This window comes from Nicotiana sylvestris, chromosome 10, assembly GCF_000393655.2.
Source record: "Nicotiana sylvestris chromosome 10, ASM39365v2, whole genome shotgun sequence".
In the NCBI taxonomy this organism is placed as follows: Eukaryota; Viridiplantae; Streptophyta; class Magnoliopsida; order Solanales; family Solanaceae; genus Nicotiana; species Nicotiana sylvestris.
In genome coordinates this window covers 85082122-85150922 of record NC_091066.1, presented here as the reverse complement: position 1 = coordinate 85150922, position 68801 = coordinate 85082122, and the positions used below count along the sequence as shown (strand labels likewise).

Here is a 68801-nt window from a genome sequence, read left to right as displayed (position 1 = left end):
TCAGCAAGAAGTTCACCCCGTACGAGGCCCGGTACTCTTTATTGGAACGCACTTGTTGTGCCCTGACTTGGGTAGCTCAGAAGTTGAGACACTATTTATGTGTCTATACCACTTACCTCATATCAAGAATGGATCCTTTGAAGTACATCTTTCAGAAGCCCATGCCTATTGGCAAGCTAGCCAAGTGGCAAATCCTGTTGAGCGAATTCGACATTATTTACGTGACTCAGAAGGCAATCAAAGGACAAGCACTCGCAAATTATCTTGCTGAAAATCCCGTGGATGGAGAATACGAGCCTCTAAAGATGTATTTTCCCGATGAAGAGGTATCTTTCATAGGAGAAGACATTGTAGAATCCTATGACGGTTGGAGAATGTTTTTCGAGGGAGCAGCAAATTTCAAAGGAGTTGGCATAGGAGCAGTCCTAGTATTAGAAACCGGTTAGCATTATTCGGTATCTGCCAAGTTCAGGTTCCCGTGTACCAACAACATAGCCGAGTACGAAGCCTGCATCTTAGGGCTCAAGATGGCCATTGACATGAACATTCAGGAATTGCTAGTGATCGGAGATTCAGACCTACTTATACATCAGGTCCGAAAAGAATGGGCAACCAAGAACTCCAAGATACTCCCTTATCTGCATCATGTACAAGAATTGAGGAAAAGGTTCACAAAGACAGAGTTCCAACATGTTCCCAGAGTTCAGAATGAGTTTGCCGATGCATTGGCTACCCTATCGTCCATGATACAGCACCCCGACAAGAACTTCATTGATCCTATTCCGGTAAAGATCTATGATCAGCCAACTTACTGCACTCATGTAGAAGATGAAGCAGACGGAAAACCTTGGTTTCATGATATAAATGAATACTTGACGAAAGGAGAATATCTAGAACTCGCAAATCCTACTCAGAAACGCACACAAAGAGACTTTCTAACAACTTCTTTCATAGCGGAGGAATCCTGTATAGGAGGACTCATGATTTGGGGTTACTAAGGTGTGTCGACGCAAAGAAAGCATCCAGGCTATTGGAAGAAATTCATGCAGGGACCTGCGGTCCGCATATGAACGGCTTTGTCTTAGCCAAGAAGATACTCCGAGCTGGTTATTTTTGGATGACTATGGAAGCGGACTGCATCCAGTATGTCCGAAAATGCCATCACTGTCAAATACATGCGGACATGATAAAGATGCCTCCAAACGAGCTTACTGCAACAAGCTCACCATGGCCGTTTGCCGCTTGGGGGATGGATGTTATCGGACCTATCGAGCATGCTGCATCAAACAGGCACAGGTTCATTCTAGTTGCAATTGATTATTTCACCAAATGGGTGAAAGCAACATCGTACAAAGCAGTGAGTAAAAAAGTGGCAGCAGATTTTGTCCGCGGCCTCATTGTTTGTTGGTTCGGAATTCCGGAGTCAATCATCACTGATAATGGTTCCAATCTCAATAGTGACCTGATGAAAGTCATGTGTGAAACCTTCAAGATCAAACACAAGAATTCTACAACTTACAGACCTCAAATGAACGGAGCTATAGAAGTCGCCAATAAGAATATCAAGAAGATACTGAGGAAGATGATAGAAAAGCATAAGCAGTGGCCTGAGAAGTTAGCATTTGCTTTATTGGGATACTGCACCACAGTTCGCACATCAACCGGGGCAACTCCCTATATGTTGGTTTATGGTACAGAAGCAGTCATTCTTGCCGAGGTAGAAATTCCCTCGAGAATCATACAGGAAGCAGAACTTGATGATGCAGAATGGGTAAGGAGTCGCTACGAGCAGTTAGCTCTTATAGATGGGAAAAGAAAGAATGCAGTTTGCCACAGTCAGCTCTATCAGAACAAAATGTCCAGAGCCTTTAACAAAAGAGTCAAGCCGAGACAGTTTACATCGGGGAAGCTGGTGTTAAAGAAGATTTTCCCGCATCAAGATGAAGCCAAAGGGAAGTTCTCTCCCAACTAGCAGGGTCCATACATGGTTCACCAGGTTCTAACTGGAGGAGCCCTCATACTTGCAGAAATGGACAGTGAAGTTTGGCCGAAGCCGATCAATTCAGATGCAGTGAAGCAATACTATGTGTAACCCTTACGATTACTTGCATAATGTATTTGAACTACGCCTGACCTGATTCCTGTTTAAGAGGGGATACGTAGGCATCCCTATGGGTTCGGTCATAATTCAATAAAATTTTCATTTCCCCCCGCTATTGGAAACTGGGGCAGAATTTTGAGGAGGACCCTCAAAATTCTGAAGTGATTTCAGCCATTCGAAGCAAGCAGCCATCGGAAGCAGCATCCCGATAAACTGGGGCAGAATTTTGAGAAGGACCCTCAAAATTCTGTAGCGAGAGAAGTTGCAGTATCTTGGACCATGTCGCCGTTGTCAGTTCATCTAAAGAAAACTATTCTTAATTATGTATTTATTGTCACATTTCTTTACTAAATCATGCATGTCTGTTACCAAAGTTGCTTCGTTTAGCAACGCTACCCCAATGATATGCCCAATATCATCGGAACAGAGCCGAGCAGGTCAAGCAAAGCCAGCGGGAATACGAACTAACCTCCCCTTTTTACAAAACTCATGATTTTCCTTTGAGTGCAGGCACTTGAGTTGCAAAATCATCAAATATACCATACACTCACGAGACTCACATTGCTCAGGAATATAACTCTCAAAACCGTTGCACTTACTCACAGCTGCCATCCGCACACAGTGCCACCAGCAGACACAGTATTCCCAGCAGTCACAATGTCTCGATCCGCTATCAGCTAAGAAAATCCTATCATCATTTTGCCCTTTTTCTGCATTGCATAAGGCTACCTTTCTACCTTCCGAGGTTAAGCTCTACCTTCATCTGCATTCCTGCATTGCATAAGGCTACCTTTCTGCCTTTCGAGGTTAAGCTCTACCTCCATCTGCATTCCTGTATTGCATAAGGCTACCATTCTGCCTTCTGAGGTTAAGCTCTACCTCCATCTGCATTTCCCTACATTGCATAAGGCTACCTTTCTGCCTTCCGAGGTTAAGCTCTACCTCCATCTGCATTTCCCTGCATTGCATAAGGCTACCTTTCTGCCTTCCGAGACTAAGCATTGTCTCTATCTGCATTTCTCTGCATTGCATAAGGCTACCTTTCTACCTTTCGAGACTAAACACTGTCTCCATCCTGCATTGCTTTGTATTGCATAAGGCTACTATTCTGCCTTCCGAGACTAAGCACTGTCTCCATCCTACATGGGCTGAAATATCGCCACTTTATCGCTCTTGCATCGGTTGAAATATCGCCACTTTATCGCTCTTGCATCGGCTGAAATATCGCCACTTTTTATTTTCGTCTTGCATCGGCTGAAATATCACCACCTTCTGCATTTCATGGGCTAAAAGATCGCCAAATTGTCCAAAGGCGTCATTGTTCGGAGGCACCATTTGCATATCCCGAAAACGCCATGCCATGGCTTGAAGATCACATTTTATCTCTTGCATATCATTATTAAAAGGCTTCATAGTTCGGAGGCATCATTCTCATAGCTCGAGAATATCATTTCATGGCCTGCGAATCCTTTATCATACGCTTCATGGCCCAGGACGTCATGGTCCGAGGACATCATCCTAACCGTCCGAGGACAACATTCATGGTCCAATGGGAACTTGCATCACGTTTAAATTTATGCACAATATATGCTCATTTGCAGGTAAACCGGCTAGCAACGGCCGTCTCAGCAAGGGAGATCTCGTTCTAGTTCCCGCAGCTTATCAGACTCTGACCATCTTTCTCAACCCAAACATCGCATCCGCTTTTCGAAATCTCCATCGGTATATTCCGCCAATGGATCCTGAACTACATATGGACTGATTCCTATAAGACCAGGGATATGTTGGTAGCTCAGGAACCAGAGCTCGGTCAAAATTCTTCAAAGCATTTCATTCGGTCAAAATTGGCCATCATATCTTTACCCGGCAACTCTTTTATCCTTCCCGGGTAAAGAGGGACAACTGTTGATACCTAATTTTTCTTTATGTATTTTTTATACACAAAATACTTTCAAAATAGCATATACATGCATACATAAGCATACCCAAGTGTTTTAGTATTTTTCCAATCTTTTGAAGAGTTTTTAAAATCAATTTACTATCCATTTTAGCAGTACAAAATCCATAATTATTCCCAAAATCATCAATTTTGGTGAATAATTTATTTTATTCCCATATTTATACCAAAATGCAGTTAAGATAATTTTACAAATCTATTTGGTATTTAAAAGACTAAATTGCATAGAATTGCAATTATAGCCTACTTTAAGATTAATAGCATTTTATAATTGTAAAATTTGTTCCAGTATTTTTATATTAATATTTGTGTATTATTAACTGGTTTTGTACTTTTAATTTGTTTTTAAAATCATTTTTTACCATTTTTATAAAATAAAAGGGAAAACCTGGCCATTTAACATTTAGCCTCATTTCATTTCAATTACAACCTATTTACTTTTCAATTTTAGCCCTCAAATTAACCCAATCCTAACCCCCAACTGGACCGGCCCAATTTCATCTTTTACCCGACCCATGACCCAATTAAAAAACCCGTCCGGTTTCCCTTTTTGATCCAGGTCATTGATCATTTTGATCAACGGCCATAATTCCCCCTTTCCTTTTTAATTTCCCAAACACCCCTAACCCTAATCACTTTCACCTAACTAGCCGCCTTTGAATCCCTTCGTCTCTCAAACTCTCTCAAAGGTTCTTCGGAACCCTAGTCGACCTCAACCCTTTTCAACCGTTACTTCACCGGAATCCATGGCTTCTCAGGCCATGGATGGCCTATACCCACCCTCTCTCACCATTAAGCCTAAGCTGTTCGATGATTTGAAGACCGAATTTGATGGTTCTCTTTAGATCCTGCTCAGATCTGTAGATCTATGGCTTCTCCGGCCATGCTCCGGCATATTCAAGCACTAGAAGCCTTTTCTGACCTCTCCGACTAGAGATCGGACCTTCTTCCAAGCCTTTCTCATTTCTAGGGTTTCTCTGAAACCCTAGATATTCGAGGTTTTTCCCTGGTTGTTTTCTTAGATCTATGCTATATCTGTGTTCTACTGGAGTTTTAAAACGTTTTCCTCAATCTTCTCTTTTAAAATTTGTTTCTCTTCGATTTAGGGTTTCTGAAAAAGTTTTAAAATGTTTTCTGACTCCTCTTCTTCTTTTCTTTGTGTGACTCTGTCTATGCTATGTTTTTATGTTCTCTTTTCTACCTCGCATGACCTTCTCCCGTGTTCTTATGTTTGCTTTATTATACATATTCTTCTATTGTGCTCCGTTCTTTCTCCTATTGGTCCCTATATCATGCTTTCACACGTTTATCTTATGTGTTCACTTAACCCTATGTCCCTTTACTGTATTTTCTACTAAGCTCTTAGTTCTTATTTGCCTTCTTCTGGATTTTGTTCGAGCTCTTTGATTGTTCTCTTAAGTGCTATGCTGCCTCTTTTCTCTTCTGAACCTGTTTAAGTTCCAGATTTTTCTTAAAACATGTTCTTTATGCTTCAAATCAGTTTCTTCACTATGTTTGCCTCGAACTTGTTATTGTATCTGCTTGTTTTTCTCATAAGTCTCTGAAAGAGATTCCTGAGCATGTTTCAATTACTTGCCTCCTCCTCTTTGTATCTTACTCGAGTTGGAAACCCTAGGATTTGGGGTTTTGGGGCGAGTTTTGATCTGGTGTTCGGACAAGGGTTCTACTTTGGAACTCTGGGCTTTCTCAGACTCGTTTTGAGTCTATGTACTGAACTTGAATTTCTTTGTTTATGACTCTGAACTTTTCTATACTAGATCTTCCTAATTAGTATGACAGTTCTTTCTTGTTTGACATGTCTGTATGTTTTATATATGAAGAATTCTTCCTTCAAAAAAGGTTTTGCCAATTTGTGATTGATTCAGAATTCCCTTTTTAATAAGGTTCGATTGATTGTTACTGATTTTCTTTAATTAAACCTTTCTTTACCTTTTCCGGTTGGATTCATTCCTACCAAAACTCAATTTATGATTTTTACTAGCTGTTGATTGATCGCCTTTCCTTATTTGCACAAACCGTGTTGCTATCAAACCCTTTCCTTAAATGGTTTCTATGTATTTTCCCTTATTGTACTACTTTGAAAAAGATTTTAATCCAATTCTTTCCTTAATTGTCTTCTACCCGTTTGAAATCAGAATCCCTTAATTGAAGGGAGATTCTGTGTGATTGATTGCAAACTATTCCCTTACCTTTTCTTACTTGTTTTCTGCACTATAAAAGGGGCACGACCCTTCTGCACTTATACACCTTGAACCTTCAATTCAATACTTCAAATTCAATACTTTGCACACACACCTTTCAATTTCAATACTCTACTCTCTTCTGAGAACTTTTGTTCTGATTGCTTGCAATTTGGTTTACAAGACTTCAGCTTTCACTTATTTGTTTCCCTGAAACTGGTATGCCTTAATCCATATGTGTTTATTTTACAGTTGCTACATTTTTGTCTATTTGCTGTTCATGTTCTGTATTGAATATGCTACTCTCTCTTTGCATCTGTTGTTTGTTATGAACTCCCTATACCCCACTCCTTTCTATGTGTTTGAGTTAAGGTTCATGGCCTGACAGCTTCTAAATTGCTGCTTAGGTCTGAACCTGATCCTCAATGGATCCCAACTCTTAAAATGTGGATAATAGGCTAGACAGGGGTGTGCCAGCACTCCTAATTGCTGGGCATGACCACCAGCCTGCCATGGCTTTCCCTGATTTCCCCCCTTTATGCACTTATACTCTCTCTCTTAGATTCTAAGTTCTGCCCTCTTATGAGCATTGCTTTGGGACCTTGAGTTCCCTCTGAACTTGGACATCTGAGGGCTTGCATTTCCACACTGCACTGTCTTAATTCTGCAATATAGTTGGGTTATAAGTACTGCCCGGAGTCCACTCGAGGTTCTTAGGGAACTTTGACACACCCCAAAAAAGAGAAGGCTTTGGAAATCTGTTCCTGGAAGTTGGTTCACCTCATATTGTTGGACCTTGAGTCTGAATTAGGCTTCTTGGTTGTAGCTTAATTTCTGATGTAATTTTACCTTTTTCTTAATTCATTCTGGTCTGTAATATGTTATAATAACTTATGGGGTTCTAGTAAAAAGGGAAGGGTCACTTATGTATGCATACCGGTAGACATCATGATCTTAGGTATTTATTCCTGCAATCACATCCTATTTTACTTCTGCATTTCATATAGAGATCCTGTCTATAGGATTCTGCACTTCTATATTTCATATAGAAATCTTGAGTATAGGATTCTACACTTATGCATTTCATATATAAATTATGCCGATAGGTTTTCTGCACTTCTGCATATATATAGATCATGTCTATATGTTTTATTCACTTCCGCGTATCATATAGATAACCGGTTTATAGGGTTCTGCATTTTACATCTATCATTAGGCAACAGTCATAGGTTAAACAATAATCAATTGCATTCTAGATACCATGTCTATATGATGCCTGGACTTTCATAATCGTTTTAAAACCAACAACGCCTAGAAATCATGCCTATAAGAGTAACCTTTGAATCTGATTCATTTATTTCATCTACAAGTCTAAAATCAGTGGTAGTGTCGTCTAACATCTGCAGAACTTATGTGTTTTCCGCAATTAGTAAGCCTTCTTTAAAATCGGAGTAAGCGTTGTTAGATATCATGCCTATAGGTCTCATTTAGGCAAACCATTAGGTAATTAGGTGCATCAGTCTTTGATAAATTACAATCAGGGAAGGATAATTAGGACTCCTCATCTGAGAAATATGTGATGAACCAGCCTATCCCACGCTTTAATTTGATTTCAGACCATAGCCAGTACTTGTAAGGCATGCTAGCCAATTTGTCTCTTTAAATGAGGAGGCATGTTTGAGCCCTTTAAACTGTTATGTGTTCTTCCCATACTTGCCCTATATGTTTTGATTGTCGCCCTAGAATTTTATCCTTTTAAAACTCTGAAAAGCCAAATTTCCCTTCTCTTTAGGACTAGTAGTCCCAAATGCCTCCGGGACTGATAGGATTGGGGCGGGTACTAGCATGCAATAAGTAACGACACCATTCTGCGCTGTACTACCTTAACGACGTGGAAAGGGTAGATATGGATATGATGACTGGTGTGCTAATACCACGTGCAACCCCTCTTCTGAGGAGCGATTGCCGGTTATTGCATTGATGTGATCCATATTAATCATAAACCTAGGAACCCCCTCCCTTTACCTGTCCTTATCTGCTTTCTTTAGAATTGCTTAAATCTTTCATAAATTTCTGCCCTCTTTGCTGTTCCTCAAACGTTTTCAATTTATTTGCAATATTATATGCAAGCCCCTCTATTTGAGCCCTTAATTGCTTGTTTGATTATGTGAAGTCACAATTGTAACATGGCCGGGAACCACACTAGTGGATCTTGAGGGGTGCCTAACACCTTCCCCTCGAGATAATTTCTAGCCCTTACCCAAACTCTGGTTCTTCAAACTCAAACCCTTCTTAGTGTCCTAATGCACTTAATCATTAGGATGCGACTCTTCAAGTTCCAAAACCCAATTCCCAAAAGGGAACGAGTTGTCCTCCCAAATGTCACAAACCCGATTTCGCGAGAAAAAGGGGGCGTGATAGTCAAGAACATACCTGAAGCCTTAAAGAGGTGAGGATATCTACTCCACATCTTCTGCTCGATTGCCCAGGTAGCCTCCTCCACGGGTCGACCTCTCCACTGCACTTTCACTGAGGCTATATCCTTTGATCTCAACTTTCGAACCTGACGACCCAAAATAGCTAATGGCTCCACATCATAAGTCAAATCATCATCTAAATGAACCAAGCTGAAATCTAGAACATGAGACAGATCCCCAATATATTTCCGGAGCATAGAAACATGAAATACCGGATGCACACTCGACAAGTTGGGTGGCAAAGCAAGCTCATAAGCCACCTCCCCAATCCTCCGAAGCACCTCAAAAGGCCCAATGAACCGAGGACTCAATTTACCCTTCTTCCCAAATCTCATAACACCCTTCATGGGCGAAACCTTCAACAGAACCTTCTCACCAACCATGTAGGACACATCCCGAACCTTCCTGTCAGCATAACTCTTTTTTCTCGACTGCGTTGTACGAAGACTCTCCTAAATTACCTTCACCTTTTCTAAAGCATCATGCACCAAGTCTGTCCCCAATAGCCTAGCCTCACCCGGCTCAAACCAACCAACTGGACATCTACACCGCCTCCCATACAAAGCCTCATATGGAGCCATATGAATACTTGACTGGTAGTTGTTGTTATGAGAATACTCTACAAGCGGTAGAAACAGATCCCATGACCCTCCGAAATCGATGACACAAGCACGCAACATGTCCTCCAATATCTGAATAGTGCGCTCGGACTGCCCGTCCATCTGAGGCTGAAAAGTTGTGCTCAACTCAACCTAAGTACCCAACTCTGCTACACCAACCTCCAAAACTGTGAAGTAAACTGAGTGCCCTTATCTGAAATGATGGAAACCGAGACACCATGCAAACAAACAATCTCCTCGATATAGATCTCTGCCAATCGCTCTGAAGAATAGGTAGTACACACAAGAATGAAGTGCGCAGACTTGGTCAGTCGATCCACAATCACACAAATAGTATCGAACTTCTTCAAAGACAGTGGGAGCCCAACTACAAAGTCCATGGTGATCCTCTCCCACTTTCACTCTGGAATATCCATCTGCTGAAGCAAGCCACCCGGTCTCTGATGCTCATATTTCACCTGCTGACAATTGAGACACCGAGCTACAAACCCCACAATGTCTTTCTTCATTCTTCTCTACCAATAATGTTGTCTCAGATCCTGATACATCTTCACGGCACCCGGATGAATGGAATACCGCGAGCTATGGGCTTCCTCCAGAACCAACTCCCAAAGCCCATCCACATTGGGCATACAAATCCAGCCCTGCATCCTCAACACCCCATCATCACCAATAGTCACATCTCTGGTATCATCGTGCTGAACTCTATCCCTAAGGACGAGCAAATAAGGATCATCATACTGGCGCTCTCTGATGCGATCATATAAGAAAGACCAAGAAACCACACAAGCCAATACCCGACTGGGCTTCGAAATATCTGACCTCACAAACCGATTGGCCAAGGCCTGAACATCAACTACAAGAGGTCTCTCCCCAACTGGAATATATTCCAAACTCCCTATACTCACCGCCTTTCAGCTCAAAGCATCGGCCACCACATTGGCCTTCCCCCGATGGTACAATATAGTGATATCATAATCCTTTAGCATCTCCAGCCACCTCCGCTGCCTCAAATTGAGATCTTTTTGCTTGAACAAGTACTGGAGGCTACGATAATTAGTAAACACCTTACAAGACACACCATACAAGTAATGCCTCCAAATTTTCAACGCGTGAACTATGGCAGCCAACTCCAAATCATGAACGAGGTAGTTCTTCTCATGGGGCTTCAACTGATGAGAAGCATAAGCAATAACTCTACCCTCCTACATCAATACACACCCAATACTAAGCATCACAATACACGGTATATGAACCTGAAGCTGATGGCAAAACTAACACTGGAGTTGTAGTCAAGGCTGTCTTGAGCTTCTGGAAGCTCTCCTCACACTTATCCGACCATACAAATGAAGCACCCTTCTAAGTCAACTTGGTCAAGGGCGATGCGATGGATGAAAATCCCTGAACAAATCGGCAATAATAGCCTGCCAAACCAAGGAAGTTGTGAATCTCTGTGGCTGAAGATGGTCTGGGCCAACTTTGAACTGCCTCTATCTTCTTCGGATCAACCTGAATACCCTTATTGGATACCACGTGCCCGAAGAAAGCCACTGAACTTAGCCAAAACTCAAACTTGGAGAATTTTGCATAAAGCTTCTCTTCCCTCAATCTCTGCAACATAACTCTCAAATGCTCCGCATGCTCCTCCTAACTACGCGAATACACTAGAATATCATCAATCAATACTATGACAAACGAGTCGATATAAGGTCGGAACACTCTGTTCATCAAATGCATGAATGCTGCTGGGGCATTGGTCAGCCCAAAAGACATCACCAAGAACTCATAATGACCATATCGGGTCCTGAAAGCTGTCTTAAGAATATCCGAGTCCTTGATCTTCAACTGGTAATAACCTAAATGCAGATCAATCTTGGAGAACACTCTCGCTCCCTGAAGCTGGTCGAATAAATCATCAATGCGAGGCAAAGGATACTTGTTCTTAACTTTTACTTTGTTCAATTTCCTATAATCGATGCACATCCTTATAGTGCCATCCTTATTCTTCACAAATAAAACTGGCGCACCCCAAGGTGATACACTAGGCTGAATGAACCCTTATCAAGGAGTTCCTGAAGCTGATCCTTTTAACTCCTTCAACTCCGCTGATGCCATACAATACAGTGGAATAGAGATAGGATGAGTGCCCGGTACCATGTCAATACCAAAATCAATATCCCTGTCCGGTGGCATACCCGACAGGTCTGCAGGAAACACATCAGGAAAATCCCTCACAACTAGAACAGAATCAATACTGGGAGTCTCTGCACCGACATCCCTCACAAAGGCTAGATATGAAAGACAACCCCTCCCAACCATATGCTGGGCCTTAAAGAATGAGATCACTCTACTGGGAACATAATCAGTCAAACCTCGCTGCTCAATCCGTGGCACACCCGGTATAGCCAATGGGACTGTCTTGGCATGACAGTCCAGAATAGCATGACACGGAGTTAGCCAATCCATACCCAAAATAACATCGAAATCCACCATACATAATAGTAAAAGATCCACTCGGGTCTCCAAACTTCCAATAGTCACCACACACGATCGGTACACACGGTCTACAACAATAGTATCACCTACCGGGGTAGATACATGAATAGGTGAAATGAGAGACTTATGAGGCATATCCAGATAATGAGCAAAGTATGATGACACATAAGAAAAGGTGGAACCGAGATCAAATAATATAGAGGCATCTCTGTGGCATACTGAGACAATACCTGTAATAACAACATCGGAAGCAATAGCATCAGGTCTAGCTGAAAGTGCATAGAAACGAGCCTGACCGCCTTCTGATCGACCTCCCCCTCTAGGGCGACCCCTAGCTGACTGACCTTCACCCCTAGCTGGCTGGGTGGGTAGTGATGAAGTAGCTGGCGCTGAAGCCGATGGCTGACTCCTCTGCTGAGATGAACCCGCAAGATGACAAGGACACTGCCTCCACATATGACACATCTCTCCACACTTATAGCAGCTCCCGGGTGCTGGAGATGGGGACTGAAGGGACCCCCTAGCACCGAGATGACTAGAAGATACACCTGTCATAGAAGAGCCCTGAACTGATGGAGTATGAGATGAACTCTGAGCTGGAAGGGCACTAAGTGATGACTGGCCCTGATGAGAACTGTCAGAACCATGACCCGATGACGCCCCACGATAACCTAGACGAGCTGGCTGAGCATGCTTGAATGGACGGCCTCTGCCATGCTGAAACCGACCTCTCGAAGGAGCACCACTATAACTACCAAATCCTCGAGGCCTTTTGGCCTCCCTCTCCTCTCGCTCCTGGCGACGAACTGACTCGATCTCTCGAGTAATGTCTACAACCTCCTCAAAAGTAGCACCAGTCACCCTCTCTCTAGTCATGAGAATACGAAGGTGATAAGTGTGGCCATCAACAAACCTCCTAATCCTCTCTCTATCTATCGGAACCAACCAAATAGCATGACGAGCTAACTCAGAGAAGCTCATCTCATACTACATCATAGTCATCTCTCCGTGATGCAACCACTCAAACTGCCTGCATAGCTCCTCTCTGCGAGACTGTGGCACATACTTCTCCAGAAAGAGAACGGAGAACTGCTGCCATGTAAAGGGTGCTGCACCAACAAGCCTACGCCTGAAAGCCTCCCACCAAGTGAAGGCAACCCCACTGGTCTCCAGAATACCCATTGTATGAAGCACCCTCTAACACTTATCTAAGAAACCCTGGGCATCCTTGCCCTCTGCACCACTGAAGGTCGGAGGCTGAAGTCTACCAAACCTCTCCAACCTACGCTGCTCGTCCTCTAGCATGGCAGGAATTACATAGTCTTGAGCAGCTACAACCGGTTGGGCTAGATGCTCCCCCGGTGTCTGAAGTCCTTGCATGACCTGCTCAGGTGTGCGAGCGGTGGGAGTTTTAGTGCCTCCCCAGCCTGAGAAGTAGCTGCGGCTGTAGTAATTGAGACCGCCTAAGCTAGGCCAGTGCAAACTGATAGAATCTGAGCCAAGGCCTCCTAAAGACCCCGAATCACAATGGGAACACCTGGTTCCTGAGCTGGTGCTGGTGGAGCCTCCACAACTGGGACCTGATCCTGAACTGGGGCGGCTGGTGGATTTGCAGGTGCTGTGCAGGTCACACCTCTTCCCCTACCACGACCACGACCGCGTCCTCGGCCTCTAGTGGGCATAACTGGTGGTACTGGTGGTCGTCCATCCTGACCGGTAGCACGTGTCCTCACCATCTGTGAGAGAATAGAATAACAGAAGTTTAGTACTCGGATCAACGAATTCGCATGACAAGAATTTCAAGAATATGAAATTTTTCCTAGAGGTTCTGCAACCTCTCGAGGATAAATACAGACTTCTCCGTACCTATCCACGAGACTCTACTAAACCTGCTCATGACTCGTGAGACCTATGTAACCTAGGCTCACCAACTTGTCATGACCCTAAACCCGGACCCGGTCGTGATGGCACCTCTCGTGAAGACAAGGCCAGCCAACACATTCCCACTTCATTTCAAGCAATTAAAATAATAAGTATTAAGTCTATAACATGATAAAATCCCCCAAATAAGTAGCGAATAGTATAATTTGCGGAATTTAAAACCAACACAACCTAACATCGGGGTGTCACCAGTCATCAGCATCTATAATAATACTACAAGTCTTCAAGAGTCTACTCAAATTATTACAAAACACTAATAAGAGAAAAGAAATAAGATAAAGGGAGGAACACGGGGTGCGAACGTCGAGCAGCTACCTCGTGAACTCCAAAATCTGCCGGGAGCTCTCAACCCTCACAAGCAGGATCTACAATGCCTAAATCTGCACACAGGGGGTAGGGAGTAAAGTAAGTACTCCAACTTAGTGAGTAATAATAATAAATGAAGACTGAGAAATAAGAAATCACGTAAGGCACATTTCAGGCTATAAGGAAGTAGTAAACACAAGTAAAAGTAATGGAACAGTGAAAATATGCAAAGTTACTTAAGTTTAGTTTAAGCTTCTTAAAATGCCTTTTTAAACAGTTAAGCAAGCAAAAGACAGACAACTAGAAAAGGTAAACACATAAAGAACCGCCTCTGGGGCACAATACTACCAGAATTAGCCCCTCGGGAAAAACATGGAACAATACCAGCCCCTCGGGCTCTATCTAATATCACAATGGGTACCCGCGCTTTTAGGGGTGTGCAGACTCCTGGAAGGGCCCCTTACGGCCCAAGCGCAATATCAAGCCATCTTGTGGCATAATCACATAGGCTCTCGACCTCAAACCAACAAGCCACCTCGTGGCATACAAATCTCAGGCCCTTGGCCTCATAATCATAACCAGTGTTTCCTCACAACAAAGGCCCTCGGCCTTACTCAGTCAGAATCTCACAAGCCACTTGGGCAACAGTAAAAACATGATGCTCAGTCCAAAATATCATTCAAAATATCATTTTATGTGTTAAAGCAGCGTAAACATGATTGAGTTATGAAAACAGTAGAATATAGTATGACTGAGTTCAAGTATAAAGTTAAAACAGTGAGGAAATATTAGTAAAAATCCCCTAAGGGTTCAAATAGTTTGCACAAGGCCCAAATATGGCATTCAACCTAAAACATGATGATAGCAAATAGTTTTCAGTCAAATACATGGTAAAACAATCATTTGGGATGGACTAAGTCACAGTCAAATACTCTAAACACCTCATCATTCTTATTTTTCAAATCTAGAGCACCAAAAGGGGTTACATTCACCACTTCAAAGGGGCCACTCCATTTTGACTTAAACTTGCCCAGAATCCGTAATCATGAATTGAACAAAAGCACAAGATCACCTTACTTAAACTCCTTGTTGTGGATATAATTGTCATGGAGGTACTTCATTTTCTCCTTGTAAAGGGACAAACTTGTGTAGGCATGATACCGGAATTCATCCAAGCTCATTCAAATGTGCCACTGTTAGGTTTGCGGCGACATCCCACTTAAGGTTTAACTTTTTGAAAGCCAACATGGACTTATGCTCAAGTTCTACCGGAAGATGCCATGCATTCCCAAATACCAATCGATATGGAGACATCCCAATAGGCGTCTTGTAGGCCATCCTATAAGCCCAAACAGCATCATCAAGTTTTCTTGACCAATCCATCCAGTTGGCATTCACAGTCTTTGAAAAAATACTCTTAATCTCCCGGTTGGAGACTTCAACTTGTCTATTTGCTTGAGGATGGTAGGGGGTCGAGACTTTATGAGTGACACCATACTTGGTGAGTAAGGTATCAAAAGCCCGATTGCAAAAATGCGAACCCACATCACTAATAATGGCCTTTGGAGTACCAAACCTTGTGAAAATGTTCTTTTTCAAGAATGCCACCACACTTCGAGCATCGTTGTTGGGTAAAGCCACGGATTCGACCCATTTTGACACATAGTCCACAGCTACCAAAATGTAATTGTTCCCACAAGAGCTCACAAACGGTCCCATGAAATCAATACCCCAAACATCAAAAATACCAATTTCCAAGATGGTGGTGAGGGACATCTCATTCTTCTTAGAAATCCCACCGGCCCTTTGACATTCATCACAATGCTTGACTAGATCACTAGCGTCCTTGTAGAGCGTAGGCCAATAGAATCCACAACTCAATACTTTTGTTGCCTTTCTCGCTCCACAATAGTGACCACCATATGGTGAGGAGTGTCAAGGCTCAAGAATTCCTATTTGTTCTTCCTCCGGCACACATCACCGAATCACACCCCAGTATATATCCGAAAAAGATACGACTCATCCCAATAGTAGTCAAGGCAATCTCGTTTGAGCTTCTTCCTTCGGTTTAAAGAGAACTCACTCGGTACAAGGCCGCTCACTAGATATTTGGCTAAATCCGCAAACCACGACATCCCGATCATTGAAATGGCTAGCGATTGCTCGTCGGGGAAGGAATCATTAATCTCAAGGCCGTCATGTGGCCTCCCTTCCTCCTTTAATCGGGACAAGTGGTCCGCCACTTGATTTTCACTACCCTTACAGTCTTGAATCTCTAGATCAAACTCTTGTAATAAAAGCACCCACCACATTAACCTTGCCTTAGAATTTTTCTTGCTCATCAAATACTGAAGCACCGCATGGTCTGTGTGAACAATCACCTTTGTACCCATCAAATACGGGCGGAACTTCTCCATAGCAAAGACAATAACAAGTAGCTCTTTTTTGGTCACTGTGTAGTTGACTTGGGCATCATTCATGGTCTTGCTAGCATAATAGACCTAATGGAAGATTTTCTTGATTCTTTTCCCCAACACCACTCCAACCGCAACATCAACATCTCTAGCGTCACACATGAGCTTAAAAGTCAAGCTCCAATCCGGTGCGGTGATAATAAGAGTAGTAGTCAACTTGAACTTAAGAAATTCGAATGCCTTCATACAATATTCATTGAAATGGAACTAGGCATCCTTCTCTAAAAGTTTACATAAAGGGTTTACCACTTTGGAAAAGTCCTTGATGAATTGGCGATAGAAACTCGCATGACCCAAGAAGCTTCCCACTTCCTTCATGGATGTAGGGGGAGTTTGGAGATCACCTCAATTTTGGCCTTATCGACCTCGATAGCACTTCCGGCAGCAGCTCTGGCCACAGTCCCTTGGTGTTTTTGAGTTTCTTTTTCATGATATTCAATATCATTTTGTTAAAAGATTCACCTTGTCCGTTGCCTGCTAGGTGATATAGAGTGGAGAGTATTCTTTTGATGTGCCATTTTACGAAGAACTCGACGACCTTCTTCCCTGTGAATTGTGGTCCATGGTCATAACTGATTTCTTTGGGAATTCCGAAGCGGCATACAATATTCCTCCATACAAAGGCGATCACATCTTGTTTGCGTATTTGGGCGCACGCACCTGCTTCCACCCATTTAGAAAAATAGTCAGCTAAAACCAAAAGAAATCGTACATTACATCGTCCTGCTAGAAGGGGGCCGACGATATCCATTCCCCATTTGATGAAGGGCCATGCGAGGTGACTGAGTGGAGGTGCTCGCCCGCTTGGTAGATCATGGGGGCGTACTTTTGGCATGGCCCACATTTTTTAACAAAATCAGCTGCTTCCTTTTTCATTATGGGCCAGTAGTAGCTTGCTCATATGAGACATCTGACTAGGTCTCGATTGTCGGTGTGAGCTCCGCAGTGACCTTCATGGACCTCTTCTAGGATGCGCCGTGTCTGGTTTGGTCCCAAACATTTTGCTAGAGGGCCACCATACGTCCTTTTATATAGGTCATTGTTGATGATGCTATACTTGGCCGCTTACATTTGAAGTTCTTTGGCTTCTTTTTTGTCGTTTAGGAGCATGTCGTCCTGCAGGTAGGCGACAATACGGTTGCACCAGTCCCAAATTAGGTTAATAGTGTGTACCTCAATATAGTGCGGTCCACACTCCTTGACATTGGAATTGAACCCAGCTCTCCGATTCTTCTTTCCTGCGGATTGCATAATTGTGAGTGCGACCGCACTTGTCATCCTGCGACCTCACAATTATGGTGCGGTCCGCATACTTTCAGCTTGCCCAAAACCAACTCTCTGAATCTCCTCTTCTGCGGCCGTACAATATTTGTGCGGTCCGCACACTCTGAAGAAAAACTGACATGGCTCTTTCCTTGTTTTGCGGCCGCACACAGTATTGTGTGGTCCACACTGTGGGCCTTTTTGCCTTGTTTTGGTCCTTGTCCACTTTTGACTCCTTTATGAGTTGATTTTGATTTCTTTGGCTCATATTACAACACTCCTGCAAGCAAGCACATTTCATTAGTTTTCGAGAATACCTTTAAGTATTTTTGAATTAAAACGCAAGTAAAAAAGAGCAAATAAGTGGTAGAAAATCCTACTTATCACACGGGAAGCTGGGATCCAATTGGGATGGCCCATACAAAATCACATCGGCAGTAAGCAAAGGATCTTTCCAACTAGAAACAATTGAGGGAAAATTATTACCAAATAATTGGAACGTTGCCCATCTCAAATACTTTAACTTCTAAGGACAGACGTCCTCCAAGTCGTACTCTTTTTCCCTCACCTCGTTCGAATTAACTTCATTTGAGTCAATCACAATGGCATGAGACCTACCCAGATCCAATCAAAGATATATTTGGCCATGTTCGAGAAAACACATAGCAACTCAACTCTTCTAAAGCGACTACTTGAATAAAATCATTCGAAGAAGAATAAAAGACCCAGTAACGTACAACAAAGGGCTGCAATCATTTCATTCCAAAAGTATCTTACAAAGGCCAGAAAGATGCCCATAAAAAAAGAACAAAAACTAACAAAGTACTAAACATCATCCCCGCCTTCCATCTGCACCACTCGGCCTAACAACGCCGTCTCCGCTATCACCTGGGGGTATTCATCCTCTTACCAGGAATCCTGCTCAAGATCATCCAATTCCTCCTCTTCCTCGCCATTGCCTACTCCAGGGGTAGCTGGATCATAACCACACGCAATCCTAGCCACACGTGCCTCGGCGTGAGCATCTTCAAAATTAGCCTCAGGAACCTTCCCTGCCATCATCAAATTCCTATAAATGTCCAATTGAGCCTCGACATGGATCCACATCTCGTATAAGTACCATGGAACGTCAAGGAAAGTAGATGCATGATAGGACGACAGTTGGGCCAACAGCTTCGCCTTCTCAGCCTTAAGGACGATGACCTACTCCTTTAGGTCCAAAATATCTTTCTCGAGACCAATAATTCATTCATTAGATCTCGCCTCCCTGAGTGCGGCTATCTCAGCATCACTTTCCCGTTCAGATCTAAGGACATGAACAACATCCTCCAATTCCGCCACCTACGCCAATACTGCCACCCGGGCTGCCTCATCCCTCTCTAACTTCGCCACTCTCTCGACCAACTCATCACTCAAGCCATTGGCTCTGATCGAGATCTGACCAAGCTCAGCCCGTAGAGACATCACTTAAGCCTGGAGGTCGACACATTCAGCCGCAACCCCCTTGTTCACTTCGATCTCATCCTCCTTAATCCTGAGCGCCCCCTCAAGCTTGCTACATTTGCCGATGACTCTCATGAGCTTATCGTTCATCTATTTTAACTCCTCCCTAAGGAACTGGAGGTTACCTCCCACATGGAGCCGAGCACGCATCTCATGATATTTATCACGAAATTGGCGATACTTCATAACCATTTTCATAAAAACCATCTTCCGCTTCTCCGCTCTGCGGGCACTATCACATCTCAAAGCTAAGAGTCTGAAGAGAGAAAGAGCCAAAAAAAGGGAGAAGGGAAGAGTCAGTAAGAATGAAAAGGAGAAAAACACAAGGTACAAGAACAAAAATGAAGATACCAACTCACCCGCAAAGCCAGTCCAGATACGCTTAACGATAGGTCGGCATCCTTGAATGACTGTAGAGTTTTGTTCTCGGCGCCAGAGCAAAGAGGGACCAAAGAGGGGACCATGCTCTCTGTATTGGTCAACAAGCTGCAATCCAAAGGGATGACTATTGAATGAGAAGATCCATCAGTTCTGACCTCAACCCGAGTAAGCCCCCCATCAAACATCTTTTCTTCCTCGGGGTCAACGTCAGAACCAGATTCAAAATCATCTATGATCACACCTCTTTCACTCTCTTCGGTAGAGGAAGGAATATTGACTGGCTCAGATGTTGATAGATCATTCCTCGGCATGACCGTGGCAACCTCTAGTCAAGGAGCAATCTCATCATCAAGAACCGAAATCCCGACGTCCAAAGTCACGCTGATTTCAGGCACGGGAATGGTCGGCTTGGGTTCACCACCTATTGATTCCTCGCCCCTTTCTACGTTGCCGCCAACCTCTACTCACTGCCTTTTCAACGAAACTGCTTCCTCATTCCTCGGCGATGACCCATCCACCAAATGCAGTAACGAAGAAGCCGTAGTCCTCGTTGATGGGGCAGCCGCCCGACGGCCAGGCCTACACAGAACTGGGACTTTAGAAATAACATCTGCCCGTACAGATTTGCCTATAGTCACAGCGGTCAGAGACCTGGTCGTAGTACCCGATTGACAGAAAGCGGGGGTGGGAGCTTTCGCCTTCTTCGGAGCCCTTCGACTTAAAAGCAAGGAAAATTGCGTGAGTAAAAAAAGAAAAATGATATTGAGGTCGAGGTGACCATAGATCAGAACTGGACTCACTGGTCGAAGAAGAAGGTTGGGGCCCAAACTTCTTGTTGAATGACGACCACTTATGGATCCCCACCGTGTGGGGCAAAACCTGAGCCACCCAGTCGCGAATATCGACGACCAACGTAGGAGGCTCCTTCTTGGCTGCACCATAAAAGAATGATTAGGTAACCAAAGGAAGAGAGCAAACGACCAGTCAACAAAATACTTATGTGCAGTCAACAAAAATACTTACGTGCGAAGTTTCACTCATCGGGAAACCCAGTAGGGTTCGCCATCACGTGCTCAATTTTGACAAAGAAAAAGTCAACCCAAAACCTACGATTGGTCTTATCGTCCATTTTCAGCACCAGACCTTTGTCCCCTCATTGGCGAAGGTGTATCATCGTGCCCCGATGAAAGCTTAGAGCGAAAAGATGTAGAAAATGGCGGATAGAGATTCCGCGATCGGCCAGCTCTGCGTACTTTATCAACATAATGAAGAGTTTGTAAATATAGGTAGAGAGCTAGGCCAAACAGATTTGTAGTAGCGGCAGAATTCCTCCGATAATAGTGGAAGAGGAAGAGAATAACCCACTCGAAACGGGTACGCGTAAAATGCGCAGTACCCAGGACGATGAATATGGACCACATCGTGAGCAGGGATGTTGTGCTTGGCCCTAAGCTCAGAAAGATGGGCCATTCCCATCTCAAATTTCACAGGCATAGGCTCGTTACCAGGAGGCTTTGAGAAGTCCAACCTGGCCTTGTCACCACGAGGGATAATCTCTTCTACTATGGGAAAGCTATCATCTTCTGCAACAATGGCCTCCCCTGAATCACGAACGGGCATGGCCACCGATATCGGAGGCGGGCTGAGAATCTCCTCAGAATTCGAAGATGCACTAGCCATTTGTATAAACTATATAGGAGCAAAGGAACCAGAAGCAAAGAAGAAACGATGATGGTGAAAGTTGCAGGAAATATGGACACAGGAAGAAGAAGAAACGAAGTACATGACAGAGAAATCAAAGAGTGTAAAGTTCTCTCCAAAGAGTCTCCCCCTTTTTATTTATAGAAAACCACGACGCTCGAATCAATGCAAACAACTGTCAATAGCACTAGAATCGAAATAACAGAAGCACAAGGAACGATGCGACACATCGGGAAGATGCATAATGATGACACATACAGTTGTGACGTCACCCTGAACCAGCCTCACTGAACGCAACCCTTGGAGCGACACGTCATCATCTCAGCAGCGATCACTACTGGTCGACCTCCTCGTCCGAATTTCTCAAGAATTTCGATTGATAAAGTCCTCTCATTGAGGTCGACCAAAAGATGACCTCGATAAGTGGAGGGACTAATTATATGGGTCAAATTCCAACTAAGGGAGATTCGGCACGAAGAGGTAACCAAGTGTGAGAACTGTGGTTCATCATGGGCGACTAGGTTGAGGTCAATGATACGCTCAAATTACACTTTAATAAATAGTGTAAGGCGGTCGGTGTCAAATATAATAACCCAACAAGGTTGGGATCGAATCCCACAGGGAATAGGTGTGAAAAGGTTACTCTTATAGTGAGTTGCTCGACTAAAGTCGTATCTCTATTCGGTTAACAATAACAAGAGAATGGTTTTATAGTAACAAGAGTATGAATTGAGTTTGCTTGGAAGTATCAACTAATTGGAATATTTATAGAGTAATTAATTGGATTAAAGAAACCAAGGTTGTGTCCTCTTTAATGGAGTGTAATGTTTATCGGTGTTAATATGATATATTTTTAAAGAAGGTTCTTTTGATATGCAAATGATGTCTAAGTGACTACCCAATATTTCCCAATAGTTGAGTAGTATTTCCTCTTTATAATTTTCCCAAATATAAAAGAGTTGCAATTTAGAACCATCAATATATTCCAAATAAAACCCATTTATTCCTAAGCGGTTCTATTAAACATGGTTTAAAGCCTTGAGTCATTGATATTTACTTCTACCAAATTCTAACCCACTTTCCCAAGCAAAACAAGAATTTAATGGCACTTGTTAATGTTTGCAACCACCAACAATAAATGAAGAATGAGAAGTAAACAAATATCAACCAACCATTATATATATATTCAATGTTAAACACTCATTTAGGGCACAACCTTAGTATTTAAAGTTAGCTACTCATACTACAATACAAAAACCAAAGAGTATTTAATGTCATAAAAGCTTACAAAGTAGAGAATCTTCACCGAAAAACTTTCAAAAGTGAGGAATATTAATGTCTTGGAATGTGATTCAAAGACTAGACAAGATGAGCCCACAAAGACATCATAAAACTATTTATAGTGGACTCAAAATCGGGATAGAAAACGGACAAAAATTCCCTTTCAGGTCTGATATGCGATCGTATTCTTGTCGCAGAGCACGTATGCGGTCCGCATCTTGAACATCCTCATCGTAGACTGGAACCCTAGTTTACATTCTTCGCATTGCAGAAATGCGATCGCATTTTGCATTGCATCTTCGTCCTTCAGTGACCTTCATGGTTGGTTTGCGGTTCACTCTGCGGCTCGCATGTTGGTTCTGCGGTCGCATAATGGACCACATTCTTGACTTGAGATTTAACCCAGTTCTCTGCTTTTGTCTACGATTTGACGTGCATTCTGCGGCTCGCATGTCTGATCTGTGATCGCATAGTGTATCGCAGACCAACATTTTTGCTACATTTTGCTCTTTTCTTGTCTTTTTGCTTCCATTTCCATGTTCTTGGGTTCTCAGTCCTTATGTACTGTATAAACAACAAAACTACATAAGTAACGGAGATAATTACATTAAAACAAGCTAAAATCTAAGCAATTAATATTCAAATGTGCCGAAATTCTCCAGCACATCAACACTCCCAACTTAAACTGTTGCTTGTCCTCAAACAACTAAACCAAACTTAGCCTATTCTAGACTTTATTTACAAAACATGAAATGATAATGACTACGGGTGGTGTTCGTTGCTAGTACTTCAAGCATACATCTATAATTGTTTTACCCTTCCTGAACTGATAGTATATACAAGGAAAACTAATCAACTTGTGAACCTTGAGCCTCAGACATTGCGACAAAATGTTACCCTCAGCTGAGTGCAGTTGCATTTGACTCAGAAGCTCAACTTTTGTTTAACTCCACAGTTCATGTACCCTCACTAGAAAGAAGGTCCCAAAATCACAATATTTACAAGGACAACAAAAAGGGACAGTTTACAAATACACTCACTCTTAGAAAGAACTTCAAGTGTTACAACATTTCATACCATAAGCTTGCCCTTATTTTAGTTCACCGCTTATTCAAGAATGTTTGGTTGGAGGTCTCATAAGGACTTTTTAAGCTTGTAATGTAGGTTTCGGGAAGGGTTGGATAGACATTTGGGTACAAGTGACTTCACCCTCCTTGAACACTACTCACAATTTTCCATTTGTTTTACTTTGCTTCTTTTCAAACCCTCATAGCCTCATTTGCGTCTAATTTCCAATATAGAACCACCTTACATACCTCTTCTAATTTTATTCAAGGCTCCATACTTTATATACATACACATATTTTCTCTTTTGTTTTTCTAAAACAAACACTTTTGAGGCATGTGGTCCTAACTCAACGTACAACCTTACCAATCTCCACTGCGACACCACCCCCAACTTAGGCTTTTAGCCTCGTTCTCAATGTTCAAGGAGGGACGGGTTCAATAGAGGGGATTATTTTACAAAAAAAGGAGAGGTTTATAATGCGTTGGCCAAAGAAAAGGCTTAAAGGCTCAAATTGGGTACTAGTGATATTATTTATGTACATGTCGGCTTGAAAGGCTACAGAGGTCTAGCAAATAAGACAAAGAATGCCTACGATCATCCCTCCAACCAAACATACTATCATTAGCATTGAAAAACCAACTGGGCAAGTTCTAGATGATAGAAGTAAACACGAGAGTTATATACACACAGAGAACTCACACACACATGGTATACGAACTGTTTCATTCACATAATTTGACGCTTTCGAGTCAACACTTGGCAACTCAAGGCTTTCATCATAGACACATGTATAACTCTAGGTTGCCATAGAGTCACAAAGCGAGCCTCAAGTTCACAAAGTTGATCACAAAGACTAATTCCCTTAAGAAAGTTGTTAATCTATCCATCATCGGGAAAAGTTGACAAAAACAATATTTTTTTATGTGGAAGGGTATATGCTATGTACAGACACACATGCTTGATACTAGGCAATTACACCAAACCGGTCAAAATGATTCATTCTACGATCCTGGTTCTACTATTACACCCTTGGAAAAGAACCGGGAGAAAAAAAAACCAAGAGGAATTGATTCCTAATCACTATCTACTTGTTTTTGTTGTTTTTCCTTTATATGGACAACGGTATCATATTTACACAACGCTATTATGAACACAAAACAAACACTAATATTAACATCATCACAAATTTCATAACACAACTCATGTACCGAAGTCATACTAATATATACAGAACACAAAATACACATAAGTACAAGAGTCTGATTGTAACATAAAGATATGCATATGTACAACAGTTTCCAATATCACAAAAATATCTATAATGTTACCCTCCACCCCCAACTAAAAGCATGCATTGTCCCCAATGCATAAAAACAGAGAGATGAGTTTGAGGGGGGCTCCCTGAGGCACACTAAGTGCTATGGGAGTCAGTAGTTGGCTGAGTACTGGAGGGGTCACCCTCGGATGTGGAAGCTGGGATCGATGAGAGCTCAGTTTGAAGAGTGACCTCTCCTGATGGAGTAATGCTCTCAGGCTGGTCCAAAGCAGGAGTTGGAGCTGGAGCTGGTGTTGGAGCCTGTGAGCTGCTACTCTCGCCCACTGATGGCGGGGTGACTGATGGAGCTATAGGGCTGGCCATGTCTACTAGAGACTGCTGGATCGCTGTCTGCATATCTACTTGTTCCACTTCTGCAATAGCAGCCTCCTCAATAATAGCATCCTTGACAGAGACATCCGCAATCTGCTTTCCTTTATCCTGAGGGCTATCATCGCTGGAATATCTAGAACTTTCCTCATCCTTGCTCCCATCTTCCTCCTCATCTTCTGATTTACTAGAACCTCCGGACTCCTCCCCAGAATGGATCACAATATGGGCTGGAGGGGCTTTAGGCTGGGAACCTCCGGCAGTAAGAGGGGCAGTATCAGTCATCAATGCAGTAAAGTCAAGACCTAAGTCCGAAGGTGCTGTGTCTGTCACCTGATCACCATCTATGGGAAGGAGGGATGATAGATCGAACTCCAAGTTCTGCATCTTTTGGAGCTCGGTCTTCATAGAAGCAACCTCCTTCTTGAGTCCAGGAAACCCACTAACTTCACCCCGATCTATCTTCTCCACCCTCAACTCAAGTTGTTGTAGATGATCCTCATATTTTAATTGTTGATGTTGGAGGGCAGTCACTGAAGATTGCATGGGCGTCAGGGATTGTTTGATTAGATTTGGCAATGTCTTCAAAAGCTGATCTACTTTGGCATTGGCATGCTGAGCTAGTAGACCAAGCTTCGAGACAGCAGGAATGGTGATGGCAGGCTGGACAGTGGTGGACTGAGAAGCAGGCTCGGAAGTGGAAGTGGGGGCCACTGTAACCTGAGGAGTCACTGGAGTCTGGGAGTCACTGTGCTCTAGATCAATTGAATCTTGGACCTGAACCTGTGATGGGGCAACAGCAACAGTGATACTAGAGATATCCATGATACGTGTGATATCAATATCCCTCGTTTCCTTTCCAGTTTTATCAGTTGGCAGGATGGGAACTTTCACAGCTTTACACAGAGCAGTGATCAGGCAAGGGAAATGAAGTGAAGTTGCATGCTGCATTGCTCGGATCCCTATTTATTGGAAGATCAATGCTCCCATATCTATCTTGATACCAGTCATGATGCAAGCAATCAAAAGGGCCTTCTCGATGGCTATTTCAGTTTCATTTTGAGTTGGTACCAACCGAGAAGTGACAAAACTGAGCCAGTAGCGACCCTCTCTCGTGAGATCTTCCTTATATATCTTGTGCTGAGGATCGACCCAAGCGGGAGACCCTTTTGCTATCACTGAGGCAATCCATCCACATTCATTCTCCTTATTTTTGAATTTTTCAGTGTACTCAGTTGTGCCTGCTCTCCATCCTTTGACGTAGAACTCATTAAGGGCCTCAATGTTGTAGAAAACAGTCTTTCCCCGGACAAGCACTTGGTCTGTGAAAACTTTGTTGCGTTTGTGGTATTTAGTCCTGGAGGCCCCATAGGATGCATAGAATTCCCTCACAAGGGTCTCATTGTACTCCGTGGGTGGCTCAGTGAAGTTCTCCCATCTCCGTGTTTTTATATTTTCCAGGATATTGGGTATTTGTCTTTGAGCCCGTTCAAGCTCAATTGTTTCTCGCCTAGGATTTTGCGCTTTGTGAGCCCTTTTCTAAATACCTCCCTGGACCCATCAACCCCAAATCGGAGTTGGAAATCTTCACCTTGTTTCCTTCTCTCTTCAGCCTCTATATTGATTGAGGGCCTGAGCTCCTCTGCCTCAGACTGGGAGGGGCTCGGCACGTTGTCCTCTATCCGTGATCGCTTACTGGTGGAAGCCCGCTTTGATGAGTGTCTCTTTTGACCCATATCTGCACAATGGTGAAGAGTGAGTGACATCATTAACAATACGGAGAAGATACAGACGAATCAAAAGCAAGAAAGAAAATGCGATATGGTCTACGATCGCAAAACCATAATGCGGACCGCAGACTTGTTGCAGATCTTGTAGTCTCAACTGGTGGTCTCATTCTGCGGTGAGTTATGCGGTCACATAACCACTATGCAGACCGCATAACCATCGCAGAATTGACATGGCTATATGTTTCAAAACTGAAATCTCTGTATCACTCTGCGGTGAATTTGCGGTCCGCATGTCAAATCTGCGATCGCAAAGACACCGCATTTCATCATCTTCTTCAGAAGATTTAGGGTTTAGTTGTGCGGCCAAAATGCGGACCGCATTTTCACAATGCGGGCCGCAGATGCCTTCTTCTACACAGGTCACCCAAGCTTTCAACAATGGCGGTCCTATTTCATTCTACCCCGTACCCCAAATTATTTTCAACCCAAAAGCATCTACACTACAGAGAAGCAACTACACAAGCATCTAAACACATTTTTGCACAGGATTTAAACGAAAAATCTCAGAATCTACAGTGGAAATCAAAGATAAAACGAGGGAAAAACGGGTACATACCAGCAGAGTTTGATGATTGGGACAATGAGTGTGACAAATGGAGTCCTTTGGTTGCACACAATTTGAGCTTGATTTGGTTCGAAGTCCGTTCGTGTTCTTCCCCCCTTTGTTTTTCGTTTTTTTTTGTTTTGTTTTAAGTGAGTGAGAGACGAGAGGGTTATGCGGACTTACCTTGTCGATTCTGCGATGGATAGGACATCGCATAACACACAGTGCGACCGCATGTGTGTTATGCGATGAGGTTAAGGACCAAGCTGAAGGGAGGCAAATGTGGTGCAAAATGCGGTCGCATAAATTAAATGCGGACCGCATAATGCACCACCTCACCGCATTTTCAACCACAATTTTAACCCAAATCTCTGCTTAGGTTTGCGATCAGAGTGCGTTCCACATAGCTAAAATGCGATCGCATTTGTGCAGCAGAATTCACCTAGTGTTTTTTCTTCCACCTTTTATGCATTCGTACCAATTGTTGTGATCTTTTGAACCCCCTGCACTCTGACACGCACTTTAAATTGCTCAAATAAATCTATCTATCAAAAACTAAAAATTCATAGAACAAAAGAGTGTTACCACACATGGGTTGCCTCCCATGAAGCGCTTGATTTAACGTCGCGGCACGACGAAGTTGATGTTCCTTTGGTTTCACTCAATGGTCGGGCATGGACCATCTTTGAGAGCCAGCTGCTCCACTAAATGTTTTTCTCCATCAGTGCCCAAGTAGTGCTTGATGCGTTGGCCATTAACCTTGAATGTCCGGGACCCATCTGTTGATTCTAATTCCACAGCTCCATAAGGAGAGGCATTGACCACTTTGAATGGACCGGACCATTTTGATTTAAGCTTGCCCCGAAACAATTTGAGCCTTGAGTTAAAGAGCAAGACCAAATCACCCGTCTTGAACTCTCTTTTCAAGATCTTCTTGTCATGGACAAACTTCATCCGTTCTTTGTACATAGCTGCACTTTCATAAGCATGGAACCGGAATTCCTCCATTTCATTGAGTTGTGTTAACCTCAAATTTACAGCTTCAGCCCAATCTAAGTTCAGCCTTTTCAACGCCCACATAGCTTTGTGTTCCAATTCCACGGGTAGATGACATGCTTTACCAAAAACTAGCCGATAAGGAAAAGTACCAATAGGGGTTCTGTAGGCCGTGCGGTATGCCCACAATGCATTATCTAGCTTCCTTGACCAGTCGGTCCTATTTGCGTTCACAGTTTTTGCTAGAATGCTCTTGATCTCCCGGTTGGAAACCTCAACTTGACCACTTGACTGTGGATGATAAGGTATGGCCACCTTGTGCTTTACGCCATATTTCTCAAGCAGACCCGAGAATGCCTTGTTACAAAAATGAGATCCACCATCACTAAGGATGGTTCTAGGAGTGCCAAACCGAGTGAATATGTTTTTCTTCAAGAAGGCGGTCACACTCCTTGCCTCATTGTTTGGTAAGGCAACTGCTTCAACCCATTTGGAGACGTAGTCCACAACTACCAAGATGTATTTCATCCCGCAAGAACTTACAAAGGGGCCCATGAAGTCGATTCCCCACACGTCAAAGATCTCTATCTCCATCACAAAGTGCATTGGCATTTCATGCCTCTTGGAGATTGAACCTTGTCGTTGACATTAGTCGCAAGCCTTGACCATTTGATTGGCATCATGGTAGATGGAAGGCCAATAATACCCACATTCAAGAACTTTAGCCGCCGTCCGATTTCCTCCATGATGACCCCCAACCGGTGAGTCATGGCATGCCTTGAGAATTGGCATAACCTCTTCTTCGGGAACACACCTTCTGATAATATTGTCAGCACAAACACGGAACAAGTGTGGTTCCTCCTAATAGTATTGCCGGCAGTCTCTCAAAAACTTCTTTCTTTGATAAGATTCCAATCCGTCCGGGATAAGGTCACTAACCAAGTAGTTAGCAATATCGGCATACCAAGGAGCAAAAGTGCTAGATAATGCCAATATGCATCGTTGATTTCAAGATCTCCCTGTGGTCTCCCTGCTTTCTCAAGCCTTGACAAATGATCTGCCACTTAATTTTGAGTTCCCTTGCGATCTTTGACTTCGAAGTCAAATTCTTGCAACAACAAGACCCATCGAATTAATCAAGGCTTTGTATCCTTCTTTGCTATGAGATATCGAAGAGCTGCATGATCAGTGTATACCACCACCTTGGACCCCAACAAATAAGCCCGAAATTTTTCAAAAGCATACACAATAGCAAGAAGCTCTTGCTCAATTACTGTGTAGTTCATTTGTGCCCCATTGAAAGTTTTACTTGCATAGTACACCGGGTGGAGAACTTTGTTGTGACGTTGGCCAAGCATTGCTCCAATGGCTACACCACTGGCGTCACACATGAGCTCGAAAGGAAGTGACCAATCGGGCGTGACAATAATGGGTGTCGTGGTGAGCCTTTGCTTTAACTCCTCAAAAGCTTTAAGACAGTTCTCATCAAACACAAACTTGGCATCCTTTTCGAGGAGTTTGCACATGGGGTTAGCAATCTTGGAGAAGTCCTTGATGAAGCACCTGTAAAACCCAGCATGCCCTAGAAAACTTCTAACACCTTTCACGGAGGTCGGTGGAGGAAGCTTAGAAATAATCTCAATCTTTGCCCGGTCGACTTCAATACCATGCTTTGAAATTTTGTGCCAAGCACAATGCCTTCGTCAACCATGAAGTGACACTTCACCCAATTTAGCACAAAGTTGGTCCCTTCGCATCGCTTAGGCACTTATCTAAGATTGTTAAGACAGTGCTCAAATGAATCACCAACCACCGAGAAATCATCCATGAAAACTTCAAGAAAGTCCTCAACCATGTCGGAGAAGATGGAATTCATACACCTTTGGAAAGTGGCCGGAGCATTGCACAAGCCAAATGGCATCCGGCTAAAAGCAAAAGTGCCATACGGGCAAGTGAACGTAGTTTTCTCTTGATCTTCCAAAGCGATGTTGATTTGATTGTAGCCGGAGTAACCATCAAGGAAACAATAAAATGACCTCCCCGCTAGACAATCAAGCATTTGATCAATAAAAGGCATAGGGAAGTGGTCCTTGCAAGTAGCACTGTTAAGTTTCCGATAGTCCATACAAACTCGCCATCCGGTCACAATTCGCGTTGGAATGAGCTCATTCTTCTCATTTTTGATTACGGTCATGCCACCCTTTTTTGGCACACATTGTACTGGGCTCACCCACGAACTGTCGACAATGGGGTAAACTACCCCGGTATCCAACCACTTGATAATCTCCTTCTTTACTACCTCTTGCATTGATGGGTTCAACCGTCTTTGATGTTCCACACTTGGCTTTGTTTCGCTCTCCAATTGGATTTTATGTTCACAAATTCCCGCGGGGATTCCACGAATGTCCGCAATGGTCCATCCAATGGATTGCCTATGTTCTTTCAAGACTTCCAACAATTGGTTTACCTGCACATCATTTAGCAAAGACGAAATGATTACAGGTAAAGTATCATTAGAGCCAAGAAAATTATACCTTAAGTGCGACGGGAGAGGCTTGAGCTCTAGTTGTGGTGGCTCAATGATTGATGGCTTGGCAGGAGGTGTGGCCCTATTCTCCAAGTCAAAAGAAAGCTTTGCAGAAGTGTAAGTATAGGATCCAAGACCCTCCAATGCATTTACCGACTCCATGTACCCATCCATGTCCTCACCATCAAAGTTTACCAAGATAGCCGCCAATGCCTCACCAAGGCATTGTTCTTCCATTTTCAGTTCAACGGCATCTACAACCTCATCAACCACATCTATCACTGAAATGCTCTCATACTCATGGGGTAATTTCATACCCTTGCTCGCTTGAAATGTGACTTCTTCATCATTCACCCGGAACTTAATTTCATTTTGCTCCGAATCCATGAGTGCTCTTCCCGTGTCTAGGAATGGTCTCCCCAAGATGATAGGGATCTCTTTATCAACAGAACAGTCAAGAATTACAAAGTCGGCGGGCAAATGGAATTTTCTAACTTTCACAATCACATCATCAACAATTCCTACTGGTCGCTTAATAGATCGATCGGCCATTTGTAACCTCATGCTTGTTGGCCTCGGCATCCCTAATCCCGCTTGCTTGTAGATGGCAAGTGGCATCAAGTTGATGCTAGCCCCATTGTCACAAAGGGCTTTTGCAAAGTCACGCTCCCCAATAGTGCATGAAATAGTAAATGCTCCCGGGTCCTCTTTCTTTTGGACAGGGCTTGTGGCAATAATAGAGCTAACCCAGTGAGTCATGTTTACCACCTCATTCTTTGTGGTCCTATTTTTGGTGATCAAATCCTTCAAATATTTGACAAACCCCGGTATTTCTTGAAAAGCCTCCAAAAATGGAATGTTCACCGACAATTGCTTTAGAATATCATAGAATTTCTCAAGCTTACTATCATCAACCCTTCTAATAAGTCTTTGAGGAAAAGGCGGATGAGGTCTAGGAATAGGAGGTGGAGCTTTTAATGTCTCCTTCTCCTTTTGCTTCACCCCTTCTTGGTTCTCTTCTTGCACCTTCTCTTTTTCCGGTACCCTTTCAACTTCAACAACCCTTGCTCTTCTGCTTCAACTTCTTGTTCGGCTTCTTCCCCAACAACCTATTGCTCAATGTCACCTTATAAAACCTTCCCACTTCTAGTAGTTATTGCCATGACGTGAGAAGTTGAGCCACTTCCACCACTCTTCAGGTTCGTAATGGCATCACTAGGAAGTTTCCCCTTTTGCTTTGGGTTTTGCTCTCTTGAAAGGTCTCTCATCTGCATCTCTAACTTTTGGATAGATGCGGTGTGAGAGCCAACATCTTCGGTCATGTTTCTCATGGATGCGTCAGACTTTTCTTGGTTTTGCAATACTCTTTCAAGCATGCTTTCTAACTTGACTCACTTGACGACCCTTGATTTGCATAATGACCTTTTGGGGGAACATACGGGTTGAAGCTCCGATTTGCAAAGTTGTTGTTGTTGTTCCAATTTCCTTGATGCGAGTTACCTTGATCATTTCTCCATTGTTGGTTGCCTTGCCCTTGCGGGTTTGGACTCCACTGGCTTTGTTGCCCTTGACCATGGTAGGGTTGCCTTTGATACCCTCCTTGAGGGTTGTTGATATAATTTGCTTCCTCAAAATTTTCATCTAAGATGGGTTGGACATCTTCCACTGCATTCACTTCTTTGTCTGATTCTGGGTAAACATCTTTGTCAGCACATTTACATTTGTTGCAAGCCCGGCAATCACTTGATCCCTCTCTTGATTTTCCTTGATTAAGTTGCTCAAGGAAGGAGAGCCATATGAGATTCCTCCGGTAGTATCCTCTAAATGCCATGCTTGGTTGTGCTTTGCCATTTTGTCCAGGATTTGTGTCACTCTTGCAAATGATTTATCCATGAATGATCCATCAGCTGCATTCTTGGCGATTGCTTGGTTCATGGGATCCAAACCCATATAAAAATTTTCCAACAACATGGAATCCGGAAAACCATGGTTTGGAGACCTCACCAAGTATAATTTGAAGCAATCGCATGCCTCATGCAACTGCTCTCCCTGTGTCTGCTTGAAGAAGAAAATCTTATCCCGCAACTCAGACTTTTTGCTCTGCGGGAACCACTTGGATAAAAACGCCCAGAAAAGTTTGGGCCAAGAATGGATAGAGTTGAGTGGTAGATTCTGGAGCCATTTCCTCGCATCCCCAGCTAGAGAATACTTGAAGCATCTCAACCTCAGGGCATCGTTGGAGACATTGTTTTTTTTTGCATTGCACACACACCCAAGAAATTCCTAAGGTGTTGTGTTGGATCATCATCTGTGGAGTTTCTGAAAAATCCTTCTGCCTTGAGCATCAGAATTAGACCGTGTTCCACTTTAAATGTTGCAGCTCCAACAGCTGGCGGTACAATGGCGTTAGTATCCTCAATGTACTCCTCAATGTCTGCGAAAGGATTCTCTCCCATTTATGTCTCCGCATCATCACCATATTCAGACATGTTTTCCTATCAACACCAAGCAAAGCAAGCAAAGTGTGATGGAATAGAAATAGACGTTAAGTAAAGTACACATTAAATAGTAATTTCAAAACCGTATTCCCCGGCAACGGTGCCAAAATTTGATACGCTCAAATTACACTTTAATAAATAGTGTAAGGCGGTCGGTATCAAATATAATAACCCAACAAGGTTGGGGTCGAATCCCACAGGGAATAGGTGTGAAAAGGTTACTCTTATAGTGTGTTGCTCGACTAAAGTCGTATCTCTATTCGGTTAACAGTAACAAGAGAATGGTTTTATAGTAACAAGAGTATGAATTGAGTTTGTTTGGAAGTATCAACTAATTGGAATATTTATAGAGTAATTAATTGGATTAAAGAAACCAAGGTTGTGTCCCCTTTAATGGAGTGTAATGCTTATCGGTGTTAATATGATATATTTCTAATGGAAGGTTCTTTTGATATGCAAATGATGTCTAAGTGACTACCCAATATTTCCCAATAGTTGAGTAGTATTTCCTCTTTATAATTTTCCCAAATATAAAAGAGTTGCAATTTAGAACCATCAATATATGCCAAATAAAACCCACTTATTCCTAAGCGATTCTATTAAACAAGGTTTAAAGCCTTGAGTCATTGATATTTACTTCTACCAAATTCTAATCCACTTTCCCAAGCAAAGCAATAATTTAATGGCACTTGTTAATATTTGCAACCACCAACAATAAATGAAGAATGAGAAGTAAACAAATATCAACCAACCATTATATATATATTTAATGTTAAACACCCATTAGCATAATACCCATTTAGGGTCCACAACCTTAGTATTTAAAGTTAGCTACTCATACTACAATACAAAAACCAAAGAGTATTTAATGTCATAAAAGCTTACAAAGTAGAGAATCTTCACCGAAAAACTTCCAAAAGTGAGTAATATTAATGTCTTGGAATATGGTTCAAAGACTAGACAAGATGAGCCCACAAAGACATCATAAAACTATTTATAGTGGACTCAAAATCGGGACAGAAAACGGACAAAAATGCCCTTTCAGGTCTAATATGCGATCGCATTCTTGTCACAGAGCACATATGCGGTCCGCATCTTGAACATCCTCATCGCAGACTGGAACCCTAGTTTACATTCTTCGCATTCCAATTATGCGGATCGCATTGCAGAAATGCGATCGCATTTTGCATCGCATCTTCGTCCTTCAGTGACCTTTATGGTTGGTTTGCGGTTCACTCTGCGGCTCGCATGTTGGTTCTGCGGTCGCATAATGGACCGCATTCTTGACTTGAGATTTAACCCAGTTCTCTACTTTTGTCTGCGATTTGACGTGCATTCTGCGGCTCGCATGTCTGATCTGCGATCGCATAGTGTATCGCAGACCAGCATTTTTGCTACATTTTGCTCTTTTCTTGTCTTTTTGCTTCCATTTTCATGTTCTTGGGTTCTCAGTCCTTATGTACTGTAGAAACAACAAAACTATATAAGTAACGGAAATAATTACATTAAAACAAGCTAAAATCTAAGCAATTAGTATTGAAATGTGCCGAAATTCTCCGGTACATCAGTCAACCAGGGGTTAACAATACTGATCCGTCGAGTAAGCCATTAGGGCCAAGGTCGAGTAGTAGGAAAAGAAGTAATGACTAGGTCGAGGTCAACCAGGGGTTGACAATACTGAGCCGTCGAGTAAGCCATTAGGGCTGAGGTCGAGCAGTAGGAAAAGAAGTAACGGCTAGTATAGCTTTGGAACTTTCAATAAGAATATTCTATTGAATATTCCTTCTGTTGTACTTTTTTAGGGTTTTTGGGAATATCCCACATAAATAGTAGAAGAAAGAAGGAAAAGGCATGTAATGTTCATTTTGATAAGCACCCTAATAAAAAGTTGACTTTTGAGAGAGATAATACAAAATATTACCTTTCACAAGGATTCAATTTGTTGTTTATTCCACTTTTTTCTCGCATCAGATCCGAGAAAACCTCATATATTTCAATATCCATTTGTCTCACATCGTTGTTAGAGAAGAGAATCATCCACCTCATTCAACATTTGGGTGAATCATTCTCTCTATTTACACTTATTGCCATTTAATATATTTATTGATCATCATTGTTCCTCCATTCATTCTTGACAACATCATTTAATACCATTTATATTAAATTGGCTCAAACGTTATTCTGTACTATTTATACAACCATGCGTTAGATCTAAAACTTATTATATTTAACTAGGATTTGCCCATCACCTTTGTATTTAATTAGTTTTAACAAACGGTTTCATACTTTTTGATCAAACAGTGACCTTTGGATTTTCTTAAGGACATACAATGACGAAATATTGAGTAAAAAGGCAAAAAAATAAATAAATTATGATTCTTGATCTATGAGGATGCCACATCAGCCTTGTCAAGTCCCAACCTTTTATAAGCATAGGGTAAATCGGTGGATGGTATATGAACAATTAATCGGAATAGAAAATTTTGCATAAGACAATAAAATTCTTTATTGACCTCATGAGAAGAGAAATAATGAACTTATAATAATATAATATTTAATTAATTTTGTATAAAATAATATCAATAATATATCATGTAAGAGTTAATATACTTCATTATTTTAGGTGAAATATCACATAGAGATGTCCAAATGAAATATTATGCCACATTTAGGGCCAGCCTATATATTTTGACAATAGTATATATTAGTATTGGAGGAGTAAAATAATTTAAAGAAGAATAATATTGTTTTCAAGTAAATTATTATTTTTGGAGTAACTTGTTCATGTATAACAATATCTTACTATTAATCACTAACAATACCTTCATTATTAGTCTCGCATAACTAACATATGAAATAACAACCTTATAATATTTGACTTTATCTTACATGAAACTCACTTATATTTGCCATAATTATTAAATAGCATAAACAATAATATAAATTTCTTTATATTTTTTAAGTATAGTTTGAATCCTTATAAACTTGAGGAGGTTAATCACGCATAAAATCATATAATTTATAGTTTAATTGCAGAAAAATTATCAAATTATTATCTTTGATAAAATAATTATTCAACTTTCACTAAATATTCTAAAATGAATTTGAACGAAAACCAATTAACTTGTTGATGAAAAGACCAAGTTGCTTTAATTTCTTATTCCCTTGTTTATTAGGTTCCTTGAAATATACTCCACTTGGTTAATTCTTACTTACTTATAACGTAAAACTTAAGTATAAAAAAAGAAAAAACATGGAAGAAATAGACAGAGTGAGATAGTGCGATGAAACAATGGTTGGGAAATATATATTTATTTTCTTAAATAAAAGAGAAAGACAGAACAAAGCACCTCAGCATTAAAAAATATGATTATGGAAGAATATTTTTTACCCAGTTAAAAAAACAAAACACAAAAGAAAGAATATGCAAAATTGACAGGAATTCATCCAAAAGCATTCTGAAACAGTTTTTTTTTTCATTAAAATATCATTTTAAACTAAGAAAATGCTACCCTAAAATAAACCCATCATCAGTGTGATAGGATAATTCAGACTTTTCACCTGAAAATGGCAGTGTCGCCTCTAGCCGGTTTCAACAGCCTTTCAATTCCTTCGGGTTCGTAAATTTTTCCACAGAAATCTCAATTTTTTTGTGTGTGTATTTTTGGATTTTAATATTTTAGAATTATTTCTCCAGGAAAGCTGCAGTCCAAATTCGCTGGCCAATCAGTGGTATGAAATTCCTTAAATTTCTCTCCTTTTCTTAATTAAGCTAAAAAAAGAAAAAGAGGACTCCTACTATGTGCTTGCATTTTTTGCTGGATTTATACAGAGAGCAATACCTATACGCGTATTGACGGTTGGAAAGAAGCGGTCACAAGGAGTGCAGCTAATAGTTGATGAGTATATGAAGAAGCTCAAGCATTATTGTAGTGTTGATGATGTACGGATTAAGTCTAATCCCAGAAATGCACGGTGTGCTTGAATTCTGCCCTTTCTTTTGCCAAGTTGATTTATTTCAAATTTTAATTGCAATGTTGGTGAAAATTTGTGAACTCTCGTCTTTGTGTGACAGATTTTTACGGAAAATATCTTTTCCTGAAGAATAAGTGATTTTTTGTTACTCTTTTTTTTGGTGTTTGGTAAGTAAGCAGAAATATTGTCTCTGGAGCATTTATATTTTTATCTAGGCAAACACTATGAGTGTTGATGGTAGGAATGCTGGTTTGGGGTTGGGGTGCATGGGAGGAGGGTCAGTGGGTTGGCAGGGGCTGGAGGTGAGGGGTTGGAGGGCGGGGTAGTGGGATGGGAGGAGACAATCAGCGTGGAATGCCACTTATGGAACTTGTTTTCCCTACTCCCACGACATTTAAGGAACTTGTTTTCCTTGAAAAAAAGGTTTTCGAGAACATTTTGACCAAATGTGGAAAAATTTAAAAAATTCCTCCATACCAAACACAACCTAGCTAGATGTGGTCCATCTCGCTTTAGCTTTGAACTTGTATACCAGTAAGCTATGATCTAAATCAGCAAATCACTATCTTGCTCTATGGTTAAGTTTCATTTTATTTTGTCGGGCCACTAATGGAATTAGTCGGATTTCTTTGTCGTATTACTGTAATGAGCACATTGACATATTTGTGTAACTTTAGTTCATAGTCTTTGTACTTTTTGGTAGATATAGAGGCTTGATTGATTATCATCTATCTACATTGTAAATTTCACTTCTGTTGGATGCTTAACCTTCAGCATTTTGTTAAGCAGAATATACTTTTGAAGCTTGTTATTTACATTTGTAACAGTGATGTAGTGGCTCAAATTGAACATGAGGACATGGCTGTTATGGGCCACATCAGGCCTGATGAATGGGTAAGAGTTCAGAAGCATTTAGCTCGCTGGAAGTTTTTCTTTTCTGTGTGGATCTACTTCTTTTACCTGTCAAAAAACTTTCTCTTCATTTTGCAAAAGGTGAAAGTTGAACAAACTGCTTGGAATACTACTCTTTCTAATTCATAACTTATAGAACCTTCTATGTATTAACTGATATATACCTTACTGACAAAATTAAATGTTGCCGAACTATTCTTTTTGAAGAATGACCACGCACTGACAACAGTTGTGAAAGAATTCTTCTAAATAAAGCTGACTTACAAAATGATCCCTGTTATTATACATTGTATTCAAAAAGAAAAATTTCATCCGAGCATTTTATGCTTGGAAGGCTACTTCCAGTAATAGTTAGCATGTTTTTAAGGAACTAGTGACCAATGCGGTCTATTTAGAAACTAGAATTTTGGTATTCAACCAACACTTTTCACCTTCAGAGCGGAAATGGGGGAAGAACTTTGGAATAAAATTTGCAAAATAAAAAATGGAACAATCTACAAAATTTGGGTAGATTCACCAACATGAGGAGGTATAAATTTAAATAGAAAGTGACAACCTGGACGGAGTCGACGGTTGCTGAAACAAAGTAATCCTTAAAGAAGTATTATTAAGGAATGTTTATATTGGTGAAAAGATGGAAAAAGGAATTAAGTCGATTTGATTATAATAAAATTGCATAATAGACTAGCTGGTGGATGACCTATGGCTATGTAAGACCAACTGTCAGGATTCCTGTAGCGATGTTGCGTTAGGAGCGAATTCCAAGGGAGTAACAAAATTCATTTATATCTCGAGTTGTAAAAACAATTCCTAGGCTGCATGCAATTTTTGACTGGTTTTACTGAAATTTTACCTAGTTTTATTATTGTACATCTGAGTGGTTTGATATCAGGCAGGTTTAAATGATTTTGTTCAACGGGAATATTTGCTGTCTTTGGGGTGTTCAGAAGCTTTCTCATTCTTGTTGAAGCTGTTGATATCTTCGTATTTTTTCCATGCCTCAACATTAATCAATTTTCTGGGAGATGGAACACAATAATCGCACTCTCTTGACCCTCACAAAATTAATGGTTACATTCTCCCCCTTTTCTCTTTCTGAGTTCTCACTATCCCTAATCTGTTTAAAACCAGGTTGTAATGTTGGATGAACGTGGTCATGATGTGGGATCTGAGCAGATGGCTTCTTTAATTGGAGATGCTGGAAACAAGGTGAGTGATGCGTCATCATGGTAGTCTTTTGTTCATGGTATTACTATCATGATTTAGCAGCAAATCACCCTTTGGAATTTAAAGTTCTTTACTGGTCTGGTGCCTACTGTCAAAAAAGTTGTTTAGTAAGACATCTGTCATCAGTAGGATGAGGATCTATTCGAAAAAGATAGACACTAGAATTATTGTGTGATTCTACTCCTGTTTGTGTTGCAGGGTGCATCAAGCTTACTCTTTTGCATAGGTGGACCTTATGGGCATGGAAGACAATTGCGGGAGAGAGCTAACATATCAGTCAAATTGTCATCTTTAGTCTTAAATCATGAGATTGCCGTAGTTGTACTGATAGAGCAACTTTACAGGTGAGACTGGAACAGGCTATTCTTCTTTTAAAGTATTGGTGCCGCTATTTTCTCTCTCTCTTGCATATCTCTCACTCTCTGTTGTGCTCTCCTTCCCCCCCCAATTTCTGTCAGTAAACATTTCAATGTTGAGAAGATTGTTTGAGAAAATAGTTTCACAACTTGAAGTATTCATGCGTCCTAGTCATACTGTTCTCATTACCTATCCACTTCCTAAGAGGAAGAGAACATAAAATTATTCCTTTTAAAGAGCTCTTATATATCTTTTGAACTAAAATGCAAATATCTATTTTCATCCCTCTCTGTATTAAACACTGTCTCCAATAGGATTGTTTTAATCAAGTAAAAGCTTCCCATAAACGAGATTCGATGAAGCATGTAGTCTACAACTACGGCGGACATAGTATTAAAATGACTAGTTATATAATTCCTCCCTTCCCTTCTTTATAGGTTCCTTTCAGCCACTTACGTGGGAAGTGTCTTGGCTTTAAATCTTTTGTCAAATCTGATTGTTTATCCTATCATGACCTTACATGAATTTCCAGAAACCTAATAGATACATTGCTCTAAATATTTTGACAGAGCGTGGACCATTCTTAAAGGACAGAATTACCATCACTAGGCATTGGTGTCTTAACTATGATAAAGCGACAGAGCTACAGGTAGTACTTTCATATCCTAAATATTTGAACTGCTATTCTATTTCCTCAGTGAACTTGGTGCATTATAATTTAAGTTTAATAGATCGAACTTTGCCATATATGCTGCATTGGCCTTAAATAATGAATTTGGAGAGTGATGCTTTATTTGCTTATTAAAATAAGGTGAGCTTTATTACCCACTGTGCTTCACTATTTCAAGTGTACTAATTAGCAAAATGATTAAATTCATTGGCTTGTCATACCCTTGCTAATCACCATGTTCTTTACTGGCTTGAATATAAGATGTCCTTTTGCCGCCAAAAGCCTAGAGAGAAAAATCATGCAGAATCATACCGTGGGAAACCGGGAATAACTTCAGGCCAACTCAATGTAAACAGTGACAATGATAAACTAGGTTTTCACCAATTTCATTTCTTAAACTAACCATAGGTTACATGATCTAGGAGTTGGATGTCTTTGGCAGCAACCCTATCACAGTTCTCCTATTACTTGGGATTATTGCCTTTATTAGTATATTCATTTTGCTAGTTTTCCTGGTCAAACTAGAGATTACCATCCATACAGTCAATAATTTATTGACTGTTTCAGGATTTTTATTTCTTGGAATTGGATTAGAAGAACTGAATGACTTCCAAATTTCATTCAACCACCATCAGAGGAACCAAATTCAACTCAGGTTTGAAATATCTTTTGAGGATAACCTTGGCCCTCATTTATAGATATTGGACGTGCCTAACCACCCGCCTAAATATGGTTGAGAAGTGAGCGGAACCTCATCCTTAGATCTTAGAAGTCTGTTGAGGTTGTGACTGTCCAAATCGTTGATGCTTAACTTGGTTTACGACATGGTCTGCGAAGTCGGATATCGTGATGGTGTGTCATGTCACGCCTTACTAGTTGGGCTTAACCGGTCCGGATCTGACGTCTCTACACTTGATGCCTTCCACTGCCTCTAATCTGACTTCTTAAGAGTGACAAATATGGTCTATGCAAACTTTAGATGATTTTGAATGGTATGTGTTGATCATTGTAGTCCCTTTTCAACTTGAAGACTCAGATATTGATCTCCTACTCCATGTAACAATATCTAGCCGTGACATGAAACCTAAGGATTGAATCAACGAGATGACTGCGCAGAAAATCTGAAATGCACAATCTAACAGTTGACAAATTTTGCATTTTCCTGTTTACATTCACTTACATAGAGTAACTAAAAACTGCTACCGGTTGAAATCTCTTGTTCTCACTTCCATTCAGGTTTTAAAGAAACAAGAGAGGATAAAAAGAAGTAAAACGTCAATAGATGTTAAATCTATCATCACAATGAAATCAGAATCTTCGGAACAAACAACTGACAAACACAACCTATTTTTGCCAATGAAAACAACCAAACAGCAAGGTGCAGCTTCTTACTTGCAACATACAGGTTTCCGGAGTTCAATAGACAGAAAAGAATACTAACCCACAAGAAAATAAAAAAAGACGTCATCAAATGGTATCTTTAGATTGAAAATAGGGGGTTACACACACAAAAGAAAATCCAAAAGATGTCATAGAAAATGGGTTTCTTAAAGAGACCAGTTATCAACCGTTTTCTTTTCTTTACGAGAAGATTTTTTTAATAAAGAAACAAGGCTAAATAGTGACTAGATTGGCATGAATTGTCAGCTAGTCATTCCAACTTAAATAGTGACCAGATAGATGCCTCTACTTGACAAAGGTGTGTTTTGTGAGCCTCTGGTTGACAAAGGTGTGTCTTGTGAACCCCTCACCCTGATATGGAAAATCAAGTCTTCTACACTTACATTTGAGTGCATGAGAGTTTTAAATTATGTTTTTTCCCTTTTTCTTTTCTTTTCTAAAAAAATTCCACCTTCCTCCCTCTCACTGCCCCTCCATTATTCCACCCTATAGCCACCATTATACAACCCGAAGAACACAACGAAAGCACGACATGAATATCTCTCGGGTTTCTAACTTTCAAACATTCTCAAGAACTCACTGTAGTTGGCAGTAGAGGTGACAAATTGGTTAAAAGAAAACAATTATCCACCCACATTATCCATAAAAAATGTGCTGGATAATGAACCACTTAAAAATGGGTCGAATATGGATAAAAAACCATACTATCCACTTAGAAAATGGTTAACCAATGGATAACTAATGTGTATTAACTTTTATATTTGTAAAGCCTCAAATTGGAGTTCCTCAAGTTTGGAAGCAAGGAATTCTCTCATAAGTGATCATATTTAAGAAGCCATGGATAATATGGATATCCATATTATCCGCCGGATAAACCCGTTTTTATCCGTCTCAAATATGGGTCGGGTCGGATAATTTATCCGTATTTTAAATTATCCGCTTTGACCCGCTCATATCCGGCCCGACCCTCCCGTTTGCCACCCCTAGTTGGCAGTAAACATTGTTACTAATTACAAATTTAATATTATAAAGAAAGAAAGGGATCATAGTCAACAACCTGCACAAGGGAAAGAAATGGCCATCTTAGTTCTTGTAAACAATCTTTTCATACTCATATGAGAATAAATTGATCATGTACTCGCAACATGTAAGCTACTAATCAAATTTCATAATATCGGGCTAAAAATAACTCAAGATCCATGTTCACGCTGGCCACAAATTCGTCTGGCTGGTTAGAATGTCAACTCAACTCGCTATCCTACCCCACATTGATCTAGCTTCCTAATCTAAATTTAAAGGAAAAGAGAAAACACAAGGGACAATTTAAAAACAGATCACTAGATATGTAACATTTTGTGGAAGACATAACTATAGCAGTTAACTAGATTAGTCAGGTCAGAAGAGGAAAATTTCATCGTCCTGAACCTTCGTCAGGAGTCTGCAGCAACAGCAGCTATAGCTTCTGGCAAGGGGCGGATTTTCACAGGTGAAATGTGAGAATTGAGTGGAATCTGGGAAGGACCTAGTAACTTCTTCTCCTTTGGGAAAGATCCCACAATTCCAAGAACTTTTCGCAATTCATTAGCCAGCTCAATGATGTAATCATCTTCATGGCCAATATCATACAAAGCCTTCTCCATTTTGAATATATACTCCCTGTTATCTCCACATGGTCCAGAGGCAGTTGCAATTTGCCTGCAATATGTAAAATTAGGATGTATTAAAAGTGATTTATCTCAGAAAATAATTGAAGGAAGGAGCAGATAACAGAAGCATAAATCTCACCTAGCCATCTCTTCCAGTGGAGCAGGACCAAGATAGTATTTATTATTTACTTTGTCAGGAGTGGATGTAAACCTGAAATAAGTATTTGAATCATGTCAGTGACCATTTATAGTAATTCTCTACCATCTATTGTGTTCTTTGATTTGCATTTCATAGTGCTTTATTAGATTGTGCTTAGATAGGAAAGAAAGATATAAAAAAAGGACAACAGCCAAAGAACCTACACTATCACTCCAGTTAAGGCTGGATGTAAGGAGTCTTCTTCCTGAAATAGAAAGAACAAATATGTTTCAGCTAAGCCAAACATGCGATTCAATGTTAACTTAAGTCATATGTGTTCTGTGCCCTTTTATAACAGGATAACAAGTTCAGAATTTCAAGTTATAACAAACAGTGAGCTTTAGTAACACGAGACCAGATATCAAACAAAACATCAAAGGATTATCGACTTACAGTGAAGAAGTTCACCAAAGTCTTGCTATCATACTCGCACTCTCTTCTTTCTAAATACTGTAAACCAAACAAGAAATTATCAGGATCACTTCCAAACAATATAAGTTCTGAAAAATAAATTCGCTTTTGCGAGTCAATGTACCTCCATTGCCTTCTTTTCTTTTTCAGGTCCTCCTCGCACACAATAAGCAGCACCCCACTGAAGGAAAATCCACAGATAAGTTAAATTGAATGGCTATGAATTAATATAAAACTTCAGTTTACTTGTGAGATCAGTTTCAACATGTTAGGCTACATATGGAAAAGGATTTAAGTTAATATAAAGTGTAACGATACTTTTATATCATCACCAATAAATAAAAAATGATTTTTTACAACAAATATAGTATAGGTTTATCAGGTTTCACATATTAATATATTAATGATTGTCATAAAGGTAGTAATGGATGGTAATATCAACTTACGCAAATGGATCCTTTGCTTTCATCCAAAGTGCAAGTTCTTGCAGGGTGTTCAGGTGTACCTCTATGATCAATGCAAGCTGATGATCATGAAATTTTAGTATTTCACACTATAGATTAGACAAACAGAAATCAACTATATGAAGCAGGAGAAAATAACGTACCAAGATCAAACACACGCCTGTAATCCTTTATGTAACCAATAAATTTCTCATCATAATCAAATCCAGGGTTCCATACCAATGAACCATACCCAAAAATCCAAAACACCATGATTGTGAATCTTCCTCAATTTAATACCTGCACTATTAATAATAACATAAATTAATTCATCCACCAATTATTTTTCTCCATCAGGCGAAAAGAAACACACACAAACATGGATTTCTGAAAATGGTGGAAAAAGAATAGGTCATAAAGAAAAGGCCAACTGGGTTTTCTAGTTGTCGCAAATGGTGGAAAAAGAATAGGTCATAAAGAAAAGGCCAACTGGGTTTTCTAGTTGTCGCATTGCGAGGCATCAGAAAAGGCCAACTGGGTTTTCTAGTTGTCACATTGCGAGGCATCAGAGAAGGTCAAATCAGCTTATACTCGCAAAAGAGGGTCAAAACAAGAGGATAGTACAAGTGTTGCAGCTAAATGTACAACATGATTATGCACCTTCCAACGGATAAACAGAAGGGGAAAAAACGTGAAAAGTACTCGTTGGAAACTAAAAGGGATGCATAAGATTGCAAAAATGTGATGAACACCCAGAAAATAGAATGATCTAAATTAAGAATAAAAGGGGGGAAAATGGAAATCAAATATAATACTTACAAATAAATCTTGTTATGTTCAAATCAATATGAGGCAATGCCTTCCAAACGAAATGTTGACTCTATGTTGTATACAATTTGTTCAAATAGAGAGACAAGAGAGAGCAATGTGGGTATTTTCTTCTTCCTTAATGGTTCTCTCTTTCTCTCTCTGTATCTCTCTGTGTGTGGTTTAGGGAGAAGGAGGAGAATAAAGTATTTATAGAAATTATGTATTATCCCTTTTTGTATATGTATGTACGAATCTATTAGCGTGTATAATCAAATGTACTATGTGCTATGAAATATTCTTTCCAAAATATTTTTTACAAAAAGGGAGAAAATCCTTATTGACTTTTGAAATATTCTTATTGAATTATTTTTTAATGAAGATGAATGAAATACGTGTAGAAGATGGTGCTATAGCACTATTGGAAAAAAAAACTAGTTGTGCCTATACAAAGTACAAATGCTCGTATAAGATCAACGCCTGCAAAATGCATTTTGTTAAAAATTATGTTAGTATAGCAAAACCAGTTTCACCTAACTCGAACAAATTCCTGCATTCAAAGACCATGCCAAAAGAAACCAATTTCACCTAACTCTATCAAAATCAATGTCATGCCTTGTACGTGACAATAGTATTTTAGTATTTCCCAAGTACTATTTTATTATATTTTCCATCTCTTCAAATCTTTGACATTTGAGTGACTCAACAAACTTGTATGCGTATGTATATGTATATGTATATGTATATGTATATATATATGTATATGTATATGTATATGTATGTATGTTAATGGCATTTTGCATGATACGAAAGAGCAGTACAAATGAATGCCTTTTTGAGTCCACAAACGTTGTTTCCCAACTTAGAGAGTGTTTGACTAAGTTTATAAACACTTTTCAGTTTATCTATGTGTTTGGTAAAGTTTAAAATGCTAATAAGCCTAGTGCTTACCAGTTAAAAATAAGCCAAAAGTCATAAGCTAGTCACCCTCAATTTATGAATTTTTAGCTTATAAACACTTTAAGTTTGACCAAATTTGTTACTATTTTATCCGTAAAATATTCCTTTTTAGAACAAAACTCCTACATCGCTACTCCCCGCCTCTTCACGTCTGCAATTTTTATTGACTATTTGAGGTAAGCAAATAATTCTCTATTCCTTTGCATATTTGTATCTATATGATTGTGTATAATCTTTGAAGTGTATGTAATAAACGAGGACACACCAAATTTTTGGTGTATTGCTTTCTAAGTGTAGTAGGATGAAGACAATATTTGTTTCTCTTCAAATATTTTGTCCTATTTAGTTTTTTTTTGTGATAAGCTTTTGTCAATTTATTAATTATTATAACTTATGATTATATGCTTATCATCAAATAAATTATATTTATCATAAAAATTATCTTATTTAATCACAGTTTGTATTTAAAATAAACTGACAAATAGAATATTTTTCAACTTACACATTTTAAATACTAGTTTGTTATTTAAGAAAGTATATTTTGATTCTCAAAATATTTATAGTATTTATTTACCTTTTTGTACATATGTGTATAAAAATTAAAAGACTTGATTTATGTAAGATGAACATGGTTCTACAAAATGGGTCAAGTTGGGCGGGTTAGGTTATAACTCATTGTTTAGCCCATCTTGACCCAGCCCATCTTAGCCCAAGTACTTTGGGCTGGGTTGAACAATAACCCATTTATTGACCTAACCCATATTGACCCACCCAAATTCAGCTCAATCCGCCAATTTACCATCCCTGGTTCATTGAACCTGGACAGTTTCTTGAATTACCTCGTTTTCCGCATTTTTTGGACCAGAATTTAATGCTGTGATTAGGGGCGTACATAAGCTGGGTTGGTTCGGAATTTACAATTACTAAATCAAACTAATTGTGTCGGGTTATTAAATCTAAAGACCAAACCAAACCAATAAAACTTGGGTTTTCATGTTATTCGGGTTTTTTCGGATTTTTTTCCATTAAAATCTTCGTAGAACAAAACATATAACGTATGCTCAAAATATTTCTTTAATCCTAGTAAGATACAATTATATAAAGTATTTTCCAAGAAAATAATACAAAATATGAGATGTGTCATGGCATTATCCTAAAATATTCAACAATAAAGACAATAAAATTATGTAATACAAATATTGCTAATTAAAAGGCCATAATAAAAATAAACATAATCTAAAAGTACTTAGTATGCTAAAATAAATAGATTAATAAGGGAGTATTAATTACATGGCTAAACGCTAAAGAAAAATAAAAATATGTTATGCATTTTAATCTAAATTATTGCAAAACAAAAAATAGATATTCAATACATTCTCGTTCGTAATATTGAATTGAATATCTTTTGTTAGTATTAGTATTTTAATTTGATTTTGGTTTGGGCTTTTGTTAGCATTAGTTAATTTACTAATATTAGTGGCTATAAAACTTATTGGATCATTCAAAAGTTCTAAGTCTAACCTTGAAATAATATCTTAAAAAATAAAATTATGAATTTTTTTAAGAAATATTTATAAATTACATCACAATAAGTATATTTATATATTAAATATACCTAAAATTTCTATATATGTAATGTCGGGTTGGTTTGGTTTCGGTTTGACTTTCTTTAGTTAAAACCAAACCAAACCAATTATGGTCGGGTTTTTTCCAACACCAAACCAAATCAGATCAAACCATAGTCGGATTTTTTTTCTCGGTTTGACTCGGATTATTGGGTTGGTGCGGTTTATCGATTTCCTTTGTACACCCCTAACTAGGGGTGTACATAGGCCGGGTTGGTTCGGATTTTTTAATTACTAAACCAAACCAATTGTCTCGAATTTTTAAATTTATAAACCAAACCAAACCAACAAAAGTCGGGTTTTTCAATCACGGGGTTTCTCGGGGTTTTCGGGTTTTTTCCGAAAAAACCTTCATAGCATAAAATTTATAATTTGTACTCTAATATTTCTTAGGTCATAGTAGGATAAAACTATATAAGATGTTACCCAATAAAATGATACAAAATAATAGGAGATGAGTCATGATTATACTAAAATACTCAACAAATTGCATAAGATAAATATTGCTAATTAATAATCCATAATAAAAATAAACATAATCTAAAAGTACTAAGTCATGTTAAAAAAAATACGACTAATAAGTACTAAGTATTAATTACATGACTAGATAATATTAAAAGTGAGTTATGCATTTTCACTATCTAAATTAATGCAAAACTAAAAAAATAAATATCCAATACTATTGTTATTTCTAGTATTGAATTAATTTTTTTTTGTTAGCACTAGTATTAATTTGATTTTGCTTGGGGCTTATTTGAGTTATTAACTTTTATAGGCTATAAAACATATTTGACCATTCAAAAGTTTTAAGTCCAAGCTTGAAATAATACATTAAAAGAGAGAACTATGAAAGAGTTTAAATTATATTTATAAATTACATTACAATAATTATTTTTATGTATAAAATATTTTTAAAACTTGTATATATGTAATATCGGGTTGGTTTGGTTTCGGTTTGACTTTTTTTTAGTTAAAACCAAACCAAACCAATTATGGTCGGGTTTTTTTTCCTAACACCAAACTAAATCAAAACAAACCATAATCGAGTTTTTTTTTTATCTCGATTTGACTCGGATTATCGATTTGATGCGGTTTGTCAGTTTCCTTTGTACACCCCTACCCCTAGATGTGATATGGGGCAAGTTTAATTACATGGAAAAGCTTGAACTGAAAACAAGTCGCTTAATAGATTTTTGAAAATCTTATCCATAAATGTACTTAAAGACTATTGTTAAACATATTAAAAATTCATTGAATCTAGACTCCTCAAGGCCAAAGAGCAGGTTTAAGAAAATAGTACAAGAAGCTAGCCCTGTGGTCAAAGAAGTAAAAAGATAATATTAAGAATTAATGTTCAATTTTTAGCATAAATGGCGCTATATGAATTGTTTTTTCTGTTCAAGTTTCAAACATTAACTAGTTTAATTCTTATACTAATAAAAATAATAAATATACAATAAATAGTACTGTTAAATTAAATATGCACGAAAACTAATTGGAACACCACCAAAATTAATGAGATCAACTTTGACAAAACGAAAAGGGACATGAGGTACAAAAATTGATGGCATTGCACATGGATATTTTTTTTTGTTGGTATAGACCATCCTTGTCCTATCAATTAAAACATAACATGTGCGGTTCAAACTTTCAAAAAATCCATTATTCCATCTTCAAGATCCTAATTCCCAGCAATGGTCCAACAAATCTAAGTATGTTAATGAAACAATAAAAGAAGAAGAATAGTATTGCGGAGAAAAGCAGAAAGATGATTCTTATTGATTTGGGATGAATTACAATGGAATAAAAACCTTCTATTTATGGGGAGAGGGTGACTTAGCCACCAAGAAATGAACCCTAGAATCTCTCTAAATATAGACATTTACCATAAATATAATTCTATTTATAACACTCCCCCTTGAATGTCTATTCAACAGATAATGTGCCTCGTTAAAACCTTAACTAAAATAAAACCCAATGGGAAAAAAATTCTAGAAAAGGAAAAAGAGTACACATGTTTAATACGTCTTTTGGTTGCCTCGTTAAAAACCTTGCAAGGAAAACCCAATGAGACAAAACCTTGTAAGGAAAAAAGAGTGCAACGCGCATTAACTCCCCTGATGAGAGCATCAATTCACATCCTTGAGCCTTCGCATCTCAATCTTGTACACCATCTTCAAGAGATTGTTGGTAGAGATTTGATAAATAAATCAGCCATACTAACTTGAATGAATATTTTGCACCCTGAAATCATCATTCGTAATAGATATATAATGTCTTCATAAATATCGTGGAATGACTCTTCAATATCTCTACAAAGGTATTCTTGCTATCACATTATCATACTTATAGTTATAGTAAGATACATTTGACCACAAATTGCACTAAGGAAGTGGTACTTCAAGATTAAGAATTGTATATGCTTCAAGCAACTTAAATCCTTCATGGATTGTCATATAAGTTAAGTCATATAAGCCATCTAAAGAGACTTTAGATGCATATCAAGTTTTCATGTCATGCTAGACATATAAGATATCGAAAACTGATTGCACATATCATTGACTTTATACTTTCAAGTGTTTGAACTACAAGTCCAAAACTATATGTCTTTCATATGGAATCAATTCTACTTGAATTGTGTCTCTTCCATTTGGCCAATACTTTTGTGTCTATATTCGATAGACTTAAGATCCTTATCTATACTTAGCGCTATGATAGATGTCGTCGACGAACATTTTATATCGGTTCCAATAATTTTTCATAAAGACATAACATAGAGATTTCTTCATTCATATATTCAGGTACCTAAATCTCTCATGAGATTTTATGAAGTGTTATGTCATGTGATCTTCTAGATCACTTGCCTCTTTTATTATGATCATTTTGATCATTTGCTCATCTTCTTTATCAAGAAGTTTATTTGAAACCGATCTGTCTATACGCTTTAAGCGTACCATAGACTTTGTCCTTCTAGGACTTAATATGAGCATTTGCAATGAGAATATAGTTACTTTCTTTGGGTCAGCAAATGCGCATGACATGCTTTGCAATATATTGCAAATGAATTATCTTTTTATGAACTTCAAGTTCATATGATCGTATTCGAGGATCTAGATATACAAATGATAATTCATTCCACGTAACTTTTTCTCAACTGTTTATCATATCCCCCCTCATGTTAGAAAAACTAACTTGTTTCCTCAACTTTGAGAACTCATCTTTGTGTGTTATGGTGTTAATCAAAATGTACACCGCACATCAATAATAATAAGATGAAATTATTTGGTTCCTGACCCTGAACCACTTGTGGGGGGAGAATGTACTATACTTTCGTATATAACCTATATCAAACTAATATAGATAACTTTGTTCTCATAAGCAATAGTTTAGCTATTAAGTGGAGGCACTTAATAAATTATTTTGCTAAACCAACTGTGATGTAAACCAACTTATCAAGATGGACTTCTTGAATAGAAAATCTAGAAATTATGCTCGAAATTAAATTATTGAGCAAGTTACCTCGCAAACACCAGCCAGGTTGCGGATTAAATAATCGCACATGTAACCATCTCATACATGCATCTTATGTGGTATACATGGCGGGTGAATGAGCACATATTCACCTTTGATATTTCCAGCATTCATGGGATTCAATCCCAATTTTAGTTGGTCAATTAATTAATGAGAACAAGCAATATAAGAGATTTCGTAAAGAATTTTCTAGTTCTTTAATATTTACCCATGTGAATTCTCTATTATTTTTGCACATCATACTTAAATTGGTATGGCTAAACCAATTATGCCAACTAAATAAATTATCAATATTGATAAACTTCAGATTTACACCATGGTGTGTGCAATTATCAATACACTCCAAGTTTATTATGATCTGGGTTTTTATATCAATAAACTTCTACTTCATTGTGGCATTCTTTTATTTGTGTAGTACAAACTAGAGAATAAAGCGGGTAATTTTTAACATACATATTACCCCGCTACAAGTTATAGTAATAGAAAATATTAAATCTTTCCTTTATTTATAGTCTCAATATAATCAACCCCTTTTGCGTATACTTTGGAAACTGATTAAGTTTCTTTAAGACTTACTACAACACAGTACCTTATTGGTAATCAATTGTGTTTCTCCAAAATAGTATAATTGGCTCTTCTAGAGCTCTCAATTAATTTGGTTCTACCACATATTCATCAACATCCATATGGTGAATATCTATTTTAAAGAGAAAGTTATACCATTATAGTTATGGTAAAAATTATATGTAAAATATGTTTCTTGCATTAATGCTATTCTTTAATAATCACATTACCAAAATATTTTGGCGTGCAATAGGTACATAACCAATGACCATTCATGCCATAATAATGATACTCCCTCCGTTTCAATTTATGTGAACCTATTTCCTTTTTGGTCCGTGCCAAAAAGAATGACCTCTTTCCTTATTTGGAAACAATTTACTTTTATGCAATGATTTATAGCCACACAAAATATATGTGCCTCATTTTACACCACAAGTTCAAAAGTCTTCTCTCTTTTCTTAAACTCCGTGCCCAGTCAAATGGGTTCACATAAATTGAAACGGAGGGAGTATTATTTTCTTATATCATCTCAAACCTCCTTCTAGAGGTAAGTGTGGTATATTCACTACCACTAGCACGTTCATATTCTTTCAAGAATGAATATGTATTCATCAATCAGATGTTGTCACATTCACATCATGAATGGACCATAGTCATCTATATGTGATTTATAAAATCTCATGTCAAATCAATGACAAATATTACTTTCACGGAGTAAAAGATTATTTTGAGAATCCTTATTATTCTCATTATCATAATGATGACGATTATAATTTCGTCTATTGCCACATCCACATCCATTGATACCTTCACAGTAATAATTTTGTCTTCTTTCAGACTTATCACATACTGCTATCACATTCTCTTAAGGGAATGAGAATGGAGCAAATTCAATGGGACGTGTTTTAATTCTTTGCCCACAATCATACATGAATTTGATCATGACAAGACATAGAAACTTTACCACTTTGAGTGATTATAATTTCTTTCAAACTCCATTAGAGTTACAATCAAAATTTATCGTCTTCGTTTGTATTTAAAATCAAATTATAGAATAAAGGAGAAAAATACGGTAAAATACATACCTTAAATTTAGAATTTAATCACGAAGGAAATTCATGGAACAATTGACAATCATTATGCTCAATCCCAAAGCTTCTACTCAATTGTTTAGAGTCTCGTGCTGATAACGTGTTATGAAACAATAAAAGAAGAAGAATAGTATTGTAGAGAAAAGCAGAGAAAGATGATTTTTATTGATTTGGGATGAATTACAATGGAATAAAACCCTCTATTTATAGGGAGAGAGTGACTTAGCCACCAAGTAATGAACCCTAGAATCTCTCTAAATATAGACATTCACCATAAATATAATTCTATTTATAACAAAGTAAATCTTTAGATTTCTTACTTGTTTCGTTTGATTTATTACCTTTTTTTAAAAAATAAATTGCATTAATCAAAATTACAAGAAGCAATTCCTTTTTATTTTTCTTGGGAGTTGATTTGCTTTGAGATTGAAAGCTGCTTTGTGATTGCTGATTTGGGGCCAATATTCTTGTTGTCCAAAGGCTTCTGTAACTGACCCAGCTAATAACGAGAATTGCAAAACGTAGATCGAGAAAATAGGCCAATATTACACAAGAAGCAGTTTGTATATATAAAAGTTAGAGAAAATTATACCCAATGACCTTAAAAATAAATAATCTTGAGCCATCATAAAAGTTCTGGGTCTCACACAATAATAAATTGAGAATAGATTTATGCTAACCGATTTGGTCGACATTAGCACACATGGTATGAAACACGTGTTACAATATTTTCTCCCTTTTCCAAAGGAGCGTATGTCTTTATCTCATAAAGAATGTTGTACAGATGATATTTAGACACCGTAAGTATCTTAATTTGAGTTCCTTTATCTAAAAAGTCATATTTAACTCACATCTAGCTCACAAAGTAGACTAGGTGAACGTTTTTCACCTTAATGACCTTATGTCATTGTTTAAGCGACATTCTGATTTTAAGCGAATAGCTCTCAAATTACCCTTATGATAAATTTGCTTAGAATCATGTCTCATCTCCTCACATCACTAAGATAAGGAGGCGGTTTATTGTGTGAGAAGGCCAACCTCTTGTCTACCCGACATACTTATAAAAAAATAAATGAATAAAGAATGCACATAACATTCAGCAATATAAATATGTATGTATGTAAATCAACTTTATTGATAATCAAAGAACATCAATTTTATAAATACGGAAAAATAAATAACAAAATAAAGTATCTCATATTCTACGCAAGCCTTGAGACCTAGTTGTCTCACAAATACATCTCCAGAAGGCTTGGTCAATAATTTGCTAACATATCTTTTGTAGACACATACTTCACATTCACTACCTTGCGTCTAACCATGTCTCTCGCATAGTTATACTCTATCTATATGTTTGGTTTTACAATGAAACTTAGGATCCTTGGTGGAGGATATTGTAGCCTCACTGTCACAGTAGACTAATATCGGTTCAGTATTTTCAGCGATATCCATCAAGTGTTCCAAGAATTTTTTCAACCAAACAACTTATTATGCTGCTGATGCGAGAGCCACGTATTCAGCTTCCATCATAGATAGTGATACACATGATTGTTTCTTACTACTCCATAATATGGCGCTATCACTGAGTAAGAAAATATATCCTGAGGTAGACTTCCTCTTGTCTAGATCTCCTCCATGATCAACATCACTGTATCCAAGTAATTGCATATCCTTTTCGCCTTGGTAACACATGGCATAATCAGCAGTTCCCTTCAGATATCTCATTATCCTCTTTACTGCTTGCCAATGTGCTAAACCTGGGTTGGTTTGATATCTACTTACCAAGCCAACTGCTTGACAGATATCAGGTCTAGTGCACACCATAGAATGCATTAGACTTCTGACTGCATTCCTATAAGGAACTCGGCTCATTCTTTCTGTCTCTTCAGGAGTCTTAGGACACATCTTACCTTCCAATATATGGCCTTTATTGATAGAAGTTTCTACTGGGCTACTATTTTGCATATTGAATCGTTCAAGAACTTTTCTAATGTAATTCTCTTCTGAGAGATACAATAGTTTCTTTGGACGGTCTCTTAAAATCTTAACTCCAAGAATATATGCAGCTTCACCCAAATCTTTCATCTCAAATTGGGATGATAACCATGTCTTTATCTCGGTGATAAACTCCTTATCATTTCCAGCTATAAGTTTGTCATCTACATACAATGTTAAAATCACAAGCTTGATCCTTGATCTTTTGATATAAACACAATTGTCTTCATCCATCATAGTAAAATCATCAGATACAACAACATTCTGAAAGCATATATACTACTGCCTTGAAGATTGTTTGAGGCCATAAATAGACTTCAAAAGTCTACAAACCTTTTGTTCATGGCCCTTTTCAATGAAACACTCAGGTTGTTCCATATAAATTACTTCATCTAGTTCTCCATTGAGAAAGACAGTCTTTACATCCATATGATGTAATTCAAGATCGAAGCTTGCAACAATAGTTAGAACCAGGCGAACAGAGGTAAATCGTATAACATGCGAGAAAGTCTCTTCGTAGTCTATTCCTTTCTGCTCTGTATACCCTTTCGCCACCGGTCGAGCCTTAAATCTCTCAACAGTGCCCTCAACCTTGAGCTTAATTTTGAGAACCTATTTTCTTCCAATTGCTTTATGTCCTTTAGGGAGGCCAACTAGTTCCAAAACTTTGTTGACTCTCATAGACTCTAGTTCATCTTCTATTGCGTTTGTCCATTTATACTTAAAAGGCATAAGAGAGCCTCTTTTACATTTTTAGGCTTGTTTTCTTCTTATAGGATCATCATAAATGGTTCACGCCTTCATTATCAAATCGCCGACGGGGAATCTTTTTATGAGAACCACGTCTTATTCGTGATTCATCATTATTCCTATTTGGATCAATGTTTCTCCCACTCGGATCAAGAACATTCATCCTGCTCCCACTTGGAACAAGATCTGTGACCATCTCGCTCCCATTTGGAACAAGATCCATTTGGTCACTTTCACTAAATGTAAAAAGATTACTTTCATTCACATCTGTTGATAAAGGAGGTCGTTGATGAGAAACTAGTTCATCATCTGCTAAAATTCTCCCACTCGAACGAAGTAATTCTTGTTCTTCTTGATCCATTATCTCAAATAAGGTTAGGTCTTGACCTACCTCTCCCTTCTTAGGGAACTCGTCTTCTAAGAATGTGACATCTTGTGATTCAAACTCAGTTACACTCCCGCTGTCTTGCTGGCCTATAAGCACATAACCTTTTGAGGTTTCAGAGTACCTTAGAAAGATACTTTTCTTTCCCTTCGAGCCCAATTTGCCATATTTGTGAGAGGAATCATGTGTATAAGCAGCACAACCCTAAGGTCTTAATATACTTAGGTCGGGTTGTCTTCCAGCCCATAACTCATATGGAGTAGTAGTAACTGATTTTGTAGGCAATCGGTTAAATACAAAGGTGGCAGTAAGCAACACATCACCCCAGTAACTAATTGGGAGGTTAGCTTGTTCCATCATTGACCTAACTATTTCTAGGAGCGTTCTGTTTCTTCTCTCTGCAACACCATTTTATTGTAGAGTATTTGGGATAGTCAACGGATGAACTATTCTCTTTTCATCATATAACCCATTAAACTGGATTGATAAGTATTCACGACTACAGTGAGTTCGAAGAGCTTTTATCTTCTTGTCTAATTGATTTTTCACTAAGCTCATATAACGTTTGAAGCAACTTATTGCTTGTTATTTTTAGAAAATTAAATAGACATAATTGAAACAGGTAAAGTCATCAATAAATGTGATGAAATAACTTGCTCCATGCCTAACCTTAACATTCATAGGCCCACAGATGTCCGAATGGACTAATCGCAAAGGATAATCAGCTCTAGTCGCCTGACCAAAAGGTTTTCTTGCAGATTTTCCAGTTAGAAAATTTTCACAAGTGGACAATTCCACATGTTCAATGTTGGAAATCAAACCTTATTTTACTAACCTTTGCATTCTTTGTTGGCCAATATGACCAAGTGTAGCATGCCATATGTTTACATCACTATCATATTTTTGTGAAGAAATAAGTATAGAAAAACTAGCATTATTATTAAATAAATCATAATCCAAATCCATAATAATTAAACCTCCGGTCACATGACCAAAATCAAATAAAGTTGAACCAAAATTCAACTTGGCATAATTGCCATGACAAAACAAGTCAAATTCTAGCTTAAGCAAAACTGAAACTAAAATAACGTTCCAGCGAATTGTTGGTGCAAAAAGAACATCATGTAGTATTAGATATCGACCACCATGCATGACTAACTTACATGTACCGATACTTTCAACAACAACTTTATTGTTGTTCCCTATATATATCCACTTTGCTCCATGTGAAACTCATCGAAATTCAACAAAGGCACTGCGTTTTCAGGCTATATGGTCCATTGCTCTTGAGTCTACAATCCACAAAGGATTAGATTTAGTTAGAAAAACAGAACTAGAAATACAAAGTTCACTAATTCGAGCATCGTGAAATACTTTTCTAGGAGGCTCAGAACAATCTCTAGCGTAGTGACCCTTTTTGTCACAATTGTAACATTTCACTTTAGCAACTTTGACATGTTTGAGATGTCTTTTCCTGTCTTTTTCAGTCTTTGCCCTTTTTGGAGGCTGAGCTGGCTGAGCTTGAGGTTACCCTCTCTTCTTTCCCCAGTTCCTTTTCTTTGAATCACTCTTGGTTTTGGAGGTTGTTGCCATGTCCAACTCAGTTATTGGCTTTGCAGCCTCAAGTCATTCTTCCTCTAACTCAAGATGCCTTCGGACATCTTCCAGAGTTGTGATTCGCTCATTATGGGTCAAATGCATGTTCATATGATCCCAAGAACTAGGTAAATAGCGTATGACAACTTGGATTTGTTGTTCATCAATCAACACATGACCTGCATCTTTCAACTACCCAATCATATTTGTCATTTGCCTCATATGTATTTTTATTGAATGTTCTGGGCATTTCTTATATGAATCAAATTTGATCGTTAAGGATAGCAGCCTTGTAGTGGAACATGTACCAAATCTTTTCCTCAAAGCATTCCAAAGATACATAGCTCTTTGGTGATCCTTAAAATCCCTTAGGATGTCATCATCCAAGGTGCTCAACAATGTAATGCGAGCAATGAAGTTCTTTTTCTTCTAACTGTCATAGGCTTTACGCTCACGCCTATGCTGAGCAGTGTTGCCTTCCTCGGGCTCATTCATGACATTGTTAATGGTCTCCAGAGCCTCTTGCTCCTCTAGCACATACTGTACTTTCAAGCTCCAGGTTTCATAGTTGTCACCATTGAGTTTCAACCCTTTATTGAGATCACCAACAATATTTGTAGTCATTCTTTAACAAAACAAAAAATATAATAAGGATCATATTAAAAATAATAATAATGTAAGGCACTATGTTCAACATACATACATATTATGACACTACACATCAATTGATTAAATTAATAAATACGTATATTAATTATGAAATCAAGAGTTCACTATGTTCTCAATCATCATCCAAATATTAACATATTATGAAAATTAACCTATTCAATTATCTAGTCAAGTGTCTTAATCATGTTTAAGACAACATAATTATCTAACATAATTTTATAATCCCAATAACTAATAAAATTAATGTCAAACTAATTAACATTTATTACATGTTATTCAAATTCACTAAAATTTATTTTGATATTAAACTAATTAACATATCAAACATGTTAAACAAATTAACAAGCATTGCTAATACTAAACTAATTAATATTTATATCATGATCAACAAATAACATAAAGCATGTGTTAAACTAATTAACAAAAGTAATGTTAAAATAAATAAACATTCCAAGCATGTTAAACAAATTAACATTTTAGAGCATGTTAAACAAATTAACAAATAAATTCAATGTTAAACAAATTAACATTTCAAGCATATTAAACAAATTAACATTTCAATGTAATGTTAAATAAATTAACATTTTGAAGCATGTTAAACAAATTAATAAATAAATTTAATGTTAAATAAATTAATATTTCAAGCATATTAAACAAATTAACATTTCGTCGTAACGTTAAATAAATTAATAATTTAAAGCATGCTAAACAAATTAACAAATAAATTTAATGTTAAACTAATTAATATTTCAAGCAATTGCGATAGTAAACCAATTATAGTTTTCATAAAAGAATATAAAAAATAAATATATGTTTTGAAAATTAGGTTCATATAACCAATTTTCATAATATGTATTTATTAAAAAATATAACTTAATTAAATATTTTAATTAGGTCATTAGCCCAAAATAAAATTAAACAAGACATATAAAAGTGGACCTTTAGCCCATTGTCTTAAGTCTGCCTAGCTTGTCGAACCATCAGCCTTGCAATTCTAAATAGGCCTTCTACCCAATTATTAAATTTGTCCAATTTTAAAAGAGGAGCCAGCAACGTGAGGCCTAAGTCCTTAAAAAAAAAAATAGTTTCTCCTCTTTATATACTCAGTCGTCACATAGTTTATGAAGACTTTTTCTTCAAATTTCATTTTTTTTATTTATTAAAACATATTTTAAGGAGAGAGAAACCTAAGTTTCTTCTCCAATTCTTTTGGCCACCACCCTCCATTGAAGCACCAAGCTTCAACCTCTTTTTTTGTTTTTTCCAAAGAAGAGAGAAGTCATAGCCTTTCTAACCTCCTCCTCCTCCTCCCCCTTCTTCTTCTTCTTAGTCAATACTCCATTAATGGAGCACCAAGCTTCATTTCTGTTTGATGTAGAAAGAATGGACCTGCTAATGTAGAAGCCACTTTGCTTCTCCGTTTTTGGCCATGGTTTCTTCACTGGTGGCTATCACGAACCGAAATTCTCATCGTCGGGACCGTGATGACGCCTAACATTTCACTTGCTAGGCAAGTCAACATTAGATGATTCTTAATGCTAACTTTAGCCAATTTCAACAAGAAGAACAATTGAGCTAAACAGAAACTAAAACTGATTTGCGGAATAACATAAACTCATAACATCTGATACATTTAGGATCTGGAGTCATAACTCACGAGCTACTACGATTTACTACAAACAAAGTCTGAAAGAAAAAGAACAATTCTGAAAGAAAAGATACAGTAAAATAATAAGATGACTAGAAAGAGACTCCAGGGTCTGCGGACGCCAGCAGATCTACCTTGGGTCCCCTGACAAGCAAGTCCAGCTGCTAACCTCACGATCAGCTAGGGGCGGTACCAAAATCTGCACAGAAGTGCAGTGTATAGTATCAGTACAACCGACCCCATGTGCTTGTAAGTGTCGAGCCTAACCTCGACGAGGTAGTGACGAGGCTATGAAAAGACACCTACGTAATAAACCTGTGCTATTTAATAGTATATGTATAAAATAACAACAAATAAAAGCTAGACAAGTAATATCGGGAGGGGGACATGCTTAGGGGGCACGAGATAAAAGAATCATAGCAGAAACGATAACTAGAACAGTCAATATGCCTTGAACCAGTGAAAACAATTAAACACAATAAAGGAAAGTGCACGTCATCACTCTTCGTGCTTTTACTCTTAACCTCACCATATAAACCAACATAAATGGCACGACATCACCCTTTGTGCATTAACTCTCAAAATATGGCACGACATCATCCTTCATGCATTAACACTCATAATATGTCACGACATCACCCTTCGTCCATTAACACTCACAATATGGCACGGCATTATCCTTCGTGCATTAACACTCACATATGACACGACATCACCCTTCGTGCATTAACACTCTCCCTTACTACATAACAATGAACAAGTAAAAACAGGGAGATTGATCAATAAGTATAAGCCTTATTTCAATAACGGTCCCACAATAGCAATCTCAACTCGGAATCCATAATCAATTATCACCAAAGCTCATAAACATGATAAGAACAATCAATTTAACAATTAACTAGTCTAAGCATGGATAATATGATCAAGGAAAGCAACAATTACAAGAACAAGTCCCACCTGCATGCCATAACCCGACAACAATGCATAAATACTCGTCACCTCACATATGCATTGTACCCAACATCTAAACACGTAGCAAATAGACAAATACATCCTAATCCCTCAAGTCAAGGTTAACCACGACACTTACTCGCTCCAAAAACCAAACTCAAAGCTCAACCACCGCTTTGCCTTTCAAACATGCCTCCGAACTAATAGAATCTAGCAATTTACCAACCAAACAATTCAAATTAACCCTTATGAACTACCCACAATTGTAAAGAATTCAATTTAGGTCATTATTGAAAAAGTCAACAGAAGTCAACACCCGAGCCCGCTGGGTCCAAACCCGAAATTCGGATCAAAACCCGATTACCATTCACCCCGAGCCCGATTTTGTAATTTATTTTGGAATCCGACCACAATTTGAGGTTTAAATCCCTATTTTTCAAAAATTCCTAATTCTACCAAAAACCCTCAATTTCCATCATGAAAACTCTAGATTTTAGATTGAAATCTTAGGAAAAGTAGTGAAAGATTGAAAGAAACTAGTTTAGAATCACTTACCAATAATTTGGGGAAGAAAAGTTCTTTGAAAAATCGCCTCTAGGGTTCTTGAGTTTGAAAATTTGAAGAATGGACAAAAAATCCTGTCTAAGTCCCATTTTGATCAACTGAAGATGTCACATTCGTGACCCCGCAAATGCGAAGAAACTGTGATGACCCGAAAGGTCGTATTGTGTTTTAGAACTCAATTCTGCGCTTTTAAGCCCTAAAAATCTCATTTTTACCCTCTTCGATTTACGTGCACAGTCCGGACGTGTTTCCGAAATCTTTTATGTTAAAAGTTGATGAAAATAAGAAATTTTGCTTAAAAACTTCATTTGAGTTGACTTCAGTCAACATATTTGGTAAACAGACCCAGATTCATATTTTGATGGTCCATGTGGGTCCGTATCGTGATTTGGGACTTGGAGGTATGCCCGAAATCGAAATCGGAAGTAACTAACCTGAGATATCGAACTTTGTTCAAATTTAAAAGTTAAAGGCTTAATGAAATGGAAGTGTTTGACCAAGGTTTGACTTTTTGGATATCGGGTCCATATTTTGGTTTCGGAACCCGAGATAGGTCCAATACCCTATTTATGACTTGTCTGTGAAATTTGGTGAGAAACGGAGTTGGTTTGACGTGGTTCAGACGTCTGGTTGAGAAATTAGAAGTTTCAATGTTTCTTGAAAATTTTATTTGATTTGGTGCTAAATACGTAGTTCTAGGTGTTATTTTGGCAATTTGATCGTGCGAGCAAGTTCGTATGATGTTTTAATACTTGTGTGCATGTTGGGTTTGGAGTCCTGAGGGCTCGGGTGAGTTTCAGATAGGCTACAAAGTGAAAATGGGACTTAGAATATTGCAGGTTTTTCAGTTGCTCGTGTAAACCTCTGCGAGATCAGGAATCGCATTTTCAAACTTTGCATGTTCCACATTTGCAAGCTATTTCTCGCATTTGCAAGGAGTAGCTGGGCCATACAGTCTTCGCAATTGCGAAGTAAACCTGGGAAGGGCAGTGATTGCAAATGCGATCCTAGAGCCGTAATTGCGGAGTTGCATGTTCGCATTTGCGAACAAACCTTTGCATTTACGAAGGCAGTAGAAGTGTGAAGGATTTCGCATTTGCGGGCTTCGCAAATTGTCGCAAATGCGACATCTTCAGCTGTGTAAAAGTGACCTAGACGGTATTTTTCTCCCATTCTTCAAATTTTCAAAACCTAAAACACAAGGGGCGATTTTTGAAAGACCATTTCTTCCCCAAAACATTGGTAAGTAATTCTAAACTAGTTCCTTTCAATCTTTCACTTCATTTTACAAGATTTCACCCTAAAATCTAAGGTTTTCATGGTGAAATTGAGGATTTTTTGGGTAGAAACTAGGGATTTCGAAATTTGGAAATTTAGACTTGAAATTGAGGTCGGATTCCAAAACCAATTATATAATTGGGCTCGGGGGTGAATGCGTAATCGGATTTTGGTCTGAATTTCGAGTTTAGACCAAGCGGGCACGGGTGTTGACTTTTGTTGACTTTTTAAAAAATGGCCTAAATTGTGCAATCGTGGGTAGTTTCTAAGGCTTAAATTGAATCATTTGGTTGGTAATTTGCTAGATTCTATTGGTACAGAGGCTTTTTTGAAGGGAAAAGCTGTGGTTGAACTTTAAGTTTGGCCGTTGGAGCGAGGTAAGTGTCGTGGTTAACCTTGGTTTAAGGGATTAGGTCTTATTTGCCTATTTGCTACGTTTTTGAATGTTGAGTACAATGTATTGGTGAGGTGACGAGTACCTATGCTTTGTTTTCGAGTCATAGCATATGAGTGAGTCTTATTCATGAAATTGTAGCTTTTTGTGATCATATTACCCATATTTAGACTAGTTTATCGTCATGTTGATCGTTCTTATCGTATTTAGGGTTTTTGGTATCGATTGAGTATTAATTCAAAGTTGAGGTTGGTATTGTGGAACCAATTGTTGAAGTAAGACTTGTTCTTGGTATTTCTATCTCCTTGTTGTTATTGTTCATTGTTTTGGTGAGGGAGAGTGTTAATGCATGAAGGATGATGCCATGCCATGTTATGTGAGCATTAATGCACGAAGGGTGATGCCGTGCCATATTATGAGTGTTAATGCATGAAGGGTGATGCCGTGCCATGTTATGAGAGAGTTAATGCACGAAGGGTGATGCCGTGCCATTCCTATTTAATTCATATGGTGAGGATGAGAGTAAAAGCACGAAGGGTGATGCCATGTATTTTCTTTGATGTGATTACTTGTCCTTTTCCGTTCTAATTATATTGGTTGAACAAGTTCTAGATTTTGTTGTGATCCTTTATCTTGTGATCCCCTCAGCATGTCCCCCTCCCAATATTACCCGTTTTGTTTATTTTATCTTTGTTATTGGCATATATATATAAATATTGTTATACTGTAGAGGTTTGTTTTGTGGTGTATTGTCCTATCCTCGTCACTACTTCGACAAGGTTAGGCTCAGCATTTACTAGTACATGGGGTCGGTTGTACTGATACTACACTGCACTTCTGTGTAGATTTCGGTATCGGCCCTAGCTGATCACTGTCGCACCCCCTTTTTCCTCGCAGAGTCCGGGTTTCAACATTCATTGGGAACAATTCGTTTTCTTTTGGGAATTGGGTATTTGAATTTGAAGAGTCGCCACCTAATGGATTTAAGGTGCGTTAGGGAACCTAAAGCAAATAACTCATGAGACCGGTTTGCATTACCAGAGATAGAGTAAGGGCTCGAAATAACCTTGAGGGGAAGGTGTTAGGCACCCCTCGTGGGCCACAACGGTGGATCCCTACCGAACTCAAATTATGTGAATTAGTCATTTAACAAATAGGCAGTCTAAGCACACATATAAGAAAATTTGACAGATAAGTAGTCTAAGCACACATGTGTAAATAAGATGAGGGAAGTCCTAGGTTTGTTAGCCTATAAGATCACATCTATACAATACCCGGTAAGCCTTCCTCAACAAGAGGGGTTACGCGTAGTATTAGTGCACATGTCATCATATCCTTTACTACTCAATTACCCTCCCCTTGGTCATAGCCTAAAGCGTTCTAGCAACCTTAAGATGTATCCTATGCGTGCACTACCCGTCCCTTTACTTATATAGTCCTGGAGGTATTTAGGACTTCTAGTTAAGGTGAATCTAGACTCTTCTACAGTAATTAAAAAGAGAAAACTCTAGGCGACAAACAAAACATGTAGGACTGGACCAAGGATAGAACAGTTAAAGGCTCACATTTTACCTCCACAAATAGAGCAAGTAAGTGCACGTCTCAATCAACAAATTTCAGATATTTCAGAAAGGTCCTAGAACAGGATATCTAGGTAAGCATGGCAAGCAGAGAATATGCAGCATTGTGTTAAGGTGAAGTGATAGTGACCTAATCAGTTTGCCTACTGATTGTTTAGAACCTGTTGAATCTAGGCAGTCACAAGCAAAACATAGTTTCACAGTTCTTATTAGACCTTGATTACCTATAGGCTTGCCTAGGCGTGGATCTGTAATACCCTATAAACATGCTATCTAAATGCAATCAGAATTCTGGGAATCAGTTTAAAACAGTTTGAGTTTATTAAGTCCAATAGACATGCTACCTAGGTGCTGAATAGCTGATTTTAGACTTATAGATACTGGCAGCTAAATGCAGAAATTGGTTTTAGAATCCTATAGGCATGACATCTAAATGCAGCAATTAGTTTTAAAACATGCAGAAGACTGATTTAAACCTTGTTAGTATGTAGAAACTGATCTTTTTCAAACTTACAGGCAGGACGGATTAATTTTAAAACCCCCTATAGTCATGGTATCTAAATAAACAATATTGTAATAACCTATAGGCATGGTATCTAAGCAAACATCACAACAAATTTACAAACATGTTATCCAAAATGCAGGGTCGATTTTTGAATCCTATTGGCATGATGTCTAAGTGAACAAACATTGTAACAACTTATAGGCATGGTATCTAAATAGACAAATATTGTAGCAACCTATAGGCATGATATCTACAATATTTGTTTACAGGAAATTATTATTACAGACCAACATTAATAATGAATTACAGAAGTGAAATTGCTACAACTATAGGGAGCCTGAATATATGCCCAAAAGATAAACCTGGTAGACCAGGCCTTCAACCAGTCCAAAAGTGCCATAACCTCATAGTGCATCTAATAGTATCCTGGTGTGTCACAGTTTCCAAGGGCCTTAGGGACCCCGGACAATGCTCCCACCAAAAAACTTTCAAAGTAACCCTTTGTGAGCAAGTTTTGGAAATCCAACTCTAGTGTGTCAAAGTTCAGAGGAGCCTCATGGACTCCTAAGAAAGACTTACACTAGAGGGGCAAGACCCTAGGTGTTCTAAGAATAGGAGTTTTAAACAAGAGGTAGTTTTTAAGAAAATAATTTTGGATTCTTAGGAAGTAAGGAGAAAACAGGGTCATTCAATCATTGTAACTCAAACAAAGGTCCCAACAGTCAAATGGTATACAGAAACAGGGTAACTTAGAGTTTCAACTTAGTTAATTAACTGTCACTAGGTGAGCATTCAGTCACATACAAAGGGGTAGTAGGATTGGGAAGTCATATTGGTCAGAGGTGAACATAAGATAGAAGAGATATGCTAGTGAAGAAGAAATAAGCATGAGTCTGGAAACACAGAAGTCTAACTAAAGCAAGAATAAACAGACTGAGAGCAGGACACACATGGGTTCAATCAGACAGAAGTAGACATGTTAGTGCAGTCAACATAGAAGTAACATGTTATTGCAGTAGACACATAGGCTCGATTAAGACAGAAGTAGGTATGTTATTATAAAGAAGCATATAGGTTAAGTTGAATAGCAGGAAACATGTAGTCTAATTGTGTAGCAGTACACATACTGACTAGGGATAATGAGAATGAATCACATAGGTCCAGTTAAAGATAAATAGGCTGACTATAAAGATCCTACTGATTTAGTAATATAAAATAGACATGCTCGGAATAGTAAATACACAGATCAAATCATACATAGGTTTGCATGATAGTAAAGTGATAGCATACTAGTTAGTGAAGCAGAAGTAGAAAGTGATGTAGCAGGATTCAACAGTTTAGTCCTGGCTTTCAACCGACTAGACAAACAATGAGCACAAGTAGTAGAGAGAGATGAGAGCAGAGTTTGTGTGTTAGCGTGTTTGTGAACTGTTGTTCGTGTCCTTAGAAGAATCAAAATGAGAGTATATATAACACTTAGTGAGGTAAAAACAAATAAGGTAAAGAGTGAATCATAGTTCATAAAATAAGGGTAATCAAATAAATCAATAAGCCAATTAGCGAGTCAATTCATATAAAAGAATCTGGAAGAGACCCCTTAGAATGAGGAGAGTCAATTAACAGTACAAACTAGGGCTCAAATAGGGCAAAAAATCATTCTCATACCATGTAAGAATCAATCAAATCCCTAAGTCAGACTGATAGTTTCAAATAAGGCAAGTATTACTAATTAAAGTCACAAATAAGGAAATAGGTAAAAATCATAGAGAGATACTGATCTTAACAGGAAAATATGATTCGAATCCCAAATAAAAATCAATCAGTATATTGGATTGACAGAATTACAGAAATAATCAAATAAGGGGAAAAATCACTAAAATAACTAGTGCCGGAAATAGAAAGACCTAGGGTTTAAGCATATACACAAAAATTAATCAAACCAGTAGAGAATAGTTAGATTCAACACTTGGAAGTTTGAAAACCGTTTGAAGAGAACTTAGGGCGAACCCTAGTTCTTAGATATCACTGAAATCAAATAATGATAAGAGAAATGGGAAGTTTTTTCGTAGAAAAATACCAAATAATACTCAGAACGTTTCAGATCTATAAGGATATGAACAGACCCAAGTAGTCATAAGACTAGGGTTTTTGGAAATGACAGAGACAAAAGGAAATCAATCTAAATCCATAGATTCGAACCAAAAATAGGAAGAAAACAACACTCACACACGAAAATGGCCATAGACAGGCCTGTGAAAAAGTTTCGAGCAAAACCAAATTGAATCTCTTTGAGATTCTCTCATAGATCAACGAAGTGGAACAACCAGAAGATGTAGCAGGCCGGCAAGGGCCAGAAAATACAGAGAAACCCCATAGACAGGGAGTTTTGCAGGTGACGATAGCTAGGTTTAGGGTTAGGTTGAGAGAGAGTTGAGAGATGAGGGAACGAAGGGCGGCGGAAATGAAAGAAATGAAAAGGTTTAAGGGGTCGTTTGGGATTAATATGGTAAGTTTAATCGTGGACCGTGGGTCTAAAAGATCAACGACCACGATTAAACGGAGTTACTGGGTCGGGTAGGTTTAATTGGGTTAGGGTTGTTTTAGATTGGGCTTGGGTTTAATAAATTGGATTGGGGGGGGGGGGGGTTCCGATTTTGGGTGTAAATTAGGGGCTGTTATTTAAATACCCATTTTACTAATTAAAATATTTTAAAAATAGCTAATATAATGATAAAACGTCGTTTTCAAGCATGAAGGTGATTCAAAATAGTTATTCAATATTATAAAAATATAAAAAGTCAATTTCTGTAGATAATGTAGTTATGCCTATGTAGGGGCTATATTTGCAAAATATGCAATTATAGCCTTAAACATGCAAATATAATTATAAAAAATG

At 38.7% G+C, this 68801-nt stretch overlaps 3 protein-coding genes across 8 annotated transcripts; 1 reads left to right on the top strand and 2 right to left on the bottom strand.

Annotated features, from left to right (window-relative positions):
• Positions 1 to 29882: 29882 nt before the first annotated feature.
• Positions 29883 to 32595, bottom strand: LOC138879627 (uncharacterized). The gene is made up of 3 exons (XM_070159245.1): positions 32410 to 32595; positions 30557 to 32299; positions 29883 to 30416 (listed from the first exon to the last, which is right to left on the bottom strand). The coding sequence occupies exons 1-3, from the start codon at positions 32593 to 32595 to the stop codon at positions 29883 to 29885; spliced, it is 2463 nt and encodes an 820-aa protein (XP_070015346.1).
• A 4657-nt stretch (positions 32596 to 37252) lies between these two features.
• On the top strand, positions 37253 to 44529 carry LOC104221252 (putative RNA methyltransferase At5g10620). 5 transcript variants are annotated; one of them, XM_070160433.1, is made up of 8 exons: positions 37253 to 37387; positions 37469 to 37503; positions 37604 to 37746; positions 38574 to 38640; positions 39790 to 39867; positions 40084 to 40229; positions 40812 to 40891; positions 44457 to 44529. In XM_070160433.1, the coding sequence occupies exons 1-7, from the start codon at positions 37339 to 37341 to the stop codon at positions 40849 to 40851; spliced, it is 558 nt and encodes a 185-aa protein (XP_070016534.1). In that variant the 5' UTR covers positions 37253 to 37338; the 3' UTR covers positions 40852 to 40891; positions 44457 to 44529. The 5 variants fall into 5 exon arrangements, with proteins under 5 accessions (XP_070016534.1, XP_070016535.1, XP_070016536.1 ...); XM_070160434.1 differs by lacking the exon at positions 44457 to 44529 and adding an exon at positions 44054 to 44213; XM_070160435.1 differs by lacking the exon at positions 44457 to 44529 and adding an exon at positions 41925 to 42069.
• LOC104221251 (gamma-glutamylcyclotransferase 2-1-like) lies at positions 43401 to 46048 on the bottom strand. Of its 2 annotated transcripts, none has more exons than XM_009772270.2 (8): positions 45832 to 46048; positions 45177 to 45312; positions 45016 to 45092; positions 44694 to 44750; positions 44552 to 44608; positions 44323 to 44363; positions 44099 to 44170; positions 43401 to 44008 (listed from the first exon to the last, which is right to left on the bottom strand). In XM_009772270.2, the coding sequence occupies exons 2-8, from the start codon at positions 45283 to 45285 to the stop codon at positions 43744 to 43746; spliced, it is 678 nt and encodes a 225-aa protein (XP_009770572.1). In that variant the 5' UTR covers positions 45286 to 45312; positions 45832 to 46048; the 3' UTR covers positions 43401 to 43743. The 2 variants fall into 2 exon arrangements, with proteins under 2 accessions (XP_009770572.1, XP_009770570.1); XM_009772268.2 differs by having other exon boundaries at positions 45177 to 45317; positions 45832 to 46047.
• Positions 46049 to 68801: the final 22753 nt, after the last annotated feature.

Excerpts from the sequence above, each read along its gene's own strand:
- LOC138879627 (XM_070159245.1), bottom strand. The coding sequence starts at position 32,595 with ATGACCGAAGATGTTGGCTCTCACACCGCATCTATCCAAAAGTTAGAG. Across the intron at positions 32,300-32,409 it reads TAACTACTAGAAGTGGGAAG|GTGCAAGAAGAGAACCAAGA; the intron begins GTTTTATAAGGT and ends GAAAAAGAGAAG. Across the intron at positions 30,417-30,556 it reads TCATGGATGATTTCTCGGTG|CATGGTATTGAAGTCGACCG; the intron begins GTTGGTGATTCA and ends AAAATTTCAAAG.
- LOC104221252 (XM_070160433.1), top strand. The coding sequence starts at position 37,339 with ATGGCAGTGTCGCCTCTAGCCGGTTTCAACAGCCTTTCAATTCCTTCG. Across the intron at positions 37,388-37,468 it reads CAGCCTTTCAATTCCTTCGG|GAAAGCTGCAGTCCAAATTC; the intron begins GTTCGTAAATTT and ends TTATTTCTCCAG. Across the intron at positions 40,230-40,811 it reads CTGATAGAGCAACTTTACAG|AGCGTGGACCATTCTTAAAG; the intron begins GTGAGACTGGAA and ends ATATTTTGACAG.
- LOC104221251 (XM_009772270.2), bottom strand. The coding sequence starts at position 45,285 with ATGGTGTTTTGGATTTTTGGGTATGGTTCATTGGTATGGAACCCTGGA. Across the intron at positions 45,093-45,176 it reads CAGGCGTGTGTTTGATCTTG|CTTGCATTGATCATAGAGGT; the intron begins GTACGTTATTTT and ends CATGATCATCAG. Across the intron at positions 44,364-44,551 it reads CTTTGGTGAACTTCTTCACT|GAAGAAGACTCCTTACATCC; the intron begins GTAAGTCGATAA and ends TTTCTATTTCAG.